Source organism: Mytilus trossulus, unplaced genomic scaffold (assembly GCF_036588685.1).
Source record: "Mytilus trossulus isolate FHL-02 unplaced genomic scaffold, PNRI_Mtr1.1.1.hap1 h1tg000024l__unscaffolded, whole genome shotgun sequence".
Classification (NCBI taxonomy): Eukaryota; Metazoa; Mollusca; class Bivalvia; order Mytilida; family Mytilidae; genus Mytilus; species Mytilus trossulus.
The window spans coordinates 3,891,895-3,957,666 of record NW_026963290.1 but is presented as its reverse complement, the minus strand read 5'-3'; the positions used below and the strand labels follow the sequence as shown (position 1 = coordinate 3,957,666).

The 65,772-nt window shown below is 32.1% G+C and overlaps 2 protein-coding genes and 2 long non-coding RNA genes across 6 annotated transcripts in view; 2 read left to right on the top strand and 2 right to left on the bottom strand.

The window, feature by feature from the left end:
• Window positions 1–5,749: 5,749 nt before the first annotated feature.
• Window positions 5,750–25,074, top strand: LOC134698984 (plasmolipin-like). 3 transcript variants are annotated; one of them, XM_063560672.1, is made up of 5 exons: window positions 5,753–5,909; window positions 20,727–20,909; window positions 21,109–21,279; window positions 21,892–21,999; window positions 24,911–25,074. In XM_063560672.1, exons 2-5 carry the CDS (start codon window positions 20,760–20,762, stop codon window positions 25,052–25,054), a joined length of 573 nt encoding a protein of 190 aa, XP_063416742.1. In that variant the 5' UTR covers window positions 5,753–5,909; window positions 20,727–20,759; the 3' UTR covers window positions 25,055–25,074. The 3 variants fall into 3 exon arrangements, with proteins under 3 accessions (XP_063416740.1, XP_063416742.1, XP_063416741.1); XM_063560671.1 differs by lacking the exon at window positions 5,753–5,909 and adding an exon at window positions 17,300–17,426; XM_063560670.1 differs by lacking the exons at window positions 20,727–20,909; window positions 21,109–21,279; window positions 21,892–21,999; window positions 24,911–25,074 and adding an exon at window positions 12,746–14,589 and having other exon boundaries at window positions 5,750–5,909.
• A 10,846-nt stretch (window positions 25,075–35,920) lies between these two features.
• LOC134698983 (uncharacterized) lies at window positions 35,921–53,574 on the bottom strand. Its single transcript, XR_010103514.1, has 4 exons — window positions 53,474–53,574; window positions 45,296–45,382; window positions 40,461–40,545; window positions 35,921–36,273 (listed from the first exon to the last, which is right to left on the bottom strand). It is a non-coding gene; the product is annotated as an uncharacterized LOC134698983 (long non-coding RNA).
• Window positions 53,575–53,827: 253 nt separating this feature from the next.
• On the top strand, window positions 53,828–62,412 carry LOC134698938 (uncharacterized). Its single transcript, XR_010103506.1, has 3 exons — window positions 53,828–53,933; window positions 60,920–61,126; window positions 62,132–62,412. It is a non-coding gene; the product is annotated as an uncharacterized LOC134698938 (long non-coding RNA).
• A 2,170-nt stretch (window positions 62,413–64,582) lies between these two features.
• LOC134698875 (kelch-like protein 24) overlaps window positions 64,583–65,772 on the bottom strand; it is a 6,506-nt gene continuing 5,316 nt past the window's right edge. The window contains exon 3 of the mRNA XM_063560550.1: window positions 64,583–65,701. Coding sequence (XP_063416620.1) covers window positions 64,753–65,701 — 949 coding nt within the window. The 3' untranslated portion in view covers window positions 64,583–64,752. The remainder of the gene's footprint in view (window positions 65,702–65,772) is intronic.

Below are 65,772 nucleotides of genomic sequence, written 5' to 3'. Positions count from 1 at the left end.
TTTGTCTTTGTGAAATAATTCAATTTTTTTCTGTCATTTCAGACATTGTGTTTCATAGATGTTTTGGGATTTTTCTTTCACTTTTTATTACCCATAACGATAATATTCGACTTCAAAACACATCAATTATCAAACGAAAACAACAAAACAACAAACCAACAAAACAACAGAAACACTGAAGTGCAACATTAAACTAAAACGACAGTGCAACACAAAAAGAAACGAACTATCATAAATTAACAACTACCATTTTTACAGCGGATGACCGTGAGGGATTTCCGGTGTATTGCTATAGCCGAAATTTCCATTACGCAATATTCGTTTTGGGTTTTTAATCGATTTACAAACATGCTGAATACATTGACTTATAATGATTTACTTTAAAAAAAAATGTTATTTGGATGGAGAGTTGTCTCATTGGCACTCACACCACATCTTCCTATATATAATACTTGTAACCGTCATCAAGTGCAAACTAACATTCCTTATCGCTTGTTATAAATTCATTTCTTTAATGAAGACTCATCAAATACCTTAATTTTTAAGAAGATAAAAATTAAAATGTTTTTATATGTATATACGTATACGTGAAAAATCATCAATATCTATGCAAACGCATGAGGAAGAATATTTCAAGAACGCTTCAATCTTAAGGAACGATAACTCTTCATGGATGATTAAACATTTTTTGCGGGAAAATACGAATGCCTACTCAGATCCATTCTATTAGAAAAATCGAATTATTGCAGAAGAGGGGCGTGTTCATCATGCACTTACACTGCACTATTATTAATATAGTAGAAAAGAATGATAATCAAATGCATGAGAATTATATATACATGTAAATGTAATATACCAGTATTAATATAAAATATAACAATAAACCAGGGTATACTGATGTGTATCACTACAATATAATAGTCATTATAGTGATGATGAATTCCCCGTCATTGATTCATCATCCATGTACAAACTTGTCCCAGAAAAAAAATGAATCTGTTGTACATTAACCTCACTTTCAGGTATAGAGATATGATTTTTTTTCTGAGACAAGTGCTTGTCGGACCATCCACAAGAACTTGCGGTCATCAGATGTTCAGTACTGCAGTATTTAGATCCTGACTTGGTACAGGAAATTTGAATAAAAAATGGTGGGTTGAACCTGGTTTTGTGGCTAGTGAAAACCTCCCGCTTAAAACGCAATTGAACACGCATAATAGTCATAATATTATCACTGGTGTTGACAAAAGGTCTACCGGATGCCAGAGGGTGAGCTGACACTGACACACCAAGTCCGAATGGGATAATTATTTTACATACCAGCTGTTTTTAGGTGTAATACCACCAAATCATGGTACGTCACATCCGGTTGCATATGAAAGTAGGTCTAAAAAAATATTCCCTTGAATTTGACCGTTGAAGGTAATTAATCCTACATTTTATTGCAGTAAAACTATTTCTGTGTCATAACAGAGACATATATACACATGTATATATGTCTCTGGTCATAAACATATGTCTTGATCGAGTATTTCAAAACACCATAATGATTATTTTTTTATTTGTGATTTATATAGAAAATTTTGTAATCTAGAGGTTACATGGTGACTAAACCTTGTACACAGATAGAATAAGGGGAGAAATTTGATTGTTTAACTTCCAATGATGGTTATTTTCTTATATGCAATGAAATGTTATGTGAAACTTTTTCTATAGAACTGGACAGGATAAAACTTTACTCATGCCAAGTATTTCTTTATTTGAAACAAAGATAAATTCTGCACAATTTTTTGAAAAGTGCAAATTTAACAAAGACTAATAGGGCCGCCTGGGGAAAATCAATGGTGGTATTACACATTAGACGAAAAACCATTTACAATTCATCAAATTTAGTTTAGAACTCCACACTGTCACAACCATTATAATATTCCTTATATATTACTATAATGTATATCCTTTTTGACCCCCGAACATGATGAGTAGATATCGAACAATGTCCCACTTGTTTACCGACTCCCCCCGCTTTTTGGTGTGTAAATTCAAATTGAACAATCAGTCTGAAAACTCATTTATTAACGAAAAGAGTTTAACCCCCCACTGAAAAAAGGTCTGCCGACTCGCCCAACTTACAAAAATATATTCCTTCCGTTAAGAATGTTAAATAACTGCTAGTTAGTATCCAGTCGTCCTTGAGTACACGGTGGGTATGGTTGTCCTGCGAGAGAACGTACTGTGCTGGTGATTCGGTCCTGACGGGTGCTGGTGATCAATGAAAAAATGTAAACAAAGACGAAAATTATGTTTTCATTCATAAAAAATGGAAGAACACAGTTGAGATTTTTCAATTTTGTTTCTTATGGGTTCATATATAAACCATTAAAAAAATGACCCTCTAAACTGTTTCAGTAAGCGTAACACAAAAATGCTCATTTTCAGAAAATCTCGAACTGAAAAAATAAAACAAAAATGCTTATAGAGTCCGCCTTCTACACCGCAATTCACACGACAAAACAATTTTGTGAAAAAACATTGAATTTATTAAAATTAAGCATTTTCTCAATTTATTCATGTCCTGATACTGTGCTGGTGGGTCCTGTCATTGTGCTGGTGGGTCCTGATACGGTGCTGGTGATTTTGGATAAGAAGTTGGTCATATTTGAAACAAAAGTTACAAAATCGATAAAATTAGCCAGATATTTGTTGCCAACTGGATCTATGACTCCTATTTTAGCTCTTGTGCATCCATTTGGCTGTTTTAAATTAATGTGTTTTCAAATGATCTGAACTTGTATTACATAATAACATAAAAGGGCAACATCTTTCGTCCAATATCAGATAACAATATATAGTATCTAAAATAAGTTAAAAATTTCACAATACTATATATTTCATTTTATGTGTCAATTTGTTCGAAAAAAGTCGAAAAGAAGAGACTGTTTTTAGTGTCATGATTATATGTCGCTTTCTAGATCTATGCTTAGCATTTATTTCAGATGACATGGACTCCTCACCCTGATGACCCTGCTGCCTTTCATAACTTTATCCGTATACATATATTAATAGATACGCACAAAAGGCTGCATGCAACACGTATTTTTGTATTTAAAATGATTCGTTGTAACGAGAATGTTTGTGGTGAATGGAAACTGTGAGGGTCACAATCTTAAATTGCTTATAAATGTTGCTTATAAATGCTGGAACCAGTTTCGTTATCTGATCTGAATTTTCTGAAATTCGCAAGGTAGATAGACATTTTGATTTTTTTAATCGGTAATGAACCACTGTGTTGATCCCATGCTAAACATAACAAAAATCTCAATGTACAAAGGTCTGTGAATTTTCTACAAAAATAGTGATTTTATTTTTCACTAAATTCTCTTTTTCTACTAAATACAATAATGAACTATAAATAATAATGCTTTGCAAGAAGTTTCCCCTTGATATATGTACAAAATTATATCTCTATTATTCATTGTTTGTGCTTTTTTGATACTATCGCAGTTTGCACATTCCGGAATTGACAGACCACAGGAGGGGTCATAAACCGTACACGAAAAGATAAAATATTGATATAAGTACTTAATTTGCATCTTTGAACCCCCACCCCGTCTTGTTTTTTTAGGAGCCTGGGGTGTCTAAAAATGGTCGATTACAGACAGCCGAGTACGCATTTTACTTTCCAGGCGTGTTATTGTTGATTGTTAAAAAACGGATAGATGGAAACACAAATGTTTGATATATCTGGCTTTAGATTCAGTTTTTTTAAATATAAATTAAGGCTTCATTTTAATATAATAATTCTATGAATTCACAATATAAAAAAATGCAGGAAAAAAAATGAATGAAGTGAAATATCTTAGTAAGGAGTCATTACTACAGCGATGGTGTGTTTGACACTCAAAACTTAAAAGCTTAGTGATATTACCAATATTAAAATAAAAGTGTATTTTAGTTAGGTATTTTTTCCATTTACTCATTTTCAATTATAATCAAGGCACATTTTATTTTTATTCATGAAAAATATTTATATATAGAAAAGAAGGACACATTGTTCACTTCCTGCCTCGTAATTCTTTATCAAAAATATTTATTTTGAAATGAAAAAAACTAAGAAATCTTAATTTTATTAGTGTTCTCTAGGTTATCTCGTCTACATTCTCTGACATATTCTAGCCTGCCCTTTCATAAAATAGTGATTTTTTTAGTGTTCTATCGAACTTTCGAAAAAAATTAATCCTGATAACCGTTTAGACAAAAAAAAATGTGTTGGAAAAATCTTACAGCAAGTGATTCTTAATAGCTATAAGATACATTTTTCTTTTACAATACAACTTTTATATCTTACGGGAAACTATTCCAAGCTTTCACTGTAACCTCGCTCTAACTTATCCCCATCTCTCCCCCCACCCCCCTCCCCCCTACCAAAAAAAATCACCAAACAAACAAAGCAATACCATTGTCATTCTTATAGTCAGCACTCAATTGTTCACAAACAAATGTGTTTTAAGCTGCTAAAGACATGATTCAAACGCTCAGAAAGTCCTTTGATCTATATTTTTGCTCTCCATTTTTATGCAAAACCTTTTACATTTTTATTTTATGGGTTATTGTTGAAGGTCGTACGATGACGTTTGGTTGTTAACACATACTTTCTTTGGTTTCTTATGGAAATTTGTCCATTGACAACAAACATACCACATCATCTACTTTATATAAGTATTGTATAAATTACAACGTATTTTGGTGATCTTGGAAAATGATCGTAATCCCGAAAATCGTAAACATATTTTCTTATCTTAAAAGGGGGCAAGAAGGGTTCCAATAACTGGCCCATAAATAAGATTACAATTAGTTTAAATTTTTTTTTTAAATAGGGGTATTTTTTCTTTCATAATAACAGTAAACAGATTCACAACAATGTCAATTTCAAGAAAGCAGACAACAGCTAATAAGTCAATAACAGTACAGCATCAATGATCTTGAATATATGCCACTTTTAACTAAAATATAATTGCACAGAACCAGGACATAGGAGCACAGAACCAGGACCGTTTTTCTTATCACCAGCACAGCGTCAGGACAATTCCGTTTAACGAACTTGCACGACTTTTGCAATATACTATTGTTGTAATATACTTTGCATGGTAATTATGGCACACCAGAGAAAAATTAAGCAACAAAACAGTCGTTTTATTGCCGTTCTGATACAATGTAAACAAACCCACCAGCACAGAATCAGGACCCACCAGCACCCGTCAGGACCAAATCACCAGCACAGTACGTTCTCTCGCAGGACAACCATACCCACCGTGGAGTAGTGGTATGTGTCGTGGTTTGACATGCTAAAGGTCTTGAGTTAGAATCCCAGCATAGACACTTGATTTTATCTACGTAAATTTTGATAGATAGTCTTTTCCGTATAAGTAATAATAAGTTTTATAGTCATTTGACATTCCCGCCAAAATGTTACAGAACAAAGTAAAGCATGCAAAACAAAGAAACTCCAGCTTGGGCGATCTGGTAGGGATATTCCGGCTCAGATCACACCGGGTAGAACAAAGGAGCTGGGATGTAAATTTACAGAATTTAAAGTTTTTGTTTAATCCTCAGATATTGTATCTGTCCGAGGAAAAGAGGCAATAACAAAAGGAAACAACAATAGTTTTAAACAAATAAGACTCCTCAGTGATACAAAGGCGAGAGGGATAAATTAAATACGAGGTTGAACCTTGAAATATAATATAGGGAATCACTGAAGCATTACTTTAGCGGCCTCCCTCGTATATATTAAAAACAGCATAATAGTGTTAATCCATTATACATTGAAAGGACTTTGTTAACACAACTATCACGTGACAATAACACAAACACAGATATAATTGTGGATTTGGATGGCCAGCTGAGTAAATGTAAGTTAGGAATGAGTATATTATCATGTTGTTTTTTTGTTCTGAAACTAGGCAAATTGTTCACAACCTATATATGCATATCCATATTGATATTTAAGTCTCATAAAAGTCTTAGCCTAGGTAAATTATGCAAAAGTCAAGTTTAACCAATAAGAGAAAATGGCTGTGCTCACAATGCGAAAATTACTCGCATAACAGACAACCTTTGAAGTTAAAGATGTTTTAAGGCCTAGCATTCAGGTAGAATGACTGCATTTAGAGTGACTGCATAGATGGACTGTCACCTGGGGGACAAAGAAAAGACGGTCCACATAGTTGCAAGAGTTATTTAGCGTTTGAAGAGTTCCGGGCGTTGGATTTAACGTACAAATTCTTACCACATGTAGCTGCGTATATATATATATAGCCCATGCAGCCAAACATTTTACAAGCGATTAAGGTTCACCATGATAAATGGACACAAAATGTATTTACGACTTAAACTACTCGGAGTACAGACTCACTTGTAATTTGAAAAGTTTTGAACATCCACTATATATATAAAGCTTAAATGCACTTTGTGTTTCAGAAAGATGAGAGATGCCTGTGTCAGTCGTAATTTCCAAACTCCCACCTTTATGCTAGTCCTTTCATTTGCAGATCCTACTTATGAAATTCATTATGACTCCGTTTGAACGAAGAAAACATCATATTTATGTAAAGTTTCTCCTTAATCTTCAATCGTTCTTTTTTTGTCTCGCTCGCGTAATAAACCACAAGTGTAAGTAATTGGGATAACAAACTGGTGGCGGCGGGAATAGGAAAAGAATTAAGTAGTATGACTGCCAATGAAACAACTTTCCACCAGAGACCAAATGCCATCGCCCAATGCACCACCAAATTTGGACAGAGCTGTAACAACATAACATATGAACAAACTATATAAAAAAAACATTTATTAAAATATCGAATCGATACAAAGAAGAAAACCATGTAACAAAACCACAGACCTAACTTGGCTGGGTATTTAAAGTACATCCCCACAACAAACAAAAAAAATACATGCACTTATTACAGATCTGAAAGTACTGCAGACAGGTATTTTAAATCCAATAACAACTTTTAAAACAAATCATGTTTTAAGACGAAAATATCAATTGGTACACTTCCACCATCCAATGGATTAGTGAAATCACCATAAAACCAGCCAGAGAAAAAAATGACATTGTGCAATTCCTAAGATACACAGTTTTGTATTTCAGATAATGTATGACCTGAATGCCAAAAACCTTTTATAAAGATGCCTTATCGTATTACAAAGTTTCTGTCTTTCGTATATTCACAGTCGGCATTGGCCTTTTTTTTATGGTTCAGCGACTGCTTAAAAATGTAGATATATTTTTCTCATTTCTTACATTTATACCCTACCTAGGGGCATTATGTTTTTCGGTCTTTGCATCCGTATTTTTTTGTTCGTCCGTCCGTTCGTCAGCCTGTCCCGATTCAGGTTAAATTTTTCGGTCAAGGTAGTTTTTGATGCATTTGGAGTACAAGATTTCAACTTATATTCCCTATGGTAGGATCTTTATAATTTAAATGTCAAATTAGAGTTTGACCTAAATTTCACGGTCCACTTAACATAGAAAATGACAGCGCGAGTGGGCATCCATGTACTATGGACACATTCTTGTTATAAATTCATTGTAATTGAATATATGTGCTTAATAGGATCCTCAGAAAATATAAGCGGAAAGTCAACTGTATATATATTTATAGCTGACTATGCGGTATGGGTTTTGCTCGTTGTTGAAGGCCGTATGGTGACCTATAGCTGTCTCTTGTGGACAGTTGTCTCATTGGAAATCATACCACATCTTCTTTTTATATGTATGTTGTGTATGGAATGACCGGAGGGTGTACCTGCCTGTGTGACGTTTCATTTGACCCAACTTTATTTACTAGTATATAATAACATGATTCGTTTGTCAATATTGTTTTTTGGTGTTTTTTTGTCGAGCCTTCAACTTTTGTTGCAGAAAGCTCGACAAAGGGATAGTGATCCGGCGGCGGCGGCGGCGGCGTTGGCTCACTTCTTTAAAGCTTTATATTTTAGAAGGTAGAAGACCTGGATGCTTCATACTTTGTATATAGATGCCTCATGTTAAGAACTTTCCGTCAGTCACATGTCCAATGTCCTTGACCTTATTTTCATGGTTCAGTGACTACTTGAAAAAAAAGTTGATACTTTTTGTAATGTTAATTTCTCTCTTATTATAAGTAATTGGATAACTATATTTGGTATGTGCGTACCTTGCAAGGTCCTCATTTCCCCGTCAAATAGTTTTCCCTTGACCTCGACCTCATTTCATGGATCAGTGAACAAGGTTAAGTTTTTGTGGTCAACTCCATATCTCAGATACTATAAGCAATAGGTCTAGTATATTCGGTGTATGGAAGGACTGTTACGTGTACATGTCCAACTGGCAGGTGTCATTTGACCTTGACCTCATTTTCATGGTTCAGTGGTTATAGTTAATTTTTGTGTTTTGGTCTGTTTTTCTTATACTTTATGCAATAGGTCTACTATATTTGGTGTATGGAATGATCATAAGGTGTACATGTCTAACTGACAGGTGTCATCTGACCTTGACCTCATTTTCATGGTTCAATGGTCAAAGTTAAGTTTTTGAGTTTTGGTCTATTTTTCTAATACTTTATGCATTAGGTCAACTATATTTGGTGTATGGAAATAATTTATGATCTATATGTCTGTAACGCAGGTTTTATTTGACCTTGACCTCATTTTCACGGTCCACTGCTCAGTGTTAAGTGTTTGTGTTTTGGTCTGTTTTTCTTAATTTATAATCAATAAGTCAAATATATTTGTTGTATTGAAGAATTGTTAGCTGTACATGTCTGCCTGGCATGATTCATCTGACCTTGATCTCATTTTCATGGTTCATTGATTAATGTTTCGTTTTCTTGGTTAATGTAGAGTTTATGTGACAGTTGTTATAAAGCTTTATATTTAGGTCTATCAATATAATATCAATGATTAGTAAAGGAGGCGAGACATTTCAGCATGTGCACTCTTGTTTTTAAATGGATTTAACAATTACAGGTCAACTATATTTGGTGCTTACATGCATATGGTGTAAATGTCTGTATATTTCAAAGTATATAGATTTTAAATTTCGCGTTGTTCCTGTTCTAAGTACATGTGTATAAGCAATAGGGCAACTGTATGTTTTTGTATGATGTATATAAATAAACTCATCATAGATGTATGCGTCTTAAGCTTTATGGTAGGGTTTATCTGACTTTGATATAACTTTCAAGGTGAACCACCTCGGTAATCTCGTGGTAGCGTGTTTGCCTTGAATGCGAGAGTTCATGAGGCAATGGTACTTGCTGTTTCTTCGATACGCCCCCGGAAATAAGGAAAGCAATTGAAGATAGGTCGGCTCAGAATCAGAATAATGCGTCCAGAAATGGTGGCGTGTCTTTCTGCGGACTCCTAGTGTTACTAAGTGAGACGCAGTACTGAAACTTTAAGAAATCCGGTTCAGCATGTCGGTTTTTTTCAATTTGAAAGCCGCTAGTTTTCGCCGTGATTTGCATTGTATTTGCTTCGGGACGTTGAACACAGATAGCCATTCATCAATTCATTAATCATTTAAATGGTTCATCGGCCGAAGTTAAGTTTTCATGGTAAATTATATTTTTAGCTCACCTGGCCCTAAGGGCCAAGTGAGCTTTTCTCATCACTTGGCGTCCGTCGTCCGTCGTCGTCTGTCGTCGTTAACTTTTACAAAAATTTTCTTCTCTGAAACTACTGGGCCAAATTTAAAAAAACTTGGCCACAATCATCATTGGGGTATCTAGTTTAAAAATTGTGCCCGGTGACCAAGCCAACTAACCAAGATGGCCGCCATGGCCAAACATAGAACATAGGGTAAAATGTAGATTTTGGCTTATATTTCCTAAACCAAAGCATTTAGGGTAAATCTGACATATCGAATTGTTTATCTATCTGCTCTGAAATTGTCAGATGAATCGGAGAACCCGTTGTTGGGTTGCTGCCCCTAAATTGGTAATTTTAAGGAGATGTTGCCATTTTTGGTTATTATCTTGAATAATATTATAGATAGAGGTAAACTGTGAACAGCAATAATGTTCAGTAAAGTAAGATCTACAAATAAGTCAACATGCTCAAAATGGTCAATTGACCCCTTAAGGAGTAATTGCTCTTTACAGTCAATTTTCAATAATTTTTTGTAAATTTTAATAATTTTTTACAAAAAAATTCTCCTCTGAAACTTCTGAGTCGTTTATCCAAACATGTACACAATCATCATTAGGGTATTTTATTTAAAAATGTGTTCTTTGAATCGGCCAGCCAACCAAGATGGCCTCCATGGCTAAAAATAGAACATGGGGGTTAAATATAGATTTTGGCTTATAACGCGGAAACCAAAGCATTTAGAGCAAATCTGACCGAGTAAAAATTGTTCAGCAAGTCAAGATCTATCTGCCCTGAAATTTTAAAATGAATCAGACATCCGTTGTTGTGTTGCTACCTCTTTATTGGTAATTTTAAGGAAATTTTGCCAATTTTGATTATTATCTTGAATATAATTATAGAAAGAGATAAACTGTAAACAGCAATAATGTTCAGCAAAGTTAGATCTACAAATAAGTATAAAGCTGACAATGGTCAGTTGACCCTTATAGGAGTTAATGCTCTTTAAAGTAATTTTTTAACAATTTTCATAAACTTTGTAAATGTTTGTTAATTTTTACAAAATATTCTCCAGTCACTTCTGGGCCAAATTCATTATATTTAGAGATAATTTTAAGGAGCAAGATTGTACAGTAAAGTAAGATCTACATACACATCACTAACACCAAAACACAATTATGTCATGAATCTATCTGTGTTGTTAGTCTAATATGCACATAGACCAAGATGAGCGACACAGGCTCTTTAGAGCCTCTAGTTTGATACTATCATCAATATGTGAAATTTATTTTGTGCATGGAGTGAGTGTAATGTGTACATGTCTATCTGGCGTGTATCATATGACCTTGAACTCATTTTTCATGGTTAAATGGTCATACAAAGTTTTCCTGCTGAGCTTTGTGTCTTACTTACTAAGCACTAGACTTATAATAGGTTATTGTTATGTTTGACATTTATGTCTATCCGGGTTTAAATGAACTCGACCTGCGACGCTCGACATAAGTAAACAAGGTTATAATAATAAGTTTTTGTTGTCAAGTCCATATATCAGACACAATTAGCAATAGCTCTACTACATTTGGTGTATGGCATGATTGCTAGGTGTACATGTCCATCTGTCAGGTGTATTAATATGCATTTGACCTCATTTTCATGGTTCATTGGTGAAGTAAAGTTTTTGAGTTTTGGTCTTTTCATCTAACACTATATGCAAAAGGTCAGCTATGTTTGGTATATGGAAATATTTTATGATGTACATGTCAGTCTCGATATTTTTATTAACCGGATTTTTGTGACAAAAATTTTGGTTATTGATTTGGGGATGAACGGCGGTCGGTCGGTCGGGCGGTCGGTCGGTTGGTCGGTCGGTCGTGCAGGCGGGCGGCAATCAAATGTTGTCCGTGCATTAACTCATGAACCGTTCAACCAAAGCTTTTCAAATTTTAATATGTTGTTACTGACAACTAAATAAAGGTGAAGTTCAATAAGAGCGATTTTGACTTTTACCGTTCAGGAGTTATTGTTCTTGAAAGATCGTAAGATGTCGTTTCCAGTCATGTCCATGCATTTACGCATGAACTGTTCTACCAAAGCTTCCCAAATTTTAATATGTTGTAAGTGATGACAACATGGAGGTCAAGTTCAATAATGACGATTTTGACTTTTACCGTTCAGGAGTTATGGTACTTGAAAGATTGAAAAATGGTGTTTCCAGTCGTGTCCGTGCATTTTCTCATGAACCATTCAATAATGACGATTTTGACTTTTACCGTTCAGGAGTTATGGTTCTTGAAAGATCGTAAAATGGTGTTTCCATTCACGTTGTTGCATTTACTCATGAACAATTCAATCTGAGCTTTTCAAATTTTAATATGTTGATACTGATGACAAAATGGAAGTCTAATTTGATATTGACGATTTTCACTTTCACCAATCATCAGTAATGGTTCTTGTGATATTGCCAGGACACAAATAAATGTTAATAAATCCGGTTTGCTGTCGTTGTGACAGCCTCTTGTTTGACATTGACCTGGTTTTCACGATTAATTGCTCAGTGTTCCCTTTTTTGTGTTTTGTTTTCCTAAAACTATAATCAATAGGTCGACTATTTTTTTTAATGGAAGGATTGTAAGGTGCATATGTCTGTCTGGTAGATATCATTTGACCTTGACCTCATTTTCATGGTTCATTGGTCAATAATTTTAAGTTTTCTGGTTTTAGTTTGTTTCTTAAAGATACAGTACTATAAGCAAAAGGGCAACTATATTTAAAGTATATACATTGATTTTAAGGTGTTCATGTCTGTCTGGCATGGTTCATCTGACCTTGACCTCACTCTCATGGTTCATGGTCAATGTTTAGTTTTCTTGGTTAAGTCTATATACATTGTATATCTTAGAAAGTCAACTGTACGGAATATAGGTCAATTATATTTGTTATATTAAATGATTGTTAGGTGTATATGTTTATTTGACCTTCAAGTGACCTCATTTTCTTAGAAGTGTGGTATTCGTAATAAAACTTTATATTTAGGGCTACCAACATATCATCGATAAGCAGAAATTAGTAATTAATTAGTCAATGTTTGTTTATCTGATATTTTACTTTTTTTCAGATAAACTTATAAGTAAAGAACAGTAACTATAAATGACCAACTTGCTTCCAAAGAGTGATATATTCTGCGGACCATGCGAATCTCAGAATTTAACAAACGTAGCAGAGCTTTGGTGTCCTAACTGCAATGAAGGCTTATGTTCAAAATGTATGGAGTATCATAAAGTTTCAAAAGCATCCCGTATGCACAAAACTATAACAATAGAAAATTTTACGGCTCTTCCAGAATTTGTTCGCAACATAGATCATGTGTGTACGTCTCACGGTAGTGTCCTTGAACTTTATTGCAGTGTCCATGAGAAGGTATGTTGTATAGATTGCGTAAGTACCGAGCATTCCGAATGTCCTGGTATCACTTCATTGGCTAAAGTAGTTCGAGGGGTGAAGGAATCGGAATTTTACCATAGCGTTGTTAGTCATATAGAAGAGATTACAGAGTTTGGCATAAAACTTCAAAACAATCGTTATGAAAATTTAGCCAGGCTTCAGCAAGAGAAAGACTTTCTGTTTGAAAAAGTCAAATTAAAACGTACAGAAGTAACAACACACTTTGATAGATTAGAAAAACATCTGAAACAGCAGATAGCCTCAACCATAGCTCAACAATCTGAACACATTTATGAAGTTATTTCGCGTCTTCAAAAAAAAGAAAGTGCACTGAAAGAATATCAAAAACAAATTTCAACTATCAAAGAAAATGCCACTGATCTTCAAGTGTTCTGGGGACTAACAAAGATAGAAAGTAATGTCGCGGGTGAGGAAGCAAACTTTGAATATCTGACAGAAGAATCTGTTATGAAGGAGGCCAGTGTTAAAATGAGGTTTACTCAAAAATTCGAACGACTTATAAATAGTATGAAACGTATGGGAAATATAGAAATTAACATAAAAAATTCAGACATACATTTTTCCAGAACAAAATCTCAACTCGCAAAAAAACTATTAGATATTCAACCAGGTATAGAAAATATCAAACTAACTTTTGTAACAAAATTCCAGCTTCCATTTGATGTCGATATCAATATTTGTTGTTGCGCAATACTGCCAGATGAACGAGTAGTCATGGCAAACAACAACTCAAGCGCTGACAGAGGAGGTATGCATATTTTAAGTGAAAATGGAGAGTATCAGTTCCGGGTTGTATGTTCTTCTTCTCCATTTGGGCTAGCAGTCATAAATAAGTCCGATATTGCAGTATCGTTTTATAAAGAACGATCCATTAAAATATACGATTTAGAAAATTTCAATGTCAAGCACGTGCTGTTAGAAGGTCACTATTTCTTTGGATTATCCGTCGAATCAGATTGTTTGGTTTCTGCTGTTAGAGATGTAGGTATTTACTTCATTAGCTGTACCTCTGGAAAGATTTTGAAAACTATCCCATGCGATACGAAAAATTTAACATATGTGCATTTAATGGGAGAGAATGCATTTGTTTCCGATTATGAAAAGAACATTCTTTATTGTCGAAATAAGGATGGAGAGACAGTATGGAAATATTCGTCCGATGCCATGAAGGGACCGAGAAACATGTGCACAGATACTGTTGGAAACATATTCGTTGCCACCTTCGAGTCACACAGCATAATTGCCATCTCTCCTGATGGAAAGACTTACAAAAAGCTACTGGGATTCGAAGACGGCTTTAAATTTCCAAAAGCTCTACACTTTAGTGCAAATACATCTTCATTAGTAGTTGTTTCTCAATTGGGATCTGCATTTAAATATCACCTTTCTTATGTCTAGAATGTATTGGATTGGTTGTTTCGTGTACGACTCTGCAGTGTTGGATAGTGAGGAATTGACCAAATAAATGTCATAATAAAAACTGTTGAAAGAAGTCTCATAACCAAAACTGATCTTTTTATTGTACTTAAACGGATTCTAGATCAAAATGAAGTGTTTATATATTTGATTAGTGTATAACGCAAAAAAAGAAGTGTTTATTTGAGTAGTTTATAACGCCAATACGCATGAATTTGAAAATAATGAGATGTGGTATGATTGCCAATGAGACAACTATCCACTGGTCGTTAAGCTAGTATGTATCCACGTACGGCCTTCGGCAATGAGAAAATCTCGTATCGTGTTGTCGGTTATAAAAGACTCTGACATGAAAAATATGAAACAATTCAAACGATAAAAACTAACGACTTAATTTATAACAAAACAACTGTTAAAGACATTAATTAACATAACAACATGAAAAAACGACACCAACTGAGCTACATGCTCCATACTCGGGACACGAACTTAAATTAAGAATGTGGCAGGGTTAAATATGTTTGTAAGAGCTCAACCATAGCCTGTCAAAATTTAAAGCAAATTCGTGTCAACCAAACAAAACCACAACCAAAGTGATGAGTCTAACTGAAACTCCCTAGCTTAAGTGGCAATGTATTGCTTTCGAGGCTCAAGCTCATATTCGAAACTTGGAAATCCAAGATATACTTAGATAAATGAAATTCTCATTCTTTTTTCGCATTCGTTCTTCGAGTAATAAAATAGCTGATTTAACGTGTAGACGCAAAATAAAAATCCACATTTAGTAAGATATTAATACTAAATTATTAACTGAAAATAGCAGTAGAGAAATCGTTATAGGTATAAGAATTAACTTTCTTGTAATAAAAGCTATACAAGTCTTTGCAAATGTCAAGTTGGCAATTCTCTAATATCTTTCATTGATAGAACACCAAGAAGCTAAAGCGGCAGAAGTAGAAAACCCTTTTAATGAATGGGCTTTAAAATGTCAATGTTTATTCCGGTCATATGGAGAATTGTCTTTAAATATGTATTCTCTTAATGACACATTTTTCGCAGCGCATACTAGTAATGTTTGATTATACATTTATGGTATTAAAATCATTATGAAATTCAAAAATTCATCTTTGAGATCTATAATTGTTAGAGAATGCTCAGTTTGGGTAACTTTTAAAGTAATTTATAAATTTTAATAAGCCACAAAATGGTCCGATAGTTTAAAATTAAGCACAGCCCTTGAAATTCCAAGAAAATGTTGGAAATTAAATGATCACTGCTCAAAATCTTTATAAGCCACAAAATGGTCCGATAGTTTAAAATTAAACACAGGCCTTGAAATTCCAAGAAAATGTTGGAAATTAAATGATCATACACTAATCCAACTCCTCTCAAGGAATTATACGCAACCATACGGTCTTCAAAAATGAGAAAACCTCATACCGTATAGTCGGCTATGAAAGGTCCCCATATGAAAATATAAAACAATACTATAGAGAGAACTTACGGACTAATTATAACAAAACAAATAAAATAACCAGTATGACAGACATTAAACAACGACAACCAGTGAACTACAGTCTCCTGACTTAGGACAAGCACATACAGAATAGGACAGGATTTACGATGTTTCTGGGCGTTCAACAGCCCTTAACCTGGGACGGTGGTCAAACAGCACAACATAAGAACACAACTTATTAATCTAGGAAATACTAATGACATCTTGGTATAATCAGCAAACATATTCTCTTGTCTAAACCAAAAAAAAAAATGGCAAATCAACATTGCATATTGGTTTGTATTCATCTTTTAAGTACTGTCTAAGAGCTGAACTTATTAGCTGTGCCAGAGCCGGAAAATCTTTGTCTGATAGACGAATAGAGTCCGTCAATAATGATCTTGTAGTGCCAAGATCTGATGGCTCATTCTTACAACAACTGCATGATATTCATAGTGTTTGTACAGATCATGCAAAATGGCGTAATTTTTTATTCATATCTCCTTGTATATAAATACACAATACCGTACTTGGAATTAGAACTAGAATTACATAATGCGAGTTATACAGACGGTTGTCCTATTAAATATTTCTCCGTTTTAAAAAGAAAAATCAATTACTTACCGAAAATACATCTTTCGTTCTTACAAATGCAAACACATGTCTGAAATTTTCCCACAATACATCTCATTTACAAAAGAAAATAACTCAAGTCCACATAAGAAACGTTTTTTTTCTTTCTATTAGCACTTTCAATAGACCAAGACTCCATTCAACACAAATATTGGTTGTATTGTTTCAATTTCATGCCTAATCCATTGAACAATAAATATAAGGTGCAGCAGAGCTCCATGGATTTTTTTTATTCCAAGAATCAATTGGTGAAATTAAGACAATTCATAAATTTAATGAAGAAAACTTTCGGAATTTGGAACTATAATTCTCCTCCTTAATTATGCCTTTGTCTTGGCTGCTTTACGTTTTGTTGTATATACTTATACATGTTATTGATTCATTTAGATATTTTCCTAAAATTTTATATCTGATTATCTTTTTGTATATAAAGCCGGTTGTCCTGTTCTTCAGATCTTTCGAATGAATAAATGTTTATTATATAAGATCATGACATTATTTATATGGAAATGAGTTCAAAATGTGTCAATTAACTGATTTTGAATTTAGGATCGGCCGGATGTATAAAATAATAACTTTAATTCATTCATTCAAACTTAGACGAGGAAGTGACAAACGAATTGTTTCCTCCTATTAAAAAATAAAATATTTTAAATTACTTTTACTCTGCAATTTATAACTATTTTCAATAAGTACACAGATCACCCCAAAAAGTAGAAAGTTGTACTTTTAGTAGTTTGGTTTTTTTCACGCCATACACATCGATTTAAAGTTGTCTCAATTCTTCAAGGTAAGTAAATAATTATTCATCTTTAAAAAAAACAACTAATACCGTATATACAATCATTTTGGTTGTCAAAAATCTTCAATTCATTGATACTTATAAACTAAGAAAAAAATAAACTAAGAAAAAATAAACATCAGGAGTTATCGGAACTCAACATCGCTGTATAAATCAAAAGTTTCATTTCTAACAAAATTGTGAAAAGCGTTTATGCAAAAATCTGAGACCACATCCGCGCCAGAAATGACAAAACAATTACTTTTTTTTTGTTATTCGATCCATTGCATAGTTGATCGGTGTATGAAACGACTATCTCAACACTCTTGCCAATCATATTTTAGCTTTCTGATGAGGGAGCCCTTTTTAACTAATTTTTGTCGAGCCTGCAACTTTTGTTGCAGAAAGCTCGACATAGGGATAGTGATCCGGCGGCGGCGTTAGCTAACTTCTTAAAAGGTTTATATTTTTGAAGGTGTCATTTGACCTTGGCCTCATTTTCACGGTTCATTGCACAGTGTTAAGTTTTTGTGTTTTGGTCTATTTTTCTTAAACTATAAGTAATAGGTCAACTATATTTGTTGTATGGAAGCTTTGTTATTTGTACATGTCTGGATGGCATGGTTTATCTGACCTTGACCTCATTTTCATGGTTCATGGTCTTTGTTTAGCTATCTTGGTTAATGTTAAGTTTATGTGACAGTTGTAATAAAGTTTTATACTTAGGACTATCAACATAATCTCAATTACTAGTAAAGAAGGCGAGACATTTCAGTGTGTGCACTCTTGTTACAGTAGTGTTGTGCTGTTAAACCACTGTCGTCACATGTTACGGATGGGTTTGAGTTGGAAATTATAATTATATTAAGAAAAACTGTAAACGTCTGCAAAATAATCATCAAGACAATTGTCACAAATATGTCAACATAGCAGAAACTGTCAGTCTATTCCTTATTGCTCTTCAGTGACATATACCTTTTTACTGTTTGGTCAAAAAATATACAGACGTTACCGAGAAACTTTTTACGGAGAAAAAATGAAAACTAAAAGAAGAGCTTTTACAAATTCCCATGAAACTTTAAAACACTGTTATAAAATTGACGGAACTCATATCGATTTGGTTTAATGGTTCCAATAATAAGGCAACTCTGTAAAATATATTTTTTATGGTTGTTTACAATTGTATCCATTTTCATTTTGACTTAAAGAATCGAATCTTTAAACCTAAGTAACTTGCAAGAGTGACTTGTATAAACATTCTGAAATTAACCGTTTTTAGACCGCCTCTGTAGTATATTCTTGACATAGAAGATCCCACTTTAGCTTGCCAGGCTTAACTTTCTAAATGAATGAATAAATTGTTCGATAAAGTTGACGTATAATTTTATCATCTGGACTTGAGATGGACAAGAACAGATGATTAAATTTTGATATAAATAGAGACTTTATAATTGTTATTTTACTTAAAGGGGTAAGTGACTGTTTTTACCATTTTTGTAGTATATTTTCTATTTCTTGTATTCGAGGAGCATAACTTAGATTTTAAATTAACATTGTGTCTAAACCAACATAAAAAGTGATACCCATAGAAAGCAAACTTTTAGATCAATACTCATTTACGAGCATGACTCACAGGCGGAAACCCAGTTGAAATAGAACAAAAGAATCGAAGCTCTTTGTTAGAGAAGGCGATAAATGCTTACTGTAATGTTTACTATAGTAACAAAAAATTTAAAAGTTAATAGAAACAAATACAATGACACTTTTCTTCTCAATTACGAAGTGATTTATTTTAAAAACACTATTTGTATAAGTTTTCAATTTGTCTATTACATAGTTAAGCAGAACAATTGAATATCAAGTCGACGACATGGGTATATATCAAGTTGGATGTAGAAAATGAATAATTTGTTTTTAACATTTATTTATGCCATAGCATGTTTCATTATCACAAGGACCCCAACTCCTAAACGGTGAATGTGAAAATCGTCAATACTTAACTTGACCTTCATTTTGTCATCAGTAACAATATATTGAATTTTGAAAAGCTTTAGTTAATCTGTTCATAAGTTACAGCAAGGACACGAATGAAACACCATTTTTTAATCTTTCAAGAACCAAACATCTTGAACGGTGAAAGTAAAAATCTTAAATATCAAACTCGACCTCCATTTTTTCATCAGTAACAGCACATCAAACTTTGAAAAGACTTGGTTGAACGGTTTATGAGTAAATGCACGTACACGAGTGGTCTGGACCAACCATTTCTTAATATGTTAAGGTTGAAGTCTTGTAATTGACTGCACCATAGGCGTACATGCTTACATGCAAAACAGCTGATCTTTGAAAATAAAAAAATAAAAAATGCTACATAGAAACAAAATTTTCATATTCTTATCATGCATGTTCTTATGTGAAAGTGTGATTTAATCGAAAAAAAGTGGGTTATGCCACGAAGAATAAAACTTTTGAGTTATGTAACCCTAAAGTCAACATTTTTTTTCTACTTTCTGTTTGCTGTTTTTACTAGGCTGCACCACTTCAAGTAAACATGATATCCTTTCACTTTCCTGGATTGATATACTGGTACCCTAAAGATGCAAGATTTTTTTTTAAATCTATATATATATATATGTTTCAATTCAGTATAAACGAGGGGGAGGACAGGGGTAAGGGAGACAGGGAGAAAGGGGTAGGAGAAAGGAGAAAGGGGGTGGGAGAAAGGAGAAAGGGGGTAGGAGAAAGGAGAGGATGGCTGGGAGAAAGGAGAAAAAATTGGAGAAAAAAATAAAATATGAAAAAATAAATATCTCTCTTTTTTTCGGTAAATTAAAAAAAATAAAATAAGGAGAAGAGGGGTAGGAGAAAGGAGAAGAGGGGTGGGAGAAGGGAGAAGGGTATCCCCCTGTCCTCCCCCTCATAGACCTATAATCAAACAGAAAAACGGTTTATGTTTCCCTTCATGTTCATGCACCGGAAACTGAAGTTATAATACAAGACTGGTACCTTAAGAACCAAAACTCCTTAAAAGTAAAAGTGAAAATCCTAAGTACCGAATTTGACCTCCATTTTGTCATCAGTACCAACATATCAAAATTTGAAAAGGTTTGGTTAAATGGTTCATGAGTACTGCACGTACACTGATTTTCAGCCGCCCGCCCGCCCGGGTGCCCGCTTGTCGTACGTCTCCAACATTTATATCTTCTTTTTTATATTTACATCCGGTTAAAAACTATGATAACTCGATCATAAATCTCTAATCAGTAAAAGTTAAATAAATTATGTGTTGTCTATAATTGTTTCTTTCAGAATTAAATTCCTGTTTACGAGTGTGGCAGGAAAATGATTTACCATATGCCGGTAATTACCACCGTTAGTACTCACCAGACAACAAACACAACTACTGAACAAAATTCGAATGCCACTGCTAATGTAGAACTGGATAAAGTTTTCATGAAGTCTACAGATTCTATTCTTAAAATAGCTGAGTTGGTAAGATGTACTTGAGAGAAAGTTATACCTCTATCAGTTAGGCGTCAATCATTCTACTCTGTTAAAGGGTGCGGGGTTATGCTGTTTTGTAATTAGGTTTGTTGATAGATGTATTACTTGAAAAATATAGTTTTAGATGGAAAGTGAAACAAAATACAACTTTTTTCAATTAATCAATCAGTTTGAATATATGTTTCAGATCCTGAGTTTGATTGTATTCCTATGTATTACTTCCAATCCATGGCACAGCTACGTCGGAGGAGGTTGGGTACAATTCAACAGTATGTCCTGTATGATTACTGTTTTAATTCTTTGGCTCTTACTATTGTGCCGTGTCATTTATAAACTGCCAGGATTTTGGATGTTATATGTAAGTATTGACTTTAATAAGTGAAATTTATTTTTCTACATATTTACAGTTTCTGCTATTATAATAATCTTAGTTAAAACAGATTAAGAGTAACTGTAAATGACAAAAATGATCAGTAGGACAAGATTTACAAATAAGTGAATTGGCAGAAATCGTCAGCCGTATATGTCATTGCCATTAAAAGACGATTGATTTTTTTTTTAAATTTTCTCTCGAAAATATTGTATGTATTTTGGGCCTTGTTTTCCATATTCTAAAGACATTTGAATAACAAATTTTATCACCAGGACACTTGAAGATTTACAATTGAGTTAATAATGGCCGAACTCATCTGTTAAAGGGCCACGTTAAAGATGTATTGGCTTGAGGGATCAAAGTAGCACTGTTTCCATGGAAATGTTTTCTTATGGTATTGTATCAGTGTCATGCAATAATTGCGGGTAAGCGGTGAGCGATGCATGAGCCGCGCTTTTTTTCTCTATGTGGTGACTCTTGGACCTTTTTGCAAAATATGAGAAAACCGCAGCTATATTTATTTTTTCTTTGTTTAAAAGCTCCGGACGTGATGAAATTATGTAATACTTTTATTTTGTATCATTTCGTGTATTTCAGATCCTGATACACTATGTAGTATATCTCGTGCTCTATTTAATTTCGTTTCTGGTATGTGCCATACAAGCTGGCAAATATCAAGAAAATGGAGGATTAATAGCTTCAACAGTAAGTCCACATTTATATGTTCGTGTAATATATATCGGAATTTATTTTTTTATATTTTACGTGAAACTTTTTTTTATTATAGGCTACAGCTATCTTTTCTGTTACTTTTCATTCAGAGACGAATCTGACACATCCGGACAAATCATTTTTTTCTCCTGTGCATTGAAATAAAGGACACATATTTTAACGTTAGAGCTACATGTACATGTAATTTCCTTTAATTTATGTAAGAGTAAGACTTTGGTTGCCTTGTTTTCTTTGAATATTCCATACAATTGTAATTGACATAACGTCAAATTACATCTAAATATTGTATAATTCATGTTTAATTGTGCCCATCTATAATGTTTGCAGATGCCAATCTCAATAACAATGCTTGCGCTAACAGTTATACACACATTTTAGAAGCAAGCCAACAAAAGTCTTATCCTACAAGCATTAGGAAATTAGCTCTAACAATAATCTACCGCAATGTATGGTGAAGCTTCGCCAGTTACAAATTTTATAAAGACACTATTAGTTCGAGGAAAGTTTTATTCTTCCGACATATATAAAAAAACAAAGAATGCAGATATTGGTTTTGATGAGACATCAACCATAAAACAAGAAAAATCATCAAACAATCTTATAAAAATAATAGACAGACATAAAATCTATATATATTGAATAATAGGTCAAACTCTAAAGATTCCCGAAAAAATTTTGTAAATTGAGCAAAAACGAATAACTCTAAATTCTTCAAACATGACATAAAATTATGCTTACATATGATTGTAAGGTACACATGTCTGTCTGGAAGATTCGTATGACTTAACATTATTTTTATATTTTATGGTTCATTGTCAATGTCAGTAAGTTTTCAAGGTTTGGTGTATATCTCGGATACTATATATATGTTACAGGCATTTTCTAAATTTAGGCATTTTGTAAAATGACTGAATTTTCAGGCAATTTAGAAAATGCTTAACCTTGACAGGCATTATACAAAATGACTAAAAAAACCTAGTCATTTTGTAAAATGACTAAAATTTTGAAGCAAAATTCCACAAATTGCCTGTTGAGTTTCAGGCAATTTGTAGAAGGAGGATATCATTGAGATGCGTATGGCAAAATTTGACAAAAGCACAATATCTTGCAAAGAAAATAACCAATTGTTCAGTAGAACTAAGTTATTCTCCAAAAACCAGATCGAATATACGTACATGTACTCCCTCTGTATTTATGATACCAACTGTGAATTTATGATTATTTTTTCAAAATGGCAAAAAGACAAATTATTCTGTCAATAGAACAACATTTACAATCACATGTTTAGAAAATGTAGATTCAAAACAGTAAAGTGAAATATTTGAAGTAGAGAAAAGTTCGTTTTTAATTGACGGATTGCTGTTTTTTTTATACAAGATACTCTAATGATGATTGTGGCCAAGTTTGGTTAAATTTAACCTAGTAGTTCCATATGATATCATGCTCGTAAAAGTTAACAGACGAAGACGGAAGACAGTCGCCCAGATTAGAATAGCTCACTTGACTCCTTTGGCTAGGATAGCTAAAAATCGACGATGAAAAGAAAAATAACAGTGCATTGAGAGGAGAAGCGTTTCAAGAAAAAGAGGGATCACCCTTCATTGGCAGATCTGTTTGAGTCCGTCTAAAGCTATAAGTCAAAAGATGCGGATAAAATAGTTTGATTTTTTTGGGACCATATGAAAAAGAAGATATGCATTGGTGACGTGTGTGCTTATTGCAAAACCTTATGTTGCCTAACGTTAAGCGTTATATCAGTAAAGGTAATGAAAGAATTAAAAGTGTGATGATCCCGATTTTTCCTAATGTGGTCGGAATGCTAAATCAGATTTTACGCCAAACAATAAATTGCCCTAAAAAACAGGTGAAATATTGTGTACAGTTCTGTCGTGCAAACATTTTGAGAAATAAACAAAAATGTCAAGTTCTGTGCTTGTGTGAATTGTAGTCAACTGTGTTGACTTGAGTTATCAATGAGATATGCTCATAATTATAAATTAACTGTTAGCAAAACTTTGAATTTTTGAAAAACTAAGGCTCTTCTACCTCAGGAATAGATTACCTTAGCTGTATTTTGCAAAACTTTAAGGAATGTTTGGTCCTCAATGCTCTTCAACTTCGTACTTTATTTGGCTTTCGTTTTTTTTTTATTCGAGCGTCACTGATGAGTCTTTTGTAGACGAAACGCGCGTCTGGCGTAAATATAAAATGTTGGTCCTGGTATCTATGATGAGTTTATTTGTAATAATTCAGTAAAATGTATTCTGGATTATTTTTGATAAAAGCTCTTCTTTTTTAATTCAGTAATTATCATAAATAAAACAGCTCTGGTGTTCAAAGCTTTCAATTGTTTTTCTTAACATTTTATTAGATAAAATAATTTTAGGCATTTTGTAAAATGCCTTTCAATTTTTAGGCATTTTGTAAAATGCCTAGAAAATTTAGTCATTATGTATAATAATACTGAATCTTGCAGGCATTAAAGAAAATGCCTAAAGTTTTCAGGCATTTTACAAAATGCCTAAATTTAGAAAATGCCTGTAACATATATATATATATATATATAAGGAATAGGGTCACTGCATTTTTGGTGTATGGAATGAACATGTGTATATATCTGTCTGGCATGGTTCATCTGACCTTTAACTCATTTTATGGATTATTGATAATGTTAAGTGTATGTTTAACATAAATTTGATCATTTTAAGTAAAGCAAACAGAACATTTCAGTGAGTGCACACTTGTTATACCATAGATACGGATATCTTGGGTTATACATAGTGACGATAAAAACGTAGCTAAAGATAATTTAATTCATAATATAGTTATACAACTAAAAATTTAGTTGTGTTTCGTTTGTATTATTTTTGTTTGTTTGTTTTAGATTTTCTGCTTTATTGTATTAATTGTTTTGGCTGTCGATACGTTCTCCCAATTCCGTAGATGGCAGGAAAGTGGAGGTAAAATTACTGTGAGAACTACAACTAAAACAGAAACAACACATGAGACAGAAGCCGACTTCTTGTAGACTAAACAGGACATTCTTGATAGTACTATTAAAAATTCATGAAACTTGTTTCTGTGAAAAACGTTTCTACTTGTTTTTAAATTTGTTATTGTCTGTTTTCTTTGTTTTTTCTGTAGATGTCACAGAAAAGGAAATGTTTATCTAAATTTAAAATGAACAGCATCCTTTTATGTATAATGTAGTGCACAATCGCAAACGTGTTGATACTATTTATGTTTTGTTTTTATTTTGGACAAGTAAGTTTGTTCATTGATTTATACCTATCATGATAAGTACTTCAGCCACGTCATAGTGATGCTATTTCTTCGGCAGCACGTTGTGTATTTTTTTAATGATTGAAGCAATATAATTCAGAGGGACAAAGGCTCCATTATCGATCAGTTGTATTATTGTCTGGCATGTGTTCATTGTCCTCTACCTATTTTTCATGGTTCAATATAAACCTCATATCATGAACAGCCGTTTTTTAACATGTGGTTTTTGTCGAGCCTGCGACTTTTGTCGCAGAAAGCTCGACATAGGGATAGTGATCCGGCGGCGGCGGCGTTTAATAGCTAACTTCTTAAAAGCTTTATATTTTAGAAGTTGGGAGACCTGGATGCTTCATTCTTTGTATATGGATGCCTCATGTTACGAAGTTTCCGTCAGTCACATGTCCAATGTCCTTGACCTCATTTTCATGGTTCAGTGACTACTTGAAACAAAGTTAAGATTTTTTTTAATGTTAAATTCTCTCTTATAATAAGTAATAGGATAACTATATTTTATATGTGCGTACCTTGCAAGGTCCTCATGCTTGACAGACAGTTTTCACTTTACCTCGACCTCATTTCAAGGATCAGTGAACAAGGTTAAGTTTTGGTGGTCGTCCATATCTCAGATACTATAAGCAATAGGTCTAGTATATTCGGTGTATGGAAGGACTGTAAGGTGTCCAACTGGCAGGTGTTATCTGACCTTGACCCCATTTTCATGGTTCAGTGGTTATAGACTTATAGTTAAGTTTTTGTGATTTGTTTTTTTTCTTACACTGTATGCAATAGGTCAACTATATTTGGTGTATGGAATTATTGTAAGGTGAACATGTCTAGCTGGCAGGTGTTATTTGACCTTGGCCTCATTTTCACGGTTCATTGCACAGTGTTAAGTTTTTGTGTTTTGGTCTGTTTTTCTTAAACTATAAGCAATAGATCAACTATATTTGTTGTATGGAAGAATTGTTAGCTGTACATGCCTGCCTGGCATGATTCATCTGACCGTGACCTCATATTCATGGTCCATTGGTCAATGTTTAGTTTTCTTGGTTAATGTGAAGTTTATGTGACAGTTGTAATAAAGCTTTATATTTTGGACTATCAACATAATATCAATGATTAGTAAAGAAGCAAGACATTTCAGCGTGTGCACTCTTGTTCATATCACACAGACTTTTGTTATTCAATTCTCGTTAAAAACTCCAATACTTCATAATTTTTTGTCTGTGTGGTCAAACTTGAGTAAACAAGTCAACTAAATCCACGATTTCTAGTAGTATGTTAGTGTCTAAACAGTGAGGCCACTAAAAAGATCATAAAAGAACAAAATTGAATGAACCAAACCTTTTTCAACTGATTTTTATAGTTTATTCTCATGCTGTGCTGTTACATCACTGTCCAACGTTAGTAGATAGTTTGGCACCCACACAGATATTTGACCATCCCTTAACATTCTGTGCTTTTCCCAAGTCAGGAATATGTAATGCTGTGGTTGTTAATTTTGCTGTATATCATATATGTTTTTGTTTATCTTTAGTTTTTACATTAATCTGGCTGTTTGGATTGTTTGACATAATTGGTGTTGTCAGAGCATTTTATAGCTTACTTTGTGGTATAATTTTTTCTAATTGTTGAAGGATTTTCATTGACTAAATTGTTAAATTATGTACTTTGGTCTCTGGTGGAAAGTTGTCTCATTGGCAATATTTCAATACTATTATTTGTCTGTTTGTCTTTTTCTTTTTTAGCCATGGCCTTGTCAGTTTATTTTCAATCTATGAGTTTGACAGTCCCTTTGGTATTGTTCTCCCCCTTCTTTATCAGTCAAAGAGTAACAACTCCAAATAGATTTTGTCTTTGGTTCTAATAAAACTTTTGTATATGCATGTATATACTACAAGAGAAGTTAGCATGTGTGAGATCGCTCACCATGCAATTTATGACATATATATATTTCAAAGGAAGATAATTTCTATCAAAATAGTTTTAAATTGCTGCTTATTTTCTAAAATCATTAAAGAATTATTAATATGATACTTTGATATTCAATTTGTATTTAAATCTTACAAGAAAGGTAGGCTCCACCAAAGGACATAAATTTGCATTTTAGAAACAACATAACCATTTTCTTCATAACCTGCTCTATAAAAATCTAATTTAATGTAACAAATGGGACCATTAATGGGCCAGCCTTAAAAAGAATAAAACAACGAACAAAAAGAACATTTATTTGTAGTTATAAACTGCATCAATATAAACAACCTTACTTTTATTTTTAAATCCACCATTATCAAGTACAAGATATGTGAATTTATGTACCAAACAGTACTGAATACCATTAGTCTTTACAGAAATGGATAACAAAAAGAATTCTCAAAACACTTTCAGAAAATACCCTAAAACTAAGCATGCTATTTTCTAAACATCATGGAAAAAAAATAATATAAGCAAGCATTTTTATTAGTTCTATTGTCAGAGACAGAAATAGTTTTTCTTATATTTCCTTTTGTTTAAAAAAAATTAATAGATAAAAAATTTCAGATTTTCGTTTAAACTTTGGGGAACAAGAAATCATAAATGGTTCTCATCTCCTTCGTTCTAACTTTAAGACATTTATCTTCATGTACATGTATATCTTTAAGCAATTGACAGCATAATAACATCAGCACTTAGTTTATATAACATCCCATAATTCTATAAAACTACTTCTAGTTCTACAAATCAAAGAGCTGAATAGCTCTGAGGGGAAAGACGGCCCATGTTTCTATTTTATTTTGTTTTTGGAAAGGGGGGTATCTTTTGATAGTTTTCATATGAAGAATGAAAAAGAGAACAGCTAGAACATGTAGAAAGGTTGACAATATTGAAATCAATTGTTGTTTATGTAATTTCATTTCCTTAGTTTAGGATTCAATTTGGACCAATGGAAGAGATCTGCATCTTCTAAATCTAAACATTTGATTAAAGTTGATAGCTAATTATCTAAAACTCAACTGAATTCTGTCATTTCACAACAACTACAATATTTTTTGAAATCTTGATTGTGTACCACTGAAATGCAGGCTAGGGCCATTTTTCATTTTTTTGTGACAGTACTCTTGGATTTTTAAATATTTTTTTTAGAAAGTGTGGACTGAAAAATCTATTCAGTTTTAATTTCCATTGTTAAAGTTCCGAGTCACAACTCTCATCACAGGGAAACAGGTACTAATAAAAAAAAAAACAATATGAGTGATGTAAACTGTGTGAAGCTTGTTTCCAAATCTTAATTTTGAAATATTTGTAAATAATAAATATGTTTAAACTACAAAATGCATTTTTTTATTATTTGTTTTTTACCATTACAATGATTATGTAGGTACACAAAAATTTTGTTTTAATAGAAGACTACTAATCCAATGAAATGTCACATTTGAAGTGTTTAAATACATTAACTTTTATTTTAGTGGATAATTACTCATCAATTGATGTGCTCCTGATTTGGAGGAAGATTCTCAGAATTTTTACAGAAAAAAGTGGTCTCACAAATTAGAGACAAGAAGAATTTTAGCGACAAGAAGAATATTTTTTTCTTGTCGCTAAATTGTCTTCTTGTCGCTTCTTGACGCTTGTTGTCTCTAATTGGTGAGATCCGAAAAAAAAAGTAATAAAATCGTTTCTTTCCCCTGTCTCATGTAACCCCACGATCTTTGTTCATTTGAAATCATTTGAAAGTTGTTGACCTACAAATTAAAGTATTGCATGTTGATGTTTAAATCATCTACAGTAAACAATATTATGTTTAGATTTAACAAATACAAATTTGTAATTAGTGCACGATCTCTAAGAATGATTTAAATAACCAGTGAACTGGTGAAGGCTATCCCTGCTTCTTCCAAGAATGACGTCACTATAAAATACAATGTAGGTTGGATATATTTAGAATATCTCGTCATACTGATTTTTCCGGATTGTAAAATAAACGTAAATAGTGTAAAGGAGTGTTCAAGATACGATAATTTCGTGTGAAACAGAAGGGAAATGTGTAAAAAAGTGTTTAAAGTCGAACTATTCATTTCTGGGTCTCCTTCTCTTCAATCGAAGTAAGATTTGTTGGGGGGTTTTCCACACTATAACATGTATAAAAACAAAATGAATGATGTGAGGGAGTGTCACTCTGGTCAACCCCATAGGGGATTGACGGCTTGAAGCCGTCTTTCCCCAAAAATTGCACTTGTATTAATGAAAGACATTCTACAAATCAAAAGCAAAAAAGTAATAACAAGTATTCTGAGATTATTGCATGGCAATGCATAGTCCCCTACTGGTTAAAAAATGTTTGTACTGCAACAAAATGCTTACTTGATCTATAACTTGTCAGGAAAACTATATACCAATTGTCAAATCAATATCTTCAAGCATGACGAAAAAAAAGGTGAGGAAACTGATTATTTGAGTGAATTTTCTAAGTCCTAGGACCATAACTCTCAACACAATCACTAGACTGGAACAAAATTCAAACTTAAATATAACATGTTATGATGAAATAGATTCAAACTTAAATATAACATGTTATGATGAAATAGTATATCAAATACCTAATCAATATCTTCGAGCAAGACAAAAAAAGTGGAAAACTGATTATTTAAGAGATTTTTTCTAAGTCTAAGGACCATAACTCTGCTCAAAATCATCAGACTGGAACATAATTCAAATTTGAATTGAAACTTGTCATGATAAAATAATGTACTAAATATCAAATCAATATCAATTAATCTTCAAGCACAAAGAAGAAACTGGAAATCTGATTTGCTGACTGACAGATGGAAAGCAGACAAAGTGCAGACCTAAAGTCCCTTTCATCTTTGTCAGTATGAGACTAATATCAATTTACCATGAGCATATATACATGTATAAAGAAAAACATTAAAAAATCTACATGGAATTGTATGAATTCAAAATTATTGATATGTAAAGTACAAGTTCTTGTTATACTATATTTGTTTCTTAACTTGTGTAGGTAAAATTCTACAAAAGTAAATGCTTATTCATAAAAGCCATGTTTTTAAAATTTTCTCTAAATAAAAATACAAACTGGAATTGATGCCGAGAAGAAATTTGTCTAAAGATTTTTTTATTCAGCATCCTTAAGAAAAGTTTGTGATGTCTTGTAAATCATTGGAAAACTTACACAAAAGGTTCCAATGACTTCAAATTACACAGTTTAGATAAAATTCTCATTACCATATAAATAACTTGATGTTACAGAATGACAAAAATTGAAGTCATTATATTCATGAAACTTTTTCAGCAATTTCCATATTGAGTGTTCATAGATCAAATATAAGCAAACATTTTGCGCTTATCTGAATTTTGATTACATGTTTCAGGTTGCTACAAATTAAAACTAAGGATGACCTTGAGCAGAAAAATAAACAGATACTTTGTTATATTTGGCTGTCGATTTTTTTAACTTAACTTATATCTAAATAAAAAAAATATAGGAATGTTCAATGTTGGAATGAAGTCATCTTTAAAAAAATAAATAACATAAAGATATACATATTTATTTATAGAGAGGGCCTGTTGCCCAATCCATTTCAATTTTTTTGAATAAAAAAGATACTGTTTAAGCCAAAACATTGTATATAGATTAATTATATTATAATATTCTAAATCCATATGTAGAAATTTAACTTTCACAATCATTAAGATGTTGCATGTTTAGATTCCTTGTAAGTAAACTGTCCACCATGTGGTAACTGATAACTAAAAAACTGAAGAAGACCACTGGCTGAAACGTCTTAAAAATGGTTTAATTACTATAATAATGGAATATTTGTCCCTATTAGAATTTCAAAACAAAAATTTGTTTAAGCCAAAATACATCCTTTTACCAGACAAGACAAGAACAATAACAAACAACATTTAGGTATAGAAGTTTTAAGTAATACAAATTCTTAGTAACTAGTATTGCACTTTCCATGTGGTTTTACAACAACATTTTTGCATACAACAAAGTTTCAATATGTAGTGACTGTAAATAACAATGTAAAATTACAATTCAAAGTAAATAGTTATTAACAAAAAAAATGTATTAAATACATAATAACAATACATGTAGTAACAATGGTTTACAAATACAAACAAGAAACCCATTATTTATATTTTCAAGTACACTGACCTATTAGTTTTTAATTTCTGTGTCATTTGATCTCTTGTTGAGAGTTGTCTCATTGACAATCATACCACATTTTCTTTATTATATGTCAGTGTTTTAGTTAAAAATTATTTTTGCTTTAAAAATGGATGTTATAGGTGACTGTGATAAATCTAAAATACAGTAATACAAAAATTGTGGGTGACACATACTCATTGCATTACACCCAATATACATACCGTACATGTAATTCCAAGATATGCAAATATTATCATTTCAACAAGTGAAAATGCAAAATTGAAGAAAATAGGAAAAAATTACGTGAAAATTAAAAAAAAAAAAGTGGGATTTTGGAAACAAGCATCCCCTTGTCACACTCATAACAGATGGACTACAGGATAACAATATAAGTTATATGGTTCGCTACTGACCCAATATGGATCCATAGAGGGTTAGTAAAATCCATAGGGGATGAGGCCGGAGGCCGAGTCCCCTATGAATTTTATTCACCCTCTATGGATCCGTAGGGGGTCAGTAGTTAACCGTATAACAAATTTATCGGACGCTGGACTTTTTGCGTCGTTTTGTTGAAAAATAAACAACAAAACGCAACAACATTAATAGATGACGTCGCCATTAACGCGTCATAAACCCCCTATGAAACCTACTAACCCCCTACGGTCTCATAGGGGGTCACCACGTGACGGCGTTTAACCAATCACAACGTGATATTTTATCTATAGTCCGATAATAGAAAATTAATGGTTTTCAGATGATCAGATATGTTTTGGTGCAGAATGGATATAGAAATATATATTTGCATATATATAAACATATCTTATTAATGAAACAAAGTGTCACAATATCTTTAAAGCTGCTAAATCTTAGAAGCACCCTTGGAAGCTCATCTAGAACCACATTAGGAGTCTACCTCATGCAAAAACTTTCTTCACATTTTATACTTGAAATTTACTTTATTTCAAGTTGGAATTGATCAACATTAAGGGCAATTGGAATAAAAAAAACAAGATTATGATTTTTAGGAAATAAAGACTGAAATGTATCGTGCAATTTGCTAAACGTATAAGTTTTGGGTTATGCACATTTGTAATCCCATTTACTCAAAGAACAGAACACAAGAAAGAAATATGAATATGTTTGCCGAAAGTGTTTAAATGGGAGCATGTACATTAAAAAAAAAACAATCTAAAAAGCAACATGTGTAGTGATTCAACTATTTGATACACTTTTTCATTGTTTGATCTTTCTGTGAACATGGTAAAGTACCTCCCTAACATATTGTAAACAAAAATTATTTCAATCATGATCATTCCTAAAAACTCTCTAATTATGTTAATTAGAATCATATTCATACTCCTACCACTTTGTACACTGAGGATAATCAACAACAAAAAACAAGTGAAAAACTACCCTGCAAATTCCACATGATCATACAGTTTTAAATGAGTCATTATTTTGTCATGATTTGAACTTTACAAAATGAAAATGCAAATAAAAAAATAAATAAAGCAAATATACAACCCAAAGCACTATATACACATAAATATTACCAAAATTGCAAAATTGTATATAAATTAAATGAAAGACAATAGTGTGTTGAACACATTTTCAACATATGGCCTAACTGAAACACATTTCTATTTGCTAAAACTTTGAGTTGTTAAGCTGTTAGTACATTAATACATGTGAATAAATAAAAACCTAAGATTAAAACATAAATCTTACCAGGAATATCTAAGGGTTATTCAATGCAAACATTAAAAGTAATAAAGATGGTACACAACACTACAGGGAGATAACTCTGTAAAAAACAGCTGGACATTTTTTACATCAGGTTTTATTGTTAAGGAAATATTAAGCTTCTCAATGTCAAAATAAGTGTTGTCAAACTGCTATATATGATATATTCAATGACATTTTCCCAATAAAGTGTGTGGTTAAATTTTTTTTAAATATTAATATTTTTGTTAAACATGTTAATGGGTCAAAATTAAATCAATATTTTGTCAAAATTTAATGAAATTAAATGAGCCAAATTAATCTTATTCAAGGTGTTTGGTACCACCTTAATGGTCTATTATCCCCATGTTCACATTTAAATAATTTCTACTTTTTTATCCAATATAATGTGTGAGTTAATATCTTTATATGTAAACATGATATTTAAAATTTGTCTTATGCATTTTGTATATTGTACTCTGACATTGAAAGTTTTCAAAATGTTTTAAAAACAAGGTATTAAATAAAACTGGAAATCAACATCAAGTTTAGAAAACCTCCATTTCTTCTTACCACTTAATTTCATGGTGTTAGTTCAATTATTTTTTAATTTGATGTAATTACCTTTTTTTTCTGTTTAGTTGATTTTTTTCATATTCAACCTATTAATTATGTTTTACATGCATATTGTGCATTATAACTTACCTTAGGAAATAAATTGCAAAACTTGATAGTATGGCTAAACCTTTTCATGATTTGTAAACATGAAAACTTAGAAACTAAGCTTACTCCATGCATGCATGGACGAAGGTAACTAACGTTAACTTAGTCCATGCATGCATGGACTAACACAACAGACTTAGTCCATGCATGCATGCACTAAGGCAACTAACCCTAACTTAGTCCATGCTTGCATGGACTAACACAACAGACTTAGTCCATGCATGCATGGACGAAGGCAACCAAGGCTAACTTAGTCCATGCTTGCATGGACAAAGGCAACTAAAATTAACTTTTTTAAAGTTTAAAAAATTTATAAATGCAAAATATTTCAAAAAAATCAAATTTTTCAAAAATAAAAAAAAAAATAATTAAATATTTTAAAAAAAAATTCTTTTAAAATTAAATTTTTATAAAATAAATGAAAAAAAAATGAAAAATTTTCAAAATTATTTTTTTCCAAAATGCTGAAAAAAGTTTAAATTCCATTTTTTTTCAAAATTAAACAAAAAGAAGAAACAAATGTTTAATTATCACTGTGTATCATCACCACCAGATATAGGTACCCTTGCATATAGGTATAAATGCCACATGAGAATATTCACGTCTGCCAAAAGATTAGAATGTGTTCACATTTTATTTAAATGATAAAAACTCTTCACTGAACAGATCAGTTGGAGCTGAAAATTTGTTTAACATAACCTGGACAGTAGCTGCAATTAGTTCCTGAAAGTTCCTAATCATTTAGTAGTGGTAAGTGTTATTTTAGTTTATTGTTATTATATCTGTAATAAACATGTTTAATCAGTTTAATTGAGGTCTGGAGCTGGCATGTCAGTTAACTGCTAGTAGTCTGTTGTTATTTATGTATTATTGTCATTTTATTTATTTTCTTTTGTTACATCTTTTGACATCGGACTCGAACTCGGACTTCTCTTGAACTGAATTTTAATGTGCATATTGTTATTCTTTTACTTTTCTACATTGGCTAGAGGTATAGGGGGAGGGTTGAGATCTCATAAACATGTTTAACCCCGCCGCAATTTTGCGTCTGTCCCAAGTCAGGAGCCTCTGGCCTTTGTTAGTCTTGTATGATTTTAAATTTTAGTTTCTTGTGTATAATTCGGAGTTTAGTATGACATCCATTATCACTGTACTATTATGCATATTTTAGGGGCCAGCTGAAGGACACCTACGGGTGTGGGAATTCTCGCTACATTGAAGACCCATTGGTTGCTTTCGGCTGTTGTTTGCTCTATGGTGGGGTGGTTGTCGCTTTGACATATTCACCATTTCCTTTCTCAATTTTATTTGTTGCACTATGATTTTTGCCTTTGTCTCAATAGCAGCTAACTTTTTGTATATATTGTACATGTACATGCAAGTCGTCAAAACATCAACCCAAAAATGTAAGATCTGTAAGTTTGCTTTCGCAATAGTTTTGTTCTTCCCATGCCGGGATTCTAACCCATGTTACTGAGATATTGTGACACCAAATCTGTACAATTTTTAAACACCAGAGAAGAGCAGATGATTTAAACACTTTTGTGTAATCCAGCATTATATAAGATGTTTTTGTGTCTAATGTTATAGTGCAGTTTGAGCACTCAAAAACATGTTCATTATGTCAACTGGTTGTGTTTGGTTGCTGTCTGCCATATTAAATGGATTTCCTTTTTTTTGTTTTTTGCTTAAATTTGTCTATCAGCTTTCTCTTTTGAAATTAAAAGTTCACAAATTAGTTGTGCTGGGCTTATTTTAATTAACCTTCAATGTCAGAAACATACAAACAAAAATTTGACAGCAAATGATGGAGATACCATTATCTTGGGACTTAATAAACCCATGTATAACGATCTTTAAATTAAGGCTTTTGCTTATTGTTGAAGACTTCAGGTGACCTGTACTTGTTTACATCAGTGCCCTATTATGCAGGGCTAGTAGTTGTCTCAATTGCAATCATTCCATGTATCCTTGCTTTTGTATCATTTAAAGACTTCAATTCTTAAATCATTTAAGTTAACACATTTTAATTTCAAAACATTCAACAGATATTTCCAAATAACAAATTTTGTAAACAACAGATATAATTGGTAACTGGTAATTATTTTACAGTCAATATGTTTTTATATTTATCAAGAGGCATCATAATCATGTTCATTAAATTCTTTCCTTGTCGAGACTGTTACTGATCTCAAAACCAGTGAAAATTGCAAGTAGCTTTTAGTTTCTAGTAGTGCTATTTTGATAAGATGTGTAATTTTTCGTCATTTCTTTTGATGTTCTGTCATAATCAGTCAGACTATTTCACCAAGATGTTTTCAAATTCTCCTAGTACTTCAAAGTGCTCTTTTTTCAATAATAATCTGAAATACACAAAATCAACAGGTCAGTAACTTCATAATGTACAAACTTTAACATGTCAGATTAATATGATTAAGAAAATGATGTGCAGCGCAGCCTTGTTATTTGACTGACCAGTTGGTGCATGTTTGGACACAATATTCAAGCATGATAGACTGTCTGTATTTGGATTTGGATCAGAATTATGAGAGAAAAAAAATCCCCCTCCCCCAATTTTTTTCAACCCCCTTTCAGTAATTACCCCAAAACTTAATCCCAGCCTTTGTGGTATGGTACTTTGCAGTACAATTTTAAAGAAATCCATACACTTAAACACAAAATATTGTCTGGAAATTAGAAAAATGATTGTTTTTGACCCCCTATTTCCTGAACGTTTGAGGCAATTACCCCTTTAAACAATTCCAGTCTACCCTTTGTGATATGGAACCTTGAAGAACAATTTCAGAGAGATTAGTACACTGGCACACAAGTTAATGTCTGGAAACTACAAAAATGCTTCTTTTTTGCCCCTAATTTCTAAACTGTTGGTACCATCACCCCAAAAATCAACCCAACCTTCCTTTTTGGTATTAAACCTTGTGTAAAATTTCATGGATATCCATTCGCTTAAACTATATAATTATCCGGAAACCATATGTGTCGACATACATCGCTAACAACAACATCATACCATAATATGACTCAATTTTATTCTTCGAACTTATAAAGATCAGGACGCTGTTAATTACTTTTTAATTGTTTAACATTTTACAATGGGGGGCTTTTATTTATAGCTTATTACAATATATATGGTAATTATTTTTGCTAAAGGCTGAAAGCAAACCACTGAACTGTCATTGTTACAGTTTTGTTCATAAAGATAGTTTTCATGGGCAATCTTAGCACATCTCTTCATTTTTACATGATGATCATTTTGAAAATCAGTCATTGTTATTTGTGGAAACCCTTCTTGGAATTTAGTGAAACTTGAATATATAAGCATAACCATTTTTATGATAAAAAAATTCAAAATATTTTCATTTCCTGTATCTACATGATCTAATTAATAAAGGATTTTAGTATTTTTGCAGTTAACATTAATATGTAGCTTCTTTCTAGGGTTTAATATAAAACCAAGAGTGCACACGCTGAAATGTCTCGCCTTCTTTTGTAGTCCTTAAAATAAAGCTTTATTACAATTGAAACATAACCTTAACATTAACCAAAAAAACTAAAAATTGACCACTAAACCATGAAAATGAGGCCAAGGACAGGCAAGGTGAGATGAACCATACAAGGCACACATCTATACAGCTAATAATTCTTCCATACAACTAATATATTTCCATACACCTAATATAGTTATTATAGCAGTAGACTTATTGCATATAGTATTAGATAAAAAGACAAAAACTCAAAAACTTAACTTTGACCACTGACCATGAAAATGAGGTCAAGGGCAGATGACACATACCAGCTAGAAATGTACACCTAACAATCTTTCTGTTATTATTTCCATACACCAAATATATTAGACCTATTGCAAATAGTATATGAAAAACAGAAAAAAACCCACAAAAACTCAACTATAATCATTGAACCATGGAAATGAGGTCAAGGTCAGATGACACCTGCCAGTTGGACATGTACACCTTACAGTCCTCCATACACCAAATATACTAGACATATTGCTTTTAGTATCTGAGATATGGACTTGACGGTCAAGTTGACCACCAAAACTTAACCTTGTTCACTGATCCAGGAAAGGAGGTCGAGGTCAAGTGAAAACTGTATGACAGCCATGAGGACCTTGCAAGGTACTCACATACCAAATATAGTTATCCTATTACTTATAATAAGAGAGAATTTCACTTTACAAACCAGATGCTCCGCAGGGCACAGCTTTATAGGACCACAGAGGTTGAACCCTGAACAGTTGGGGCAAGTATGGACACAACATTTAAGCTTGATACAGCTCTGAATTTGGATTGTGATTAAATAGTTGACACAAGATAGGTTTCTGACACAGAATGAATGTGGTCTAAGAACTTACACTTAATAAACTGTTATCACAGAGATATGTATCCCTTTTTTGTAATTTTGATTATGCAATGTTGAAATTAAATAGCAATATTTTAACATGTAAGTTATGCAAATATTCATGTAATTTTGATTATGCAAAGTTGAAATTAAATAGCAATATTTTAACATGTAAGTTATGCAAATATTCATGTAATTTTGATAATGCAATGTTGAAATTAAATAGCAATATTTTAACATGTAAGTTATGCAAATATTCAAAGTCTATGAACAATGACTGAAGGTACATGGCTAAACAATCTCCATGGAATGAGATGTGCCAATGATAAATATAATACAACTGCATACCAATTACCATTGACTCATAATAAGTAGCTCCCTTTAAACGAACCTAAACACAAACATTAAGTTTTACTTTTAAACTATGTAAAAGTTTCAAAGTCAATGAACCATGATCAGGGGTGGGGCTATATAATCTCCATGAAAACAACACTTTCAAATGACAATAAATTTGCATACCAAATATCATTGACTTAACATTAGCAGTTCATCTTAAACTGATATTATCACACACTAATACATGTAAACTAAGCAAAAGTTTTAAAGTCAATAGACCATGACTGAGGGGACAGGGCCAAATATTCTCCATGGAAATGAGATGTGCTAATGTTTATAAAACTGAACACCAATTAACATTGGCCTACCACTAATGGTTCCCCTTGAACTGACCTTATCACAAACTTATACATATGATTCTAATGATATCTAGTTTTATACAAGTATCTTCATTAACATTAACACCACTAAGGGTCAATTATAGATGGTCCCTCAAAATATGACGTCATAGAAAAAAACTGTTGATTGCACCCTAAATACACGGTTAGATTTGACATATATACAAGAACCCAAATAATTCATTTTTTGATGAAATCAAACAAAGTTTAATTTTGGACCCTTTGGCTTTGGACCCTCATTCCTTAACTGTTTGGGACCAAAACTCCCAAAATCAATAACAACCTTCCTTTTGTGGTCATAAACTTTGTGTTAAAATTTCATAGATTTCTATTCACTTATACTATTAAAGTTATTGTGCAAAAACCAAGAAAAATGCTTATTTGGGCCCTTTTTGGCCCCTAACTCCTAATCTGTTGGGACCAAAACTCCCAAAATCAATTTGAAACTTCCTTTTCTAGTCTTTAACCTTGTGTTTAAATTTCATAGGTTTCTATTTACTTCTACTAGTTATAGTGTGAAAACCAAATGTCTTCGGATGACAACGACAACGACGCCAACCTCATATATACCAATATACAACCAATTTGAATTTTTGCAGTCGTATAAAAAATCTTAACTTTTTTTCAAGTAGACACTCAACCATGAAAATTAGGTCAAGGACATTAGACATGTGACGGAGAGAAACTTGGTAACCTGAGGCATTTTGGTATATATTCAAAGTATGAAGCATCCAGGTCTTCATCCTTCTAAAATATAAAGCTTTTAAGAATTCAGCTAACTCCGCTGCTGGCCCCCAGAACATTATATATATGTCGAGCTTTCTGCAACAAAAGTTGCAGGCTCGACAATAAGATGATGTGGTATAATAGTCTATTTTCACATTATCAACTTTTGACTCGGATTCTATGTTTTTTCAACAGGTTTTAATACCTTCTCTGTGGAAAGACATCTTGGTACTCTGTCACTACAAACACCCGAAAGAAATAAATTCAAAAATATAAATGGTGCAATTTTGGCGGAAGGTTTACTGTTTTCTGATGATTTAGTCATGTATAGAAAACATAATGGCATATGCATTAAACAGTTAACTTCCCTCAAATTTGTTCCGATTAAAGTGGGTACATGTAAATAGGAAATTTGTCTATTGCCAATGACACAATATCCACCTTGAATGACATGGACATCAAATAACTGATACCATGGATACTGTGTCATACTTTCACAGATTTCTATGAAACCTTGCAGATGCTTTTATGATTGCATTTTTAGTTGTGCTAATGTTGATGGTATGTTTTAATATACATGTACTGCCCACTTTAAACAAATTTTATTGTTTCACATACAGTTATTACCATCTTACCCAAAACATCGTTGATGCATACTCGAGGTACATGTATTAATACAAATATAAACATTACTTTAAATTTATGTTTACCTTCATTTGATATCCTTAATCTTCAGTCAAACTTTCCGACTCCTCAACCATTTTTTTGTCAACAGAGGAAATTTACCTCCTTTATCTACAATAAAATCCTAATTAAAACTAGACCGTACAAAAAACTCTGTGGCTAATTTATTAAATAATTAGGAGTTGACTGACAATTTCAACCATTCATGATACTTATTTGATGATCTTTTCTTGTTGATCATTTTTGCGACTTAAACTAAAATTTCTCTCCATCTATATGTTATTTGTTTAGATGACATCAAGTGATGGCTATAATCATTCATTTATAGGTCTAGGTTAGCTTTTAAGGGCATACAATACAGTTACAGAGGAGGTAATGACGTTGCTAATGCAAAATGTTATTTTCGCGACATCAAACTTTAACATACCAGAGAAAAATGCATTTTTCGACTGATTTTTATCATTCAAACTGAATTTATTTGAAAACGAGTTCATGGAACCCCATTTTTCAAAACAGCAATTTGTTTGACTTTCAATTTGCAGGGAGATTATGTGACCCAAATTTTATAAAACTGTAAATAAAGGATTTTTTTTAATTTTGATAAGGCCTAAATTAAAATATTGTTTGTTTCCCCAACCCCGACCCTGCCAAGCCAGGTGTGGGTAGGTAGGTAGGGAAATACTTTTATTTTTTTTTAAAACTTGAACATTATCGGATGATCCAACAAGCCTGAAAATCCAAAATGAATAAAATAATATTTGACTTAGTTTTGACAATAAAATTTTATGAGTAGCATCAATTTTGCAGGGTCGGTCGGGATTGGGGAAACAAACAATATTTTATTTTATGCCTAATTGACATATTTTTCCTCAATTCATGAACATTTGACAAATACGAGTTATTTCGGAATAAAAAATGCATAATTTTTTAGGATACTTATAAAATACAGAAATTACCGATTATTTAAAGTCATAAGAAACCTCAAATTAAAAAAAAATATGCATATGTTTTTTATAACTAAATGGTTAGTTTTCATTAAACAACTTATGTACATATACTTTTTTCTGATGAAAATTCTTTAATTTGTCCACATTTAGAAGAAGAGTACTTTTTTTTAATTGCTTGCTGCCAGCAAGCAATTTGCCGACATATTTTCAGTATGCATAGTGACCCGAGCGTAACCCTCCTCGTAAAAATCCGGTGACCACAATACGCATGGATCTGTCATTGAAATAAACAAATATCTGATTATACATGTTAAACACGTGCTCAATACCCATGCTTTTTGTGATTTGTTTACTATAAGGTGACAATCGGTATGACGGTTACACGCCATTATTCCGACAGCCCATTAGTCCGACAGCCCATTGGTCCGACAACCCATTACTCCGACAACCCAATAGTCCGACAACCCATTGCTCCGACAGCCCAATACTCCGACAGCCCAATACTCCGACAGCCCAATACTCCGACAACCCATAAGTCCGACACTTATTAAGTCAAGTATCAGGGTATCAGGGTAAAATTAAATTTGTCTGTCTGTATTATTACGTTTAGATATGTAATAACATATTTTAAGAAATAACTCCATATAATGGCGTTTATATAACATAAGGCTAAGGTAGTTCGAATACTGTATATATACTCAATTCGAAATATGTGTATAGAATATAAAAGAAAAGAATATTTCATTTTCCAAATTAAAGGATCTTTAAAGAGCATATAAATCAAGAACAACCATTGATGGTACGAGCTACTGATGATACCCCCGCCCAAAAATTTCGGTAGACAGGAAGTTTTTGAGTTGTGAATCCGAAAAACCATCACACAGTATAACTGACTTATATAAACATTGAAACCAAATTTCAGAAATCATTGTATTGTAGTTCCTGAGAAAAATGTGACGAAAATTTTCAACTTGGCTGTCATGTAATGAGTAATGAATTTGAAAACGCATCACACGATATAGCCGACTTCAAATAACCTCTCAGAAATCCTTGTGATGTAGTTCATGAATAAAGATGCAGCGAAAATGTTTATTGGACGGACGGACGAACTGACGGATGGACGGACAGACAATGATAAAACAGTATAACCCCACTTTTTTCGAGGCGGCGGTCTAATGATTGGGTCAAAATTAAGACATTACAATACTTATATGATATAATTATCTTTATGGCACTATTAGCCTCATATAAACCTCAGTCACAATCGGAGCCAAGAAAAAATAGAAAAAAAAACAACAAACATATTGATATCAAATAACAGTCAGTATCAAGACATGTACTACATAATTCAAAAGAACTAACAATGTAATCATCATTTCACCTCCATAATAGTAAACTTTTCCTGTGTTAACATCGAAAATTTATCACATTTATCTAACTTTTTAAAGTTCTTACGTGCTAGAAATATGGTGAAAGAGTTCCTCCGTCAAATAATTATGAAGTGAGCATTTGATTGAAAAATGACCGTCATCCTCAACTTTAACAGCAATAAGATTTTTTGATTATTTAGCATTTTTAATTCTTAATGTAATGGAAGAGCACCGATTCTGAATTAATATAAGAACTACCTTTCTTAAAATAAATGATATCTAAATATTTTTTTCTTCTTGAGAACAATCTTTAAATGAAAAATAAGTGTCAAGTTTCCAACAAAACACATAATGTACTAAGTTTTTAAAATAAGACAATTTGACAAAGACACAAGGGGGACAAGAATGTCACACATTGTCTTAGATTTTTCTAGTTTGTTATTGGCTTTATACTGCACTCGTTCTATTTGAGCAGTCAAAATGCGTTGACTGTATATTTCTATGACATATACAGTCACTGAACCGATACATGCACTTTTCCTTATGAATATTTAGGTAGAAGTTGCCGCAATATTCATGTCCGTCATATTTGTTTTTCGTATAAGTTTTGTTGTAAATCATCATTCATGCATCTCCATCAACCATAATAAAAGAGACATATTTTTCTAGATTTTAAAATAAGCTCAGGACATAAAATCGGTATCCCTACAAATGTATAAAATTTCATCTCTCAGACTATGTCTGATCGATCGCTATTGGAAGTGCTGTGTACTGTCTCCGTATTTCGTGGATTCACATTCCCGAACATGATACCGTATTCATAATTGGAATTGCTCATCTTTTCTGTGCACATATTTCGTCCTATTTGTCATCTTATTTTTTAGGATCTGGGTATGTATTTGTCTCTGATTTTCTCATTTTGACTGCGGCCACATTAGTCCCTTATTTCTGTGACAAAATCAATTTAAATAAAACTCAGATGAGTGACACAAGGGGTAGAAAGTGTTGCGACCAAATAGGGTGGGAAATGTTATAAAACTCCGATATATTTATTTATGTAGTTAATAGTGGGGAAACCTCACTCCCCTTATACGCGAAAAGGGGGAACCGAAGATCTAGTGAAAGAAGGTAGATCAAGACACACATGCAAAAAAAGCGACCTAGAACAGCACAGACTGATATTGGACACACAAACAACGAAATATAAAGATAAATAAAGTACCTAGACATGCAAAACGAAAGTGGGACGAGGGTAAGGACTGAGCAGTTGCTATTAGCATGCGTATCAACTCCAATATACTGAGACAAATATCCCGCATGGAAAAAATAATTGTAATCAAAATGGGACAACCACAAATTACATAGAGAATGGAGTTGGTCTTTTTAGAGAAAATTTAACCATACTCAGAAGAAAAAACGCATCAATTTGTCGGAATAATGGGCTGTCGGAGTAATGGGTTGTCGGAATAATGGGCTGTCGGAATAGTGGGCTGTCGGAGTAATGGGCTGTCGGAATAATGGTTGTCGGACTAATGGGATGTCACCGGTTAAACTCGGCTTCAAATCACGGCATTTAATGAGCAGCCATATTTGTTCAATCATAACAAACAGAGAGAGAAAAAAAATGGCGATTCTATGATTTATTAGCGAAAATAATGATAAAATCCTGCACATAGGACTAAGTTTATGAATGTATACATCCATTGGTTCAAGAATTGGACAAACATTATTTTTCACCACTCACTCGTTTCATATGACTTTAACAAAAAACAATTTGTGTTTATCTTTTATAACAAAAAAAATATGTCTTTTTTTAGAAAGAAGAAAATACGGCCACATATCTGAATTTTGAGCAAATATACAAAATTTCGACCTCATTTTTCTCAAAAAGTAGCACATGAAGGTATATTTTTTATTACATATTTGATTTAATCAGGTAAAAAATAGCCTATATGCAAATTTTCACGAACTTGTAAATACAGGATCAAAACTGTACGGTATGCCCTTAAGAGAAATTCAGGCCATTGTGTAAGGACAAGGATAAAATATTGATTATTAGAACATGCTTTCAGTAACTGCTATAAATCTCAGATGTGTATTTCATGTTTTTTTGTTTTCAGGATTTTTTATTGTGCTTTGACTTTGTATTGATCTTAGAATTAAGCCCTTTTCAAATGATTTTTATAGTTTGCTAGTTGAAATGTTGCACCACTGTCATAGGTTAGAAGGAGGGTTTCGTGCCAGCAACCATTTTTAATGTTTTACAAACTCCATGTGTCTGTCTCAATTCAGGAGCTTGTAATTCAGTAGTTTGTTGCTGTATATCATAACAGTTTATTGTTCAATGTTTTGTTAATAAATCAGGCCCTAAGTTGTTCATTGGTAATTTCAAGTCCTTGACGTTGTATAGCTCATTGTTGAAGGATGTACAGTTACCTATGGTTGTTAATTTTTGTCTCACTGGTCTCTCATGGAGAGTTGTTTCATTTACAATCATACCACATCTTCTTATTTTTACAAAACATTTAAATAAGTATACTTCACCTCAGAAGCTGCAAACAAACTGGTACAGTCCAAGTTCCTTTTCTCTTTGTTTCTTCAACATCATTTGTATGAATGTATCTGCAACATCTACAAGGAAAAATTGTTTCTGTAAAAATGATAAACGTACTTAAATCTTGTACTTTAAATGGGGTCACTGTTCACAACCTGCCTTCGAAAGAAGCATACATTTTTGTAAAGGTACCTTTATTCTGTTGAACTAATAGCAGAAATAGAGGTTATACCGAAATAAGAGAACTTAATTACAGAAATCGCTCAAATTTTACAATAGTTAAGTTTAAGAACAGCTTAATTGAAAATAATAATAAAAAATAAAGGTCACAGATGAGTTCCAAAAATGGCATTTTTATACCAAAGGGAGATAATTTTGAGCAATTTTAATGATGATCTACATTTTACAATTCATCTGAGGCCATAAAAAATTGATTTTTTCAAATTATTTTTGTACCATATGATAAAGTAACAACAACTTAAGGTAACAAATAAAAGGAGTATAGGTAAGGTTCCGATTTTGGCCTCAAATTTCAAATTCATCTAACGAAAGATTTTGGACACTTTTTAAACTCTTAACTGTCTATTTCAATTGATTCAATTAGTTAATGTGAAAGATTTTGACTGACTTAGTCATTAAAAACGCTCAGATTCAAGCTTTCGTATGAAAAATCTATTGAATTTGCCAAAAAATGTAACTTTTCTGATGGTTTTTGTCAAAAAATGAAAGTGGCCGCATCTGTGTTCATCCTCAACCTTTACATGTATATATATATTATGTATTATCATTAAATACAATTAAAGAACCTTAGTGAGCACACTCACATACCCCACGTCCCCACATTGTCATTGGAGAAATTAAATTAGTGTAAGAAAAATTAATTTCCTGCCAATATGCACATCTAAATAGTATGTCCTTATTATCTACAAAATTTCATGAAATTCTGTTGTGTGGTTTCAGAGGAGTTGAGATGACAAACTGTTGCAGAAGTACATTGAAGCAAATAAGTACAAAGGGGCGTAACTCCTAGAAAAAAAATTAAATCACAATTTCCCGTCGATATGCAGAACTACATCCGACGTATGTCCTTATTATCTGAAAAGGTTTCTTGAAATTCTGTTGTGTGGTTTGAGAGGAGTTGCCATAACAAACTGTTGCGGTAGAACATTGAAGTAAATAAGTTCAAAGGGGCGTAACTCCTAGGGAAAAAAATGAATCGCAATTTCCCGTTGATATGCACAACTACATAGTATGTCCTTATTTTCTGAAAAGGTTTCATGAAATTTTGTTGTGTGGTTTGAGAGTAGATGAGATGACAAACTGTAAAGGGCAATAACTCCTAAATGGGTCAACTGACCATTTCAGTCATGTTGACTTATTTGTAAATCTTACTTTGCTGAACATTATTGCTGTTTACAGTTTATCTCTATCTATAATAATATTCAAGATAATAACCAAAAACAGCAAAATTTCCTTAAAATTACTAATTCAGGGGCAGCAACCAAACCATGGGTTGTCGGATTCATCTGAAAATTTCAAGGCAAGGTCAATAGACACAATTTTTTAACAAGATACCCCAACGATGATTGTGGCCAAGTTTGGTTTAATTTGGCCCAGCAGTTACAGAGGAGAAGATTTTTGTAAAAGTTAACGACGCCGGACGCCAAGTGATGAGAAAAGCTCACTTGGCCCTTTGGGCCAGGTGAGCTAAAAAGGGGGGGAAGGCCCCCTCCCTAATGATAAATCCGCCCCTGATAAACCATTTTTTCCCACGAAAGGGGGGGGGGGGGGGGGGGGGGGGGGGCAAGGATCCGACTATGCATTGGGAACATGTGTACATGTATTAAATATACTGTTCCCAGCTGACACCTTATATGTATAGGAAGTGCTCCCTCCCGAGATTCCTGTTTATTCAATTCAATTCAATATTTTATTGGAAAGAGCTCAACAGAGGTGTGATCCAAATACAGATAATTAATAATATTAAAACAACACACAAATGAAATAAAGATTCATGGAACAAGTCAAGCCAATTCTATGTATACAAATACATTATAAACTGATATTGATACCATAGACTTATATTTCAGTATTATTCTAGATTTTCATATATTTACTTAAAACACACAATATAAGATATTCATATATATATATATATGTATATGGACAAACTACTGTCAAGGATTATTATCTGATGAAACGGTATGGTGGTCTCTCAAATCAAGAGCTTCTTCAATATACATACAAATAGATTTTAATTCCTTTTCTGACATAGGATTTAACATTTTGGTAAAATTTTCATCCAAATTATTTAAATTTATATCATTAATTTTATATTTAGATCTAATTTTGTTATATTGCAGACATTCAATCAAGAAATGAATCTCATTTTCAATTTTTCCTGTGCAAAATTTACAAAATCTCTCATTAGATGGTATTTTTGGTCTTGCATACCTCCCAGTTTCTATTGCTAATGAGTGTGCATTATTCTTATTATTAATTAAGTGAGTTTTTTTCAATTAACCCTTTCCTCCATTGAAATTTTTTTTTTTGCATACTTGATTCGCATAGGATTTTTTTGATAAAATGCTGAACATATGCTTTTAAGTATTAAAGCATTGCGAAAAACAACTATTTCATCAAATAAATTTGAGTCGGATATATATATATTCCTATGATATTCCTTTTCATAATGGATACCAATTTTATTAAGTCAACTGCAGACACTTTGTAGTCAAAGTGTTTCAACTGAGGTACTACAAAGGCGTCAAAAGGCGTCATTATTGAATAAGGGGGGTGGCGTCAAAAGGCGTCATTATGGAGGAAAGGTTTATAGGTATTTAGGAATATTAAAATTTAAATATTCTTGTTGTTTAAATTTTACTAAAAAATATAAGTTAATTTACCACAGTGTCCATCTTTTATTTTAGAAAGTTAAAATATAATTTTATTTTTGTAGAAATCTTCTAGTTTCTGTTTGAAATTACTATTACAATGCTTTTTAAAGGGTATTGCAATATATTTCATTAATTCAGATAGTTTATAAGACCATGAATTTTCTCTATTTGTGAGAGTTTTGTCCACTTCAAAAGGCTTAAGCAGCCTTGAAAATTTCATGCGGACCACCAGACTGTTCACCAATATTATTGAGACGCTCATAATATTTACACATAAGTTGATAACATTTAATGCGAATGGGTAAAGTGCCTAATTCACACCGCACTGCTAGATTGGAAGACTTTCCATGAACCACAAGTATGTTTTTAAATATGGAGTTTTGTGTTTTGTCTAATGTACTTTTGTCTATAAATGCTTCAAAATTTGGTTTGAATTCTGATAACCATACTTCTGATCCATAAGTTAAAATAGGAGTTATCATTGAATTAAAAAGCTGGAGCCAAGTCTTAACAGACAAATTTTCACTATATATGTATGGTAGTTTTGACTTCAATGCAAAATATGCTGTTTTAGCTTTATCTGAGAGGCTTGACACTACTTGTATAAATTTTCCAGAGCTATGAAAATCAACTCCTAAGTATTTATAACAATCAACAATTTCAATTGTATTAGAACTGTAATAAAAGTAAACGTTTTTTTAATTTACTTTTAGTTTTAGAGAAAATTATAATTTTTGTTTTCTTAAGGTTCAAGTCCAGTTTCCATTCAGTACCATGTTTTTGTAAAGAATCAAGAGAGTTCTGGAGACCATCTGCATATTCTGATATCAATAATAAATCATCAGCATACAATAAATGGTTCACTTTTTGACCATTTAAATTTACTGCACTAGTTAAGTTTGTAACTAAGTATTTTTCTATGTCATCAACAAATATATTACTGTAAATTCAGAAATTATTGCGTGCATTTATTATTGCGATTTTGTCATTTTAGACTTAAATGCGATTTTAATTAAAATGATTTTGAGAAAAATCCTGTTTAATTCATATCAATGATTTTAAAATGCGAGTTAGAATTATTGCGTTTACAAGTCTGTCGCATTTTTAGCAATAATCAAAACCTCGCAATAATTTCTGAATTTACAGTAAATAAAGTTGGACTTAAACTGTCACCTTGTTTGACACCCTGATTATCAAGAAAAGGCTTGGTAAACATATTTTGATATTTACATGAATATAAGGTATTAGAGTACATGTCATGCAGTATATTATAAAATTTGCCTTGTATTTCTTTATTTTGTAATTTTAAGAACAGAGCTGATCTCCAGACACTGTCAAAAGCCCTTTTAAAATCTACAAAACACACATATAGTTTCTTTTTACATTTAAACAAATATTTGTTTATTATTGTTTTTAAAATAAAGACATGATCTACAGTTCTGTAATTTTTTTCTAAAACCACCTTGATTTGACAAAAATAAATTATGTGTTTCAAGAAAATCACTAAGTTGTTTTTGTAAAATGGATGTAAAGACTTTACCAAGACAGCTTGTTATGCTTATTAGATAGTAAGGAAAAACTCCTTAAAAAGTTTAGCAAAGATCCAATTGTTAGGACATCTTATTTTTCACTATTAAAATTGTACAGAAAAACTAGAAAACAGAAATTAAAGGAATTTAGACGAAGTATAATGGATGAACTTGACAACCTTCATGAAAATAACCCTAATAAATACTGGAGTTTACTAAAGGATTTATCAAAAGATACAAAGAAATCTAAATCTCCAGACATTCCATGTAATACATGGTTTGACTATTTTAAAGAGCTAAATAAAAGCAAAATTAATGCAACCGATAACAATTTTATTAATCGATTTAAGCAATTGGAAAAGGAAAAAATATTCTCAGAACTTGACTTCCAAATTAGTGATAAAGAAATAATTACAGCTATATATACATTAAAAAATAAGAAGTCAAGTGGCTTTGACATGATCCTAAATGAAATGCTAAAATGTAGCCAGTCATTTCTATTAACAAGTTTAAAAAAATTATTTAATCATATTCTTTTAACTGGCTCCTTCCCTACTATGTGGGCAAAAGGATTTATAGTGCCAATATTCAAAAGTGGTTCTACTGATGACCCCTCAAATTATAGGCGTATAACCATTGGAAGTGCACTAGGAAAACTATTTGCAAAAATATTAAACATAAGGCTAGAGAACTTTTTATCAAAGAGAAATATAATATGTAAAGAACAGATTGGTTTTTGCAAGAAAAAAAGAACAAGCTCCCATATGTTTGTTCTCAAAACATTAATAGAAAAATATACTCAAATGGGCCCTAAACTTCTCTTTTCTTGTTTTGTCGATTTCAAAAAGGCATTTGATACAGTTTGGCATATATGGGTCTCTTCTATAAACTAAGACAATATGGCATCAGTGATTTATATTATAATGTTATTAAAAGCATGTATAAAAAGACCGAGTTGAATGTGAGAATGAGCAAATCTCACATGACAGACTCCTTCTCATCTAATATAGGGGTTCGCCAAGGGGATAATCTCAGCCCTTATCTTTTTAAATTATTCATTAATGACCTCCCTGAAATATTTGATAAAACTTGTGACCCAGTTCAACTTGATTCAATTCAGTTGAACTGCTTATTATATGCTGATGATGTAGTTTTGCTGTCTGAAACTGCAGAAGGCTTACAAAATAGTTTAGATAAGTTGTGTCTGTACTGTAATAAACAGGGATTAGAAATTAACCTTAAAAAAACAAAAAGTTTGGTTTTCAACTGTACAGGAAAAATAAATCATTCATCTTTTAAATTAAATAATTGTCCTATTGACAAAGCTAGACAGTATACATATTTAGGAATAAACTTTAGTGCCTCTGGAAGCTTTACAGAGGCTAAACATGATCTATATAAAAGAGGACTAAAAGCTCTTTTTAAAATTTATAAAATATTTAAAGGTCATAAACCCAAAATTAAAACTTTACTTCATATATTTGACCACACAGTTAAACCAATTTTAACTTACGGAAGTGAAATTTGGGGTGCTTTAGATTCAAAAAAGTTAACTGAAAAAGGAGATTGTTATTTTGAAAAATTATGTAAAGAACTGCAAATTGAATCAATTCATTCTAAAATATGTAAATTTTCACTGGGAGTAGGAAAGAGAAGCACAAATATGGCAGTGATAGGTGAGCTTGGGAGATATCCTTTTCGTACTTATAACGTTTAACAAGTACAGAGGACCAATTATTGTCTGAAGCTCTCCTTGTATCAAAATCCTTATCAAACCATAGCAAGAAAAGTTGGTTTAATTCTATAAATTCATTAGCAAAATATTAAGACATAGATTTATCACAAGTTTTTAATATGAAATCAAACTTGAAAAGATTTATTTTAAACAAACTTAAATTAAAGTATAATAAGTTGTGGTATTCATCTTTAAACGATGACAGAAAAAATATGTCATTTGGAAATAAACTTAGAACATACAGACTGTTTAAGAGAAATATATATTTTGAACCTTATTTGGCTATAGGTAATAGGAATCTGAGAATTCAGATGACAAAATTCAGAATTAGTAATCATGATTTAGAAATAGAGAGAGGCAGATACAGGGGACTTCAGGCAATGGATAGAATTTGTAATCTTTGTAAAAAAGAAGTGGAAGATGAACTCCATTTTTTACTTAAATGTTCATCTTTGGAAAATGAGAGAGTTTCCATTATTTCCAACATAGTTAAAAGTTACAAAAACTTTCACAATTTAGACTATCAATCACAATTTATTTGGCTAATGTCCAATGAAGATAGTCACATTTTTAATCAAGTAAGCAATTTAATTAATTATTTAAATGTTGTTCGAAAACAACTATTAGAAACTTAGTGTACTTATATATTTTACTGTAAAAAGACAGAGGCATAATTTAGAAATTTAGATATTTATAAAGCTTCTCATTTTAAATGTAGGATCATAAAAACACCAGGGGAAAACCCAGAATATCTAAATTTAGTTTCCTATATTCATTTTTTTTTTTAGGATCACTGTATTTGTCAAGTTGAAACATGATACATTTTATGAATGCACATTAGTGATCATTAGTGTGTCTTTCTTGTCTTTTCATTGTAATCATTGATTTAATTGTATTCAAATAATTGTAATCATTTTGTAATCATTGTACCAAATTTAACTTGTGATTATTCTGCCTGTAATGGGCGTCTTTAATTGACAATAAAATATATTTGATTTTGATTTATACCTCTATAGTTCCCACAATCAGATGCCATCATGGGTCACCAGATTTATAAATTGATGTCAATAGAGAAATGTTCCAAATTTTGGGGAATTTTTCTGAGTTAAGTATCTTATTAAAAAGTTTGGTCAAAAATAAAACTAGAGTGTTTGACCACACCTTTAGAAATTCATTAATTATCAAATCAGGACCTCCAGATTTTCCCTTTTCTAACTTCTTAATACAGTCTTTGATTTCTTTATGTGTAATAGGGACATTAAGGGATGTATTAGAAAAGTTGTGATTTTTGTTCTCTATATTTTGATTTGTATCAGTTGTATCATTATTACTAGGATAAAATTTGAAAAAAAAGGCAGGACAAAATTTTTCATCCTAGCCTCCCCATAAAAATCAAATGGTAGCTCCATTTAGCTACCATTTGATTTTTATGGGGGGGCTAGGATGAAAAATTTTGTCCTGCCTTTTTTTTAACTGTAATCTCTGTCCTGCCTTTTTATTTTTCACTGTGTTCGGTCCTGCCAGAGACATATAATACATTGTATTATATGTCTCTGGTCCTGCCTTTTTTTTTTTAGTTTATCCTGACTTTTTTACCAAAATTGTCTTATTTTTTTTGGCAAGTGTGTCATCCTGCCTTTTTTTTACTCAAAACTCCTGCCCTGCCTATTTTTTCAAATTTTATCCTAGCCCCCCCCCCTAAAATCAAATGGATAGCTCCGTTAAAAGAAACTTTGTTTTTGCAGCTCAAAAGTTTATTAGGCCTAGTCACAAATCAATGGAAAAAAATTATCAGGCCATAATCGGCGAACATTTCAACAAACTTTCCAATATTAATTCAAATAATTTACATTCTTAACATGACGGCTAAATATTATATATCAGGCCGAACGTTCCCGGAATCTTCCGTTGAGACCTCCCCCACCCCCCTTTTTCCAAACGGGTATTTTAATGCGTGTTTCCTTAATGGCAGTTTTGAAAGAGAAATAATAGTAAGTGACTTTTTACCGAGAAAATTTAAGTTTTATGCATTTTACGTTTCAGATCTTATCAACACATCTTCATCTTCATCCTCAAGTTTCGTTTGCTCTGCCTTTACGGTCTCATTTCTTACAGAAAAGTTAGGGCATATTACTACACGAATATTTATTATTAAAGTCGCAACATCCCTAGAAAGATCAATAAAATACAAATGTGTATTGATATCATGGTTTGTTCTACAAAGAACGATGAAATGTCTTGTCATTCTAAATCAAACTAAAACTCGACAGCGGACTATTTTTATGTGCATTTAGAACTTTGTTGACAGATTGCGATTCGTGCTCGCGTCGTCTGTCAAAGATGATTTTCAAATTTTTCATACTAGAAGCAAGGAGATTGAAAATTATTCACAGGAAAAACAGTTTGTTTTAAGGCAAACAAAATCAACATTCAATTAAATAAAAAAGAGAGTTAAGGAATTTACGTGGTAAGATTTTAATAGAACAAGCGAAAAAAGAATCTGAAAATGCAGATATGAGGGGGAGGACAGGGGGTATACTGGGTTAACCCCATTCCGGTGGTCAAAATGTTAATCATTATACCAAAGTGCCGGTCGAACTAGAGGGAACAAATATGATTGAAATAAATAAAATTCAGATATTTAGCTCTTCAATGGTGCATAATATGTTACCCATTTGTCAAGTTTTATCAGATTAATAAATGATCGAAAATCGGTGATCACCACCCATCATTGTTTTTGCTATTAACGTCTTTCCGGTGCAAAGGTAAAATATAGTATGGAGGACAACTTGGAATACTAATGCACCTTATTTTGTGCATCAAATAACGCTAATATTCTAGTAAAGAAATACAGATCAGCAAAACACGATTTTATTTAGGACAAATTCACAAAATATTTTTGACAAGATGAAAAGTGTTGAAAAGTCCAATATGCAAGATTTTTTTTTCTAAATTTAAAAAAAAAAAAAAAATCTCATTCAAATTTTTGTTTTACTTTCACTCTTTTGTGGAAATTATTTTTAATAATTCTATTTTGATGTCAATAGTGGGAAAAAAATATTTCACAAAGTTTCACTTTTTGAAAATCTACTATAACTGAATAAATAGAAAAATTACATTAATATTAAACAGTTCTAAATCTATTGTTTGTTGGTTTTTTTTAATCAGAATAACAGTTCTTGGAATAGTGTTCTGTATATTGGAAAGTTTACTGTTCTTTACAATGTGGACAAAAGAAAGTATCCCCTCTCCGCAAGACTCTAACATCACTACAGAATTGGAGATGTGTCCAGTGACGGCAGTTATCATTGTCACATTGTGCCCATTTGACAAACACAATTCCTGCTAGTTGTCTGATCTCTGAGGGAGATTTTTTATTACAAACACAGCAAGTTTCACCGTCGTCATCATCGGTTTGATCACTGTCAGTTAATGAATCCTCTAAACATATTGGTCCTCCTTTATCCTTGTTTAAACCAGATGTACCAAGACCTGCATTAACATCATCCTCTGATAATTTAATTTTTTTTTCAATTTTTTCCATCACAGTTGAACTTTTTCTTTTTACAGGTGCCCTCTTTTTGGTATCTTTTCCTGCTTTGTTTTGATTTTTAGTTTCCTTTTCAACTGTCTTAGCCTCTGCTTTTTTATAGGGTGGTTTAAAAGTTCCTTTCTTTTTTGACAGATTCAGATGATCCATGTTTTTCTTTTTTCCTAAATTTCCTGTGATTGTGAAGTGTTTCCGTTTCTTTTCTGTCTTTTCAACTGAAACAACAGATCTTTTTAGCAGGAATCTAGATGGAGAACTCTTAACTGTACATGTGGTTATATTCGAAGTGTTGTTTGATGTGTTTAATTCAATTATTGGTTCTGCGGTATATATTTGAATGGCATCAGAGTACCTGTTTTCAGGAGGAACTAGAGTAAGCACAGGTTGACTATTTGATTCATCTTGATCTGATGAGATATTTTGTTCCTTTTGGGCTGATGATGAAGCTTCGAATTGTTGTATTGTAAGAGTGGCAGCTTTGTTAAATTGCTGAGAGGAAGAGGAAGTGTTGTCATCTTCTTGTGAAATATGTGCATTATTCATTGTACTTGCTTCATCTGATGTAGCTGTGGGGTAAATTGTAGCCGGAGCAAGTTCGCTGGTGTCAACAGCTTTTGGGTTAAAAGGATATATCCCACTTTTCCTAAAAGATGATATCAAGTTCTGTGCAGACAGACCTTTCTGGTAGGGAGAACAAGACATTTGTCCTATGCGTATATACTCTTTTTCCTTCTCTCACCTCTTTTCTCCTTTCTCCTACCCCTCTTCTCCTTATTTTATTTTTTTAATTTACCGGAAAAAAGAGAGATATTTTATTTCTTCATAATCATATTTTATTTTTTTCTCCAACTTCTCCTTTTTCCCAACCTTCCTCTCCTTTCTCCTACCCCCTTTCTCCCACCCCTTTCTCCTACCTCCTTTCTCCCTGTCTCCCTTAGAAAATCCTTTGCTTATAACATTTTTTATAATAAAAGACATGGACATTTTTAGTCCAAATAATTATGACGTCTTGAAAGGCTATTATATTTTTTTTCTTTCACGCCTTACTTCGTCAAATTATGACGTCTTGTAAGTTGAAAGGCTTTTATATTTTTTTTCTTTGACGCCTTACTTATAGTTTGTCGAAGTAAGGCGTCAAAGAAAAAAAATATAATAGCCTTTCAAGCTGTCATAATTATTTGGACTAGGACATTTTTACCTAGGAATTCAATACTAATGACATGGACATGATTTTCTAGGAAAATATGACATGGACATGATTTCCTAGGAAAATTAGTCTGGAGACAAATTTTATTTACAGCTAATTTCCTAATGCATGTAATGCAAAACTTTGGTTGGCTTGCCTTCTTTGTTTGTATAATTGTTTATACAAGCTTTGTAAATATGATTGACATGATGGTCATCTTTATATAATATATATAATATAATATATATAGGCATAGTTTAACCTGTATATTTAATATTTGAATTTAATTGGATATTATCCTAATGAGTGTACAGTTTAAATACAAAGCAAGCAAGCTAACTTAAGTCGATCTTGCTCTACATGCTTTAGGAAATTAGCTGTAACAGATTGATACACAACTATTTCGTTTGGTCTATAACAATGTTAAAACATATTACATTCATATTCACTTTTAAAAATTAAAGGCAAAGACATTTAAACCTAGGACTTCTAATGACATGGACATGACTTTGTGGGAAAATTAATAGTCTGGGGACATAAATTTTATCAAAAATTTATCTATGTGACTCTTAAAAATTACTAAAACATAAGATTTAAGTTTGCAAATGCAAGTAATTGAATCTTTTATAGGATTTTATAGGACATGATTACCTAGGAAAATTTGGTTGGGGACGTATATATAACTAATATCGGACTAAATATATACTAGTAAATTTTGTAACAATGGACTTTTTATACTATATAGTAATATTTGTCCGCCCTGACATATTTTACCAGGACAAATTTATCACTCACACTTGTACTTGTTCGCCCTGGATCAATTTGCTCTGATTTTTTTTTTTTATACTCCAGTGGCATAATGTTAATTATTTGAACATTACATGTTAAAGTTTGTTGAAAAATTTGCTGAATTTTTGTATTGCCACAACCAATTTATTATTTCCCCTATTTGCTTAGTCACTGTCATGATAGTAGAACACTGGAGTACAATGTATAAATTTATCTTCATTGCTATTTTTTAACAAAATAATTTGTTTTTTAATACAAGTCTCAGAATATACAAAATGTAATTTAAAACGAACTTGTAAATCCTTGTATTAAATTCCTGTTTTCGTGATTTACAGTTCATACATCCATGACATCATTGTTTTTATTAATTCCAAACTGACTACTAGCTTATAAATCAAAACAAAAAGTTTTTTTTTTTATTATTGATCCATCAAAAGACGATTATCACAAAAATCAGTGAGAATAATTTACATGTTATTGAACAATTAACTTTCCTAAAAACTTTTAAATATTTATGTTTTTTTTTATAAATTTTAAGCTATACAATTCTTACTTGCATCTCTGAAATGTGCTTCTATGTGGTTTTGTTAGCAATTTCTGTACAGGTCTGCTAAAGGCTCAAATTGACATTTCACCCAATTTCACCATTTTCCCTCCAAAATTTGGGTTTTAAGGCAAAATTTTTATTTTTCTAAATTGGTGACCCTTGTATTTGCCAGGGACGCATACATGTATATATAAGTCCTTGTATTTGCTTAATATTTGAAGCTATATTTCAGCTTTGTACATTACAGATTTGGACCAGGTCACACCTGAGGTATCACAGACAGTTTTTATTTGATATCCCATAAAAATATGTCGGCACCTCTATTTTCCCTATCATTTCATTGAAAATGGTCCCTTTAACATGCTTGTACCTATTTAAAGTAAAATTTTGAGCTTAAATGGTCTGGAACCCCTATTTTTTTCGACAAATTTGAGGTACTCTTTGTAAAGATTAAAATAATACAGCATTCTGATAGAGACTTTGAATAAGTCTGAGCCATCTTAACTGTGTAAAATCAAAAGTAGCAGCACGAAATAAAGGTAAAATGAATATGAGTCCCCTGTATTATATTTTAAACACCGCTTTTTTGATGATCAAGTAATTCCTAAATGAATACTGGAAAATAGCTGTAGAATGCTCTCCGAACATAAAATTTGCATCAAACAATAAAAAGCTTCACTTTAATCAACATAGAAATATGTTTAGAATTTGATGATTTATTGGGTATATATATATGATATTGCCTTCACTCAGTTATAAACTAGAAAAAAAGTAATGTTTAGCTCACCTAGCCCAAAGGGCCTACTGAGCTTTTCCCATCACTTTGCATCCGGCGTTGTTACTTTTACAAAAATCTTCTAGAACTCTGAAACTACTGGGCCAAATTAAACCAAACTTGGCCACAATCATCATTGTGGTATCTTGTTAAAAAAATATGTCAGATGACCCGGCCAACCAGCCAAGATGGCCACCATGGCTAAAAATAGAACATAGGGGTAAAATACAGTTTTTGGCTTATAACTCAAAAACCAAAGCATTTAGAGCATATATCTGACAAGGGTATAATTGGTATAATTGTTAAACAGGTGAAGATCTATCTGACCTGAAATTTTCAGATGAATCAGACAACCCATTGTTGGGTTGCTGCCCCTGATTTAGTAATTTAAAGGAAATTTTGCTGTTTTTGGTTTTTATCTTTAATATTATTATAGATAGAGATAAACTGTAAACAGCAATAATGTTCAGCAAAGAAAGATTTACAAATAAGTCAACATGACTGAAATGGTCAACAAGGTCAATTAATCCCCTATGGAGTTATTGTCCTTTATAGTCAATTTTTAATAATTTTCATAAAATTTGTAAATTTTTACTAACATTTTCCTCTAAAACTACTGGGTCAAGTTCATTATTTATAGAGATAATTTTAAGCAGCAAGAATGTTCAGTAAAGTAAGATGTACAAACACATCACCATCACCAAAACACAATTTTGTCATGAATCCATCTGCTTCCTTTGTTTAATATTCACATACATGTAGACCAAGGTGAGCGACACAGGTTCTTTAGAGCCTCTAGTTTAAAGTCTAGAATACCTTTTTATACAATCATAAAATTTTTGCAATCATATAATTATATTGGTATCACATCGTCTTTGTGGTCAGCTGAGCATCTTTCGAAGACGGATGGTTTCCAGATAATAACTTTAGTATAAGTTAATCATGTTAATAGAAATGAATAGAATTTTAACACAATGTTTAAAACAACAAAAGGAAGCTTGGGATTGATATTGGGGGTTATGGTCCCTAAGGTTTAGGATAAGGGGACCAAAACAAGTATTTATCTAGTTTCAGGACAATAAGTTGTGTATAAGTATTTCAATTCCTCTGAAATTGTACCACAATGTTAAATATTATAAGAAGAAGGTTGGAATTTATTTTTAGGGTTATGGGGCAAACAGTCATGAATGATGGGCCAAACACAAGCATTTTTGTAGTTTTAAGTTAATGACTTGTGTAAAAGTGTACATGTATGATCTTTCTAAAATTATACCCCTCTATACTACTATGGGATGGTTAGGATTGGCTGAGGGTATAGATAAAACCATTTACGAATAAGGGGCAAAAAAGATGAAAAACAATCATTTTTCTGGTTAAAGGATAGTCAAGACAATTTGAAAGCTGTGTAAGGGAGGTAATCCAAAAGTTATATTTGAATTATTTCACACAACTTTTAAGGTGGTACCTTACACCACAGGGAGATAACTCTGTAAAGTCAGCTAAACGTTGTAATTACGTTGTGTTGTTAAAGGGATATTAAGCTTTTCAATGATCAAAATGAGTGTTTGTCAAACTGCTATATAACCAGTGTAATTTTTCTGATAAAATGGTTGGTTCAAAAAAAAAAAAAAATTATATTTTTGTCAAAGAGTCAAAGTAAATACTTTGTCAAAATTTTAAGAAAATTAAACGAGCCAAATTAATTTTAGTTCAAGTGTTGGGTTCCACCTTAAAGATGTGATTTTGAAATTTACCAACATATATATAACTTCAGTAAAAATCAGTTATTTGAAGTTATATATGATAACTTAAGTTTAATTAAAAAAAATGCCAATAGTTTTAGCATAAGTAAATATAAATCTTTGAAGTTTGAAACCACAAAAAGGAAGGTTTGGATTGATTTGGGGGTTAATTTATGGTCCCTTTGGTGTAGGAAAAAGGGGTATAAAAGGGGCCCAAATAATCAATTTTCTATTGTCCAGACAATAATTTGTAGTACAGTTTATAGAATTGCCTGAAGTTTCCACACCACAAAGGATAGTAAGGGTTGGAATATTGGAGTTATGACTCAATCTGTTTATGAATTAGGAGCAACAAAAAGGGAAAACAAGGGTTTCCTGGTTAATGGACAATTACTTTAGATTTGTTTTTTTTTGTTGGTGCCTTTTTTTGCTAGTTCTTTTATGAATTTTTATGCTCTACCTACAATAGTAGAGAAGCATTATGTTTTCTAGTCTGTGCATCCTTTCGTCTGTTTGTTTGTCTGTCCATCCATTCTTCCCACTTCAGTTTAATGTTTTTGGTCAAGATAGTTTTTGATGAAGCTGAAGTCCAATCAACTTGAAACTTAGTACAAATGTTCCTTATGATATGATCTTTCTTATTTTAAAATAAAATTAAAGACTTTTGACCCCATTTTTATGGTTCACTGAACATAGAAATTAAAAGTGTTTCCTCAGTTTCAGGTTAAAGTTTTTTAAGTCAAGGTAGTTTTTGATGAAGTTAAAGTCCAATCAATTTGAAACTTAGTACACATTTATCATTAAAAAAGCTGATTGTGTCGTTTCATATTAATTAAAATTTATTTACCTAATTTATAATTTCAGCTTTTCCATGCATTGTAAGATTTCCAGAATATAGAACATGTAGTTCCTGATAAAAAAAACACCAAAAGATTGCTACGATAAAACTGTTGAGTACCTATTTGTAATACAGAATGCATCAATATGGTGGTATGCTACATATATAATATTGATACTATGACAGATGAGAAAAGAAACTGAAGACATAACCAAATGCTGAAGTCAGCAAAGGTATGATTATAACTGTTATTGATGTTTGAAGAAGTGTGTCATTATAGCATCTACAAATATTTCAATCAAACATGGTTCAGTACTTAAGACTAGTTTTAATTTAAAAGAATTAAATGGCTACTAACATCCATTGCTAATAACAGCTTATTAACCTCCTGTTAAAAAAAAGAGGGGTGAAATATACCATAGCAACATCCAAACTCATAAATCGAAAATAAACTGACAACGCCATGGCTAAAAATGAAAAAGACAAACAGACAATTAATAGTACACTAGAAACAACATTAAAAACTAAAAACTGAGCCACACAAACCCCACCAAAACTGGGGGTGATCTCAGGGTCTCCAGAAGGGTAAGCAGATCCTGCTCCACATGTGGCACCCTTTGTGTTGCACATGTTATTACAAACTTGGTATATATATATAGTCTATTTCGGTAGGTCACATTCATGAAAAGGAAAGGGGATTGTAGGTACGAAGTAAGAAACATCCGATATCATCTGTGAAATGGTTTATCCATAATGGTCAACCAACTGTGATGATTGGGTAACCTGTATTATATTCAGGGGTGAATTCAGACATTCCTAAAGGGGGGGTTCAAACTAAATGTCTCCATTCAAGTGCATTGATCGTCTCAAAAAAAGGGGGGTTCCAACCACCGGAACCCTCCCCTTGGATCCACCACTGATATTTGAGAAATTGCCACAATACATTTTGTTGATATCAAATTAAAGTTGAGAAGCTACGGTAATCTATAAATGTTTATCTATTTTTCATTGTCTACTCTCACCTTGATTAGTAAATAAATAAAAATCATGTTTGAAGAAAAATTTAGTCAATACATGTGTATATGTTTTAGGAACTAATTGTGGTATATTCTTCAGATTGAAACATGCAACAGAAAGTTCAATCATGACCATAAAGCAGGGAAGACATTTCAGTATGTACAATCTTGTAAAAATATGTCAAACTATGTCAAAGCATATTTTTTGTTTTGTTATTTCAGATTAAGATATAAAAAGCAGATATTTTCCTGAAGATCTCATTTATGTCTCGAATGTGAAGGGAACAGAAGCTATCATGATGATTCTTTAAAGAAAAGATACGGAAACACAAGCTCCTGTAGACACTTATGAAAAAGAAGATGTTTTTGCAATGAATATGTGTGAATGTGATAAATTATGGCAAATCAACATGGTCAATTAACAACAATATGTTCTACACATTTCCTAGATTTATAAGTTTCATTACATTTAGTTGAGGCAAACTAAAGTTAGATAACGGAAAACGAAAAAAAATGGCAAATAAATATTGTTATTAAATACTCAGTTTTAGTTATTTTTATTTTGATATTAAAAAATATACTGTATTAGATAAATACTAGTTATACATTTAAAAAAATAGTAACCCTCATGTCTCCCTGCATTAGAAGTTGCATTATTTAGAATTTACAGATGAAATATAATTGTGAATAAGTTCAACATGTGAAATAGTCTGACTGGATATGACAGAACATCAAAAGAAATGACGAAAAATTACACATCTTATCAAAATAGTACTACTAGAAACTAAAAGCTACTTGCAATTTTCACTGGTTTTGAGATCAGTAACAGTCTGACAAGGAAAGAATTTAATGAACATGATTATGATGCCTCTTGATAAATATAAAAACATATTGACTGTAAAATAATTACCAGTTACCAATTATATCTGTTGTTTACAAAATTTGTTATTTGGAAATATCTGTTGAATGTTTTGAAATTAAAATGTGTTAACTGAAATGATTTAAAGAATTGAAGTCTTTAAATGATACAAAAGCAAGGATACATTGAATGATTGCAATTGAGACAACTACTAGCCCTGCATAGTAGGGCATTGATGTAAACAAGTACAGGTCACCTGAAGTCTTCAACAATGAGCAAAAGCCTGAATTTAAAGATCGTTATACATGGGCTTATTAGGTCCCAAGATAATGCTATCTACATCATTTGCTTTCAAATTTTTGTTAGTATGTTTCTGATGAAGGTTAATTAAAATAAGCCCAGCACACTTGATTTGTGAACTGTTTTTATTAAATTTCAAAAGAGAAAACTAATAGATAAATTTAAGCAAATAACAAAAAAAGGAAATCCATTTAATATGGCAGACAGCAACCAAACACAACCAATGGACATAATGAACATGTTTTTAAATGCTCAAACTGCAATAATAACATTAGATACAAAAACATCTTATATAATGCTGGATTACACAAAAGTGTTTAAATCATCTGCTCTTCTCTGGTGTTTAAAAATTGTACAGATTTGGTGTCACAATATCTCAGTAGCATGGATTAGAATCCCGGCATGGGAAGAACAAAAAAATTTTGAAAGCAAATTTACAGATCTTACATTGTTGGGTTGATGATTTGACGACTAAATGCATGTATAATATATACAAAAAGTTGGCTGCTATTGAGACAAAGGCAAAAATCATAGTGCAACAAAACATGTTTATTACAGATATAATAACAACAAACTAAAATAACACTTACCACTACTAAATGAATAGGAACTTTCAGGAACTAATTGCAGCTACTGTCAAGGTTATGTTAAACAAATCACCTCCAACTGATCTGTTCAGTGAAGAGTTTTTACCATTGAAATGAAATGTGAACACATTCCAATCTTTTGGCAGACGTGAATATTCTCATGTGGCATTTATACCTATATCCAAGGGTACATATATCTGGTGGTGATAACTAACCATTTTTTTCTTCTTTTTGTTTAATTTTGAAAAAAAAAATGGAATTTAAACTTTTTTCAGCATTTTGGAAAAATATAATTTTGTAAATTTTTCATGTTTTTTTCATTTATTTTTATAAGAATTAAATTTTAAAAGAAATTTTTTTTTAAATTTTTTTTTTTTTTTTTAAATATTTTGCATTTATAAATTTTTCAAACTTTAAAAAAAATAATTTTAGTTGCCTTCGTCCATGCAAGCATGGACTAAGTTAGCCTTGGTTGCCTTCGTCCATGCATGCATGGACTAAGTCTGTTGTGTTAGTCCATGCAAGCATGGACTAAGTTAGGGTTAGTTGCCTTAGTGCATGCATGCATGGACTAAGTCTGTTGTGTTAGTCCATGCATGCATGGACTAAGTTAACGTTAGTTACCTTCGTCCATGCATGCATGGAGTAAGCTTAGTTTCTAAATTTTCATGTTTACAAATCATGAAAAGGTTAAGCCTTACTATCAAGTTTTGCAATTTATTTCCTAAGGTAAGTTATAATGCACAATATGTATGTAAAACATAATTAATAGGTTGAATATGAAAAAAACCAACTAAACAGAAAAAAAGGTAATTACATCAAATTAAAAAATAATTGAACTAACACCATGAAATTAAGAGGTAAGAAGAAATGGAGGTTTTCTAAACTTGATGTTGATTTCCAGTTTTATTTAATACCTTGTTTAAAGCTGATTTGACAAAAATCAATGCATATGCAAAGTTGTTGTTTTCTTTTAATATGACAGAACCAGCAATAGTCATTTTTAATGCTATCACAATGACAAAATCTAAAAGCAGAGAAGATATTTGGGGACAAAATATGGAAACAAAAACAATATCAAAGTCTCTAAGTAAATTTCAAACATAAAGCTCATTGTTGAGAAAATCCTTGTTTATAACAGCCCTTATACATCCAAAACACCAACGTGCAGAGGGCATTTCAAGGTCATTGAACAGGTCATTGGCATCCCCTTTGTCATGAATATCGGCAACCATGATATTTTTGAGTATTGTATTGTCTGGAGTCTTGCCACCTACGAGTAAGATGTGGCCACGATACTGCACAACTTCAAAATGATGCTGACTAAAGTTTGGTAACTTACAAACAAGTTTCCCATGACAAGTGGTGGGTGCATTGGGTGGTTCAATGACATTGCTGTCAGATCCACTTGAACTTGTCCTTAATCTTCTTGCCTGAAACTTGGTGATAATGTTCAATGACGAATCACAAAACTGTATCACTCTCCCATCGGGAGCCATGACATAAACTGCAGTGTCCAATGCAAAAGTTCTGGTCAATCTGCAAGAAAATGGCAAATCTCCACAAACTGTCACAGTATGGTGTCGTGTGTCAAAACATTGCACAGACATTGTGTCTTTGTCTGACTCTATAATTCCTCCAAAAACATAAATCTTTTCTCCAATGGCTGCTGCAGACGTTGACCTAACACCTAAGGGGAGATCACCTACTGTTGTCCACTTGTTTGTCAGCAGGTTATATTCCTCTATGTTTGTCATGGCAGGTATGACCCCATCCCGTCCCCCCAGAACAAAGATGGAGTTGTTTACTGACACCATTACATGACCACATCTACCATTGGTCATCTGAGGACATACTTTCCATTTGTTCTTATGGGTTTTATACTCTGCTAGTCCTTGGAGTTTCAGCCATCCACCAGATACAAATATACTGCTACCATATGTACATGTAGCAAACTCATAACCTGGATCATAAGGCAGGGATGGGAGGTTAAACCATTTCTCCTGCTGAAAACTGTAACATAATACCTCCTTTGTTGTTTGGTACCTAAAAATAGAATTGAGATTAAAAAAAAATAGATTACATATTGTATTGTCTAATTCATGTTGATTTTTTTT

Excerpts from the sequence above, each read along its gene's own strand:
- LOC134698984 (XM_063560670.1), top strand. The coding sequence starts at position 12,778 with ATGACCAACTTGCTTCCAAAGAGTGATATATTCTGCGGACCATGCGAA.